The following is a 67,488-nucleotide window of genomic DNA, read 5'->3' as shown; positions in this document are numbered from 1 at the left end:
CACCAGCTTAAGCCATGAGGCTGGTCCCGAGCAGCTTTTGAGGCCTTTTCACTCATCTATTTGCAGCATCATTTTAGTGCAAAAGTGGGGTTTGGGTAAGGCTGGACAATGGTATTTTCCATTCCTACTGCAAGATGTGTGGGGATGGGGATGGAGATGGGAAAAGTGCTGCGGACAGGCTGCCTGCAACTTTTAATCTTATTTATATCCACCCCGTGTCTGTCATCAGCCTATTTATACAGCTGTGAAGATGTCCTCTCCACAGTCTTATATGTAGCTATATCTGTGCAAATGCACTTGTACATTTATATAGCTCCTGGGAGGATTCACTTAGTGATGGGAGATGTTGCTTGGGGCTGTTTTGGGGTGAGCACAGTGGTTCTGGGATGAGCGTCCTATGAAAAGCAGCAAAATACTTCCAGCAGTGGTTGGTTTTAAAGGAGCTTTTTTTCCCCTTCCAACTTGGAGAAGCTGCAGGAGTATCAGGTACAAAGCACAGCCCCAACTACAGCACCTAAATTTGGGGCCAGACTTGGGGGAGGTGGTTCTAGGATGGAAAGGAATTATTAAGTTTTTTGGCAAATCATGGGGTTTGGGTGGGAAATGAGAGAAGTGTTTGGGCTCAAAGGCGATGTGAGCAGCTGAACTGTTTCAATTTGGGGCTTTTTAAGGCAGAAAGGGAAGCAATTTCTGTAACAAAATGTTCTTTTCAGCTGAAAAACCTGAAACCCTGCATTTGCAGGGAAGGAGGGAAAGGCCATGTTAATACTTTAACATACTCCCAGGTTTTCTAAACACATGATATTCAAACCCCAGCCCCCCCCCCCCCCGAGTGACTTTCAGTCATCAGATACTGCAGTGCTGTGTGAAAAATCAGGGGGGTTCACTCCTCCACATCTTCGTTTTGGTGGAAACCAGGCTGAGAACATTGGGGCTGTTCAGCCTGGAGAAGAGAAGCTGCGTGGAGACCTCAGAGCAGCTTCCAGTGTCTGAAGGGGGCCTATAGGGATGATGGAGAGGGGCTCTTCATCAGGGACTGGAGTGATAGGACAAGGGGTGATGGGTTCAGACTGAAACAGGGGAAGGTCAGGTTGGATACAAGAAGAAATCCTTCGCTATGAGAATGGTGAGGCATGGGAACAGCCTGTCCAAGGAAGTTGTGGCTGCCCCATCCCTGGCAGTGTTCAAGGGCAGGTTGGACACAGGGGCTTGGAGCAAGCTGCTCTAGTGGAAGGGGTCCCTGCCTGTGGCAGGGGGTTGGAACGGATGATCTGAAGCTCCTTTCCAACCCAAACCATTCTATGATTCCAAATCCAGCCTTAATACTGGCCAGTGGGCTTGGGGGACTGAATTTTGCCCATATGGGAGGGGTGTTTTCCCCTCTCATGTGCCCATATATTTTGCTATAGGATCCCATTTTGGTGCCCAGATGAATGAAATAGGGGCTTTTAAAATGTCTTAACCACTGCCATGGATTTATAATTATTAATATAAATAATAATGGAATCATTATGGCCCCAAACACCACCCCCAGGATTTAGTCAACACATGGTGGAGCTGAGGCTGGCTTGAGTAATGCTTTAAATTTTAGAGATTTGGGGATAAAAGCACATTTATCCACAGTTAGGCAATGGGTTTGGAGGCCTTGGGGTTTGCTCCTGCCTTTCTGCATTGATGTTGGAACACATTAATTGTAGTTTATTAATTATGACATGTGTGCTATGAAAAGCCCTGTCCTAACACGAGGATGCTCTTTTGCTCCTCGTGGTCTTCCAGTGCTCATCTTGTCAAGGGAGGAGAAAAGCATTGGGGAAATCACTTTAATTCCCTCCTGCATTACAGAGCTCAGATGCTTCATGTGATCTGGCCAGAGCGGGCTCCATCGAGGGCATTCAGTGCTCAATGATACACTAAAAACAAAGGCAATGAGGTTTTTGAATGTGGGAAACGATCCTTTGGCTTCAGCTGCTTTGCTGAGGAAAACTCGTGTCAGGAATGCCAGAAAAGCTGCATTATAGAAACATGGGGTTCGTTTGTACAGTGGGGTTTTATTGCTGTAAAATGGGTGTTGTGGGGGGGAAAAGCCAGACCTAGGGCTCCTGTGGTGTGTGCAAATGGTTTGGGTTAAGCATTATCTATTGGGTCACCCCATGATGATGGTTTTCTGCTTTTCCACTTCTGGTGTTTCGTGTTTGATGGAAAACTGCTTGTGAGGAAGAAAACGGATTATTTGAAGTCAGGCACCTGTGACTTGATCTGATTTTGCCCCATTTCAAGCCATTTGGGATGCAAAGATGGATGAACTGGGCTTTGGGAGTGCTACTGTGGTGTATGTTTTTCCATGGGGTGATTAGCCAACGATAATGGGAATGATCTGCAGCCAATACCCCTTCACACCATGGCTTTGATAATGGGAATGTGGATGGGAGGAGGTTTTGCTCTCCAAGCAATATGGGAAATCTCTCTCCTTGCCCAGAGAAGCTGTGGCTGCCCCATCCCTGGCAGTGTTCAAGGCCAGGTTGGACACCGGGGCTTGGAGCAAGCTGCTCTAGTGGAAGGGGTCCCTGCCTGTGGCAGGGGTTGGAACTGGATGAGCTTTAAGGTCCCTTCAGCCCAAACCACTCTGGGATTCTGTGATGATGGCTTTGCAATAGGGACTGCAGGATGCAGCTCAGGTGGGAGCTGGGATGCTGAGGGATGACGATGCTCTTGGGGTGAGAACTCTCATCCTTTGCCGCCCAAGTTTTAGCTCCCAGCAAGCATTTTCCAGCACCAGGGATGATGCAAGATCTGGGTTTTAGGGACTAGCTGAGATCCTGAATACATTACATAGAGTTTTCCCACCTACAAGGAAAAATCAGGTTATTGCAGGCTTAATGGGAACTTACTCCCCCAACTTGCTTTGCCGAGGAGCATCCCCCCAGTTTGGGATTTGCCCCATTTTGGGAAGCACTCAGCTCCTCTCAAAGGGCAGGGAGGGAGCTCTGTGCTGTTTTTTCCCCATTTCCTCATTAATCTTGATTACAGAGCCCTTGTGCCCGACTTAATTTTCTTGTAGATGCCTATCAGTCATGTAGCTGGGAATCTTTCAAAAGCTAATGAGGAATCGCATCCTCGCCACGGTATTACTTGGATAATTAGTACACGGGCTGCTTCTGGAAAGGTCAGGAAAGAGGAGCTGAGAAATTTAGCCTTTTGGAGCCTTTTTTTGGACCAAATCGGGGTCAATGAGGACGGATGGAGGAGACTTGCCTGCAATACCCTGCCCTGGATTTAAGCTGCTCCCAAAGGATGTCAGGGATGAGATTTTGGACCTAGTTTTGCAGCTGGATCCATTCCCTCGCAAGGATGGGAAGGACGGGGGGGGATGACAGCTCCATCCCAGAATAGTGAGATTTTTAGGGTATGATGCCTAAAGGAAGTGATCCAAATGGGATGTGGTTGCAGGAAAACCCCTATTTATTAAACGTATATGGAATAACCACCCTCATGGGCTGGATGGCTGCGTTTGGCTGGGAAAGGAGCATCACTCCCCATCGGCTCAGCTCATTTCAAGCCTTTCCAGGGGATGGAAACCCCAGGGGCTGTCAAGCGAGTGGCTTTTACCAGCCGCTGTATTCACACGGAATTAAAACCCAGGCGAAACCCAACTGAGCCAGACACCGCAATACAAACAGCAATATTCTTATCCAACCATTTACATCCCTTACTGTCTCCTTCAATGTCCTGACATCCGGCTGATGGCCCGGGCGCTGCTCGCTGGGTTTCCCTGCACTCAAATACTGAATCCGGAGGCTGCCAAAGACACTTTGCCGGGGGAAAACAAGCCCTGCTCTAAATGTTTCGGGATATTCAGTTTATGCTTCTCCCACTGGGTCAAGGCTTTTGCTCCGGGGGAAGGTTGTGCAGTGAAAAGGCAGAGCTGGAGAAGCGAGGGGCTGAAAAGCAGCTTGAAAAGGCATGGGGCTTGGTTTTGATTTATTCTTATGTTAGAATCATAGAATCATGGAGTGGAAGGGACCTTAAAGCTCCTCCAGCTCCAACCCCTGCCACGGACAGGGACCCCTTCCACTAGAGCAGCTTGCTCCAAGCCCCTGTGTCCAACCTGGCCTTGAACACTGCCAGGGATGGGGCAGCCATCCCTGAAGGTTTCTGCCTTTACTTCCATGCCAGCAGCCCTTTTATTCTTGCAAGGAGGTATCTCAGAGTGTAACTATTAAACCTCCTCCTTCTTTGGACAACCCTTCTCCACTTCCCACCCTTTTTTGCACCTTACCCATGGGTTACTGCATCCCAGGGTGGAAAACATTGTTCTGAAACCTTTTGTCTGAGTAGACGTTTACATTTAGAAGTACAAAAGGAAATTAGAAACTGTTTGGTGCTGTAGATTGAGATGAGCTCTTAGGCAGAAGCTCTTCCCTGTGAGGGTGCTGAGGCGCTGGCCCAGGGTGCCCAGAGAAGCTGTGGCTGCCCCATCCCTGGCAGTGTTCAAGGCCAGGTTGGACACAGGGCCTTGGAGCAAGCTGCTCTAGTGGAAGGGGTCCCTGCCCGTGGCAGGGGTTGGAGCTGGATGAGCTTTAGGGTCCCTTCAACCCAAACCAGACTGGGATTCTATGATTCCAGCTTGCTGGGGATGGGAATAGAAAAGGGGATGCGCGATGGAGCCAGGGTTTGCAGCTCAGCACGGGGAATAAAACCCCCATCTCAGTGGAGACATCTCGGAGCAGAGGCTCTTACAGGAGCTGACAGCACCATTTGGGTCATGCGTGGGCTGTTAACCCACAGACCGGCCCTAAAACAGCAGCGCGCTTGGCTTGGCTGAACTCGGTTTTACCTCGGGGCCACCTATTTAGGCTGAAGCTCTCTTAGGATGTGTGGGGATATGTTCTGCCTACCCCTGTTCATTGTATTCCCAGGAGAGTAAAGAAAAGGCACCGTCTCTCAGGGGGTCCATCAAATCCACGCTCAGATAAAGTGAGATTTGATTTCCAGACATCTCCGTGCAAGAATGAACTGCGGCTTTTCCCAGAGGATAAAAGGCAGGGAGAGAAGGGAGAGAAAATCCAGCTCACGCGAAGGAAATTCAGCACCTAATTGGTTTTATTTAATATTTGATGGACTGATCTGTGCAGAACCCGACTGCTTGCAGGGTGGTTATTTAAGAAACAAGCTTAACCCACCAGTTTTAGCAGATTGGTGTCTCCGGTTGTGCTGCAATCACAGCACAGGGACTGTTCCCCATCCTCATCCCAAGGAAACCTTTTGCTCCGGTGCTTCTTTTGGGCATATCTAAGCCCCAAAAGATGATTCTGGCTTCTTTGGGATGGATTATTTTGCATGGGGCTGGCTTTGTGCAGCTGGAGATGCGGAGGCTTTGTGTGATTTTGGGAAGCAGTAGGGTTAAGCTGGGCTTGAGGACTGTAAGAAAAGGTGTTGGGGAGACAGAGTGACCATATGGGACAAGGGAAAATCAAAAGCAAATTGCAAAAAAAAAAAAGTTGATTAACAAAGAAAAGAGTAGTGTTCTTTAGGAAGTGCTGCTTCTAAGGTGGAATAGGAACAGAAAGGGGCATCCATCCTCGAGGAAAAGCTTCCTCCAGCCCCCTAATCCCTTCTACCGTGGCTGCTTGCAAGCCCTATCCCTCTCCCTCCCTACCTGGGCTCTTCATAAATAATAGTCACATCTCCCCCTGTGTCCAGGAACTAATTGGATCTGGGGAGTTGCTTGAAAACAAGGTCGTCTGAGCAGCAGGACAATGGAGGGATGCGCATCCCTGGCCAGTGTGTTGGTCTGGGGGTCTGAATGGCTCCAGGGCTGGATCCTGCTGCTGTGGGGCTGCAGGGAGAGGGGGATTGCTGAAGGAAAAGAGTCAAGTGGAAACTGCTGCCCCAGGGCTACTGGTGCCTATAGCCCTCATCCCTCCCCATGCTGGACCACACATCCCTGCCTGCACCCCACAACGCTGCCTGCATCTCTTCCCGTCCTGAACACATCCCTGCCTTCATCCTGTCCCCATTCCTGTATCCCTCTCCCTGCCTTCACCCCACATTCCTGCCTGCATCCAGCATCCTTCCTATGCCCCCTTCCCCCGGACAGTGCCCATTCCCCCCCCTTCCTGCACCCCCTCCCTAAACTGCTCACATCCTCCTGCACCCCACGCCCCCCATACAGTACCCCCACCCCACCCCGTCACCCCCAGTACACCACGCAGCCCCCACATACACTGCACAGCTCCTCCTGCACCCCCTTCCGAGCCGTGCACCGCATTCTCCGCCTCGCACCCCCGTACACCCCACACCCCCTCCATTCACTGCCTTAACCTCCCCGACACCGTTCTGCCTCCTCCCCTTACCGTGCATCCCTTTCTCCACCCCTCATCCCCCCTCGCATCCCCTTCTCCTTTGACCCCCCCACTTTGCGAACCCCTCCTTTCATCCTTCTCTCCTTGGACACTCCCCAGAGACCGCTCCATTCGTATCTTCTCCCCTTGCATTACCCCCTTTGCTTCCCCCACTTCCCTCCCTCCTCCTCGCTGCCCCCCCCCCCCCCACTTCCTTGCTTCCTCCCCCTTTTGCGACCCCTCCACTTCACTCCCCCATCCTCCTCCCCTTCCCCCCCCCCTTTGCATTCTCCCCCTTGTACCCCCCCCCCTTTACGACCCTCTCCCCCTTTGCACCCCTGCCTCCCCCCTTACACCGCGCTCCCTTCCATCGCTCCCGCCCCTCCAGCACCTCCCGGGGGCCGGGCCGGGGCGGGCTCAGCCGCCGGGGCGGGCTGGGGGGGACACGGGGCCGGCCGCAGCTCGCTCCGCTCCCGCTCCAATAAATCGGCTTAAGGGCGGCAGCGCGGCCGGGACGCGCACACACGGAGCCGGCCCGAGCCGAGCCGAGCCCCCGCCGCGATGCCCGCCTGCCCCCCGGGCAGGGGGCTGGGGGGCCGGTGAGCCCCATGGGGCTGCCCCCCCCCCTGCGGGCATCATGCGGACGATGAGCCCCTTGTGCCTGCTGCTCTGGGACATCCTCGACGTGGCGCTGGGTGAGTGTCACCCCCCCGCGCACAGGGACACCCCCTTCGGCCGCTGAAGTAAAGGGGTGCTCAGCTGCACCCCGATAAACGTGTGGGGTCTGCACCCCCCCGAGGGTCGGGGGGTGATGGGGGGGCTATAGAGGCTATAGGGAGGGGGGGCAGCCACCCCGTTTGGAGGTTATAGCGCACCCGTTAATAGGGCACTGGGTTTGGAGCAGCTGGTGGGGCACTTGTTAATGGGGCGCCCCTTTTGGACCTGTTAATGGGGCACCCCCCCTAAGGACGCTGGTGTTGGACCTGTTAATGAGGCAGTGGTTAATAGAGGACCCCTTAATAAGGCACCTGCTTTGGGAAGGGGTGCTGGGGGACAGGGTGAGGAGATAAGGGGATGCTCATCCCTCGTACCTTGAGCCAGTGTCATAGTGGGGGGGCATCGGTATCACCCTTCCCTGCTGCTCCATACCGCGGCTCTGAGTCCCAGCTCTGCTACTGATCACTCCATACAGGAAGGGTTCTGTGTCCTGGGGACCCCCATGAGATACAGCTTTAATTTGGGGGATGGAAAGGGAGGGATTGCAGCACCCAGGGGTACCCCAACCTCTTGGCCATGCCCCAAACCCCATAGGTAGGATGGAGGGAAAAGCAGTCCTCGAATTCCCACTGTCCGAGGGGTTTACAGCTGGCTGAGCACCTAAATGAATATCTTGTGTCCCCAGGTTGCCCCACAAAGGTTTTAATAAGAGCCCCCCCACCTCCCCATCCCCAAAAATGGGGTTCCCAGGAGGCAGAAATTAACAGGGCAGGAAACTTTCCCTTCCTCGCATCCCGCAAGCTGTGGTGTGGCAGCAACTGAATTTCTTGTGCATTGAAGGCAATTTCCCTGCTCTTTCCACTTATCCCCTGCATGTGCCCCCCCCACAGCATCACTTGCTGTTGGGTCTCAGGTGGCTGCTCTGTAATGAGCACAGCGAGCCCGGCTGCTCTCCGGGTGCCGGAGGGATGAGCAGGACCTGCTCGGTATCCCCTCTGTTTTGGGTTAATAACATACTTTTTCCTCTCCGGAAAGCCGCCGTCAGCTGCTGCAGAGCACAGGGAGGGGGAGCAGCAGCCACGCTCTGCAGGGCTGAGCAGGGAGAGGGTCACACAATGGACCCAATTCTTCCCCAGCATCTCCAAACCCATCCCTCAAGGACCACGGACCATTGAGTTAGCCAGATCCCGACTTAGATTTGGCTGAATCAGGGGTGGGAAGGCACCCTGCATCCTCTGCATCCCTCTTTGATGGGTTTTATGTGCTGCCAGGCTGCGGCTGATGCTCTTTTTCCTCTTCCGTGCATCCTGAGCATCCCACTGGCATCGTGCTGCCGAACACACGGTCCATAATAAAACCTGTGTGGCTTGGGGTGGGGGGAACAGCAAATCCAGTCCTGCCTCCCTCCTGGATCTCCGCTCCACCTCCACCATGGTTTTATGGTCGCAGGTAGATGATTGTCATGGAGCAACGCGTCCCTCCGGCTTCTCCCCATCCATCACCGGTGCATGGATCATTTTTCCTCATTTTCTCCCCTTTTTATCACTGTAAACTGGGTGATTGCTCTTCTGCTGCTGGTTTGTGAGAGCGGGCACGGCTAAATCTGTGCATGCAATGTGCATATAGGGGGGAAATAAGAGATAAAAGTTGCTTTGTGCTGGATCTAGAGGAAACCGGTGGCCCTGGGGGGGTGGTGGGTTATGAAGTGATGTGGGAGGAGGGTCTCATGGGGAGGTTCAATGGGCAACGCTTGTGTTTGGACATCCACGAGCCAAGTTTTGGCTCTTAAAATTGCGCTGGAACTTTGCTGCTTTCCCATATCCTGAGCATCAGCTGCGTTAAGTGTCTCCCAGTGCTGGGCAGAGAAATGCTGTCCCGAAAAAAGAGCCGATTTGTGCTCTGCTTTTCCCGTAAACAGCTAAAAAACCCTTGTTAGAGCCTGGGTTTGGGGTGGGTGCTCCCACCCCGACACCTCCCTTTGCTCGGGGCAGCAGGAGGCTGCGGAAGCCGAGCGCTGCTCCCGATATTGAGTGGGCAGATGGCTTTTCTGTGGCTGACAGCATCTTTGGCTGGAGCTGCAGTGTTGTAGCAGCAAGGGAGGATGTGCCCAAGGAGCTCCTTCCATTCCTTATCCCGGCACCTTCCTTTCAAGGGATGGAGCAGGATCCGGCTGGGAAGACGCAGCCGGAAGATGTGCTCTTCCCTGCAAGAACATTTGCCCTCAGCATCTTCCCTATGTCTCCAAAAGCATTTTTAAGGGGGAATCTTGCCTGGTTTTACTGTCACCTTATATATTGCTTGTCGGGAAGCTGCCCCAACGCTGCTGCATCCCGAAGTCCTGCTTACAGCACAGGGGAAAGCATTACAAGTGCTTCCCACCCTGCAAAGCATCTGTACCTTCATGTGGGAGCCTTTTGGGACTTTCCATCCATCTCCCCATAATGAAAAACCCTTTTCTTTACCCGAAGGGAGCTGCTTGCTTCCTCAGTGAGCGGTAGGTCGGCTGGATCCTTACGGATGTGTTATACATCCCCCCTGGGGAGCATCACCCCTTGTAATACAGCTTTTTGCTTTTCCTTATAACAAGCTCAATCTCTTCCCTTGGCCAGAAAACGTTGCCTAAGGCAGGGCTAAGTGGGTTAAGGAACCATCAAGATGAGAAAATCAGGGCATGTGGAGGAGGCAAGTGGCTAGACCATGGATAATGATGGAGCTGTAGCCTCGGGGCCCCCCCTTCCCTGGTTTTGGAAAGCTGGGAAGCCCCATCTGCAAGCAGAGCGATGGTTTGTTGGCATGGCTGAAACCAGGGCTGGCTGATGAGCCGGCGCTCAGCTTGTCACCTGAAATATGCTTCCCATAAAGGGTGCGTCGGGGTTTGTTTTACAGCCGTGTAAAATCAGAGCCGTGTTCTGCAAGCGTGGAAAGGAGGGCTAAATGTGCTGTGTTTTGATCTCAATGAGATATTCCTGTCCTCGTCCTCCGAGGGCTTTGCTTTAGCTTCTGTATTCCCCCCCCACGGCACCTCCTACGATGGGAATATTCAAGTGTAGCTCCTTATTTGAAGCTGCTTTGGGGTTTGCTGGGCTTCGCCCCAAAAGGGCAGCTTGGCTGGGGCTGGGCTTTGCAGGGATGTGCCCATGGGGATATCCCTGTGCTGCTTCTCCAAGCCAGCTCCTTCTCCAAAAACCAGCTTGGAAAAATCCCTTTGCAGTCATTGCTTTTATCAGCAAGCTGGATTTTTACCCCCTCTTCATTCCCAGAAATCCCCCAAAGCTTTTCCTTACAGGGATTTTCCCAGCTTACATGCAAGGCTGCTCCTCGCAAGCCTGGAAAAGCTCATTTTCCTCCTTTCCATAGGAAAATAATGGTGTGTGGCTTTTACCAGGGTGATGGGAGCCACTTGCTTGTGTCTCTGTTGAGCTCAGCTGGAGAAAAGAGGGATTTGGTGGGAATTCGTGTTTGGGGGCTGTGAGGGGAAAGGAGGAGCACCCTCTTTGCCATGGAAGCAAACCCTGCTTAATTCACCTGCAGATGCACGGCACTGACCTGAAAACCCATCCCACGCTCCCTCCATCCCTCCCTACTCGTGCTTTTCCCTGGCAAATCTTACATTCAGCTTTAGGGTCAAGCTCTTTCCCACTATTTCCATGAGTTCTGCGCTTCAGTGCAGGATCTTCCCTTCACCTGGTAACATGCATCATCGGGGGCTTATTAATAAGCATCACTGGGAGATACTCCAGGCTTCATTTCTCCATGGAAACCCTCACACATGAATTCATGGCAGGTCCTTGGCTGCCCCTGAGCACTCCTGAAGCTCCTTCATGTGTCAGAGCTCAGATTTGGGATATTTACCCCCCAGATTCACTTGCTGCAGCAAGTATTTGGTATTATTAACACCCCCCCCCCCCAAAAAAAAAAAAAAATAAGCGTAGGGATACTGTAGGGTTTGGGATGTTGGTCCTAAAATATGGAAGATTTGGTTTTAGGAGCCTTAAGCTAAACAGCTTCTGCTATACGCAGTGTGCTAAATGCTCTATACAATGTGCTATATGCTAAATGCAACGTGCTAAATGCAGTGTGATACTTGCTAAATGCAAGGTGCTGTATGCAATATGCTAAGCAGATCACAGCCCTCCTATATGCCCTGGAGCTTCTCTGATGCCTCCAAGCACTCCCAGGCAAGATCCGCCCTTAGCGTTGCATCCAGGCTTGAGCAATGTGGAAATGCAGCTCAGCTCCTGCATGGGTGGGTTTTGTGGAGCATCCAGGCATGATGCTAACCATGTTCTCACCAGCCTCCCCTTCCCATGGAGGTGTTTTGGGGCTTCACATGCTCCATCTGCTTTCTCTTTTCTGGTTGTCTTGGTAGAAATGGTCTTTTCTGTCTGAAAAGCCTGGACTGGGACTGTTTGACCCGCTGTCGCTTTGCTCTTTTCCCCAAGTGCTTTAGGATCTGCCAAGGAAAAGCTCTCCACCGTGTTGGGGTAAGAGCAGGTTTTATTGAATCCAGATGCACGGATGGCTTCAGAATTAGGCTGAGACAGGGGCAAGGATCATGCTAAGGGAAACGCCTTCCAGTGAGGTGGTGATGGAGCCAGTGCCTCACCCTGGCAAGGATGGAGATGGCCAGGACCTGTCTGGGACCATGTACAGGGAGGACAAAGCATCAGCCCTTTGGGACCCAATGGTGATGAGATTTCCTCAGTGCTCTGGCTTTTCTCCCCTATCTTCTAAGAGAAAACCTTGATTTCAGTGCCACCAAGCCAGGCTCTTTGCTCAGACATCAGCAGAGAGGGAAAGGCAGGGAAGGAGCCCCCAGATCCCTATTTGTCGGAGGCAGGAGGTGCAGCTCTCGCCTTGCGAACTTCTCTGCTCATAAATCCTGCTGCAAAGAGCCGAGCGGGGAGGATGCAGCTGATGCGGCTGGTTTTGTTCCCTTGCCAAACTGCTCTCTTTGCCCTTTTGTTTGCTTTCTGCCGAGGCACTTGGAGTACTGATGGGCTTGTTTATAACTAATGACTGGTGCTCACATTATCTCTCCGCAGCATTATCTCCTTCCCACTTTTCCCCTCTCCTTCCTAAAATAAACCGTCAATCACAGACTTGTTTTCAGCGCTTTGGGGACTGGGTTTACCGTAAGTGCCAAGGGCAGGCAGGCTCATAGCAAAGTGCGGGGACAATAATCCACCGCTGTGGATGCCCCTATGGATTTACCATGTCCAATTAGGTTTTTAGGGTCTGCAAAGCCATTTAGGAGGAGAGAGGGTGCGGGTGCTGCTTGTTTCCACTCTCAGCTGGCTGAGAAATGGGGTTCATCCCCTCTAAACACTGCGTCAGAGCCCTCCTGACGTGCCTGTCTGGTGGGGGGACCTCAAGTCCTTTTGGGATGACTCCTTGCTGTGTCCCTGTGATCTTACAGAGTTATCAATGGGGGTATGTGTGTGTTTGCAGCAGAAGCCAGCGCTGGAACTGGTTCTTTGAAATGCAATTAGTGCTTGTATTAGCTAGAAGCAAAACTATCATTAATAGGGTCTTGCCAGCCCCAGCAAGGGAGGTTTGAAGCGGGGAAGGAGGTTTTTCCAGCACTGGGTTGAATCCACAGCAACGCTCTGCCTGAGGCCTCCAAAGAGGTTTGGGGAACATCAGGAAAACCCACATTGCCCAGCAGAGGGATGCTGCAACCCAATGGGAAGGGGCTGTGGGGGTGGAAATGTGGCATTGCCAAGCCCTTCCCAGCCTCCAGACCACACATTTTGTCCCTTCTGGTGCAGGAAGCACATCCCCATCTGCAAAATCCTTCTTGGCTGGAAGAGTGGATGTCTCAGAGGCACTGCAAAATGGAGCAGGGGAGGCAGGGATTTAGCTCATCTCCTGCCCAAACCTCTGTCTAATTTCCCATTTATATAATGCCTTCAACAATATACTTTGGAGGGGAGGGTGAAGGGGATTAGCAGTGGTTATTTCAGCCCTGCTCCTCCTTCCTGGGCTTGTAGATAAATCCTGATGCTGCATCCTATCGGGCCAGGACAGGGGAAAATGAGAGCTGGAGAGCTCTCCATAGGGACACACCTGCTTTGCATGTGTATTTGTACCTATTGGTTTCTTTGCCAAGGAATCTGCAGCCACGGGGATGGGCTGGAGTGATGCAGAGATGCTCTGTGATGGGGTTTTGCTCTCCCCAAGGGAACAAAATGATGGGTGAGATGCAGGGTGACAGGGGGACATGGTGGGTGGCACTTGGGTTCACCTCTAGGTGGTCTATCACCCATGGAAATGCTTTTGGGAGGGATGGGTTTCATGGGTAACCCTGGGTTTGCTGATAGCAACATTGCTTTTGATGGTGCTTGTGCGTCCCCAGGGTTTATCTCTTGTTGCTGATCATACTTGAAAAGAGGAAGATGAAGAAAGGGGCAATTTTGGCTGCTGGTTGTCATCATCATGGGTGCCAAGTGATGGGTTTAGGAACCGCTGGCTCCTTGCTGGGGGACTGAGATGGACCATAACAGCAGGAGCACCTTCTTCATCACGAGTGAGCTGTTGGCTATGTCTTTCCTTCTACAAACTAGTCTGGAAGTGGATTTTGGTGGCCCAGTGGTTTAGATTTCCATCCCAGCTCTACAGCTCTAGAGAGTGAGTTTCAGAGCTTGGCTCTAAGTCATGCTTAGGAAGATTTCCATCCAGAAATTAGGCAGTCCTCTATGTACTGTGATCTGAGGTACCTCTCCTGCTCCATCAAGCATCTTTCTTGTAGTTTTAAGCCCAGGAAAGCCCTTTTCCCTGCAGATTTAGCTTCTGCACAAGCTGTCAGGAGGGGGGAACCACATGCACAGGCTTTGCCATCCCACTCCTATGCCCTGCTTTCAGCACCGAAAGCGTCCCAAGAGCTTGTGGTTGAATCTGTCTGGTTTCCTTGCTTTTTCTCCTAAAGATATACCTGCCAAGTTGCATTGCAGAAGGATGTGGTGACTCAGAGCAGGGTGGGAGGATTTTGGCACCCCAAAATACATACAGCCAGCTGCTGGGGAGCAGGGGTTTTTCCATGGAGGACGGATAACGGACTGGGTCTGCTGATGGAGAAGCACCATGTAGCGGGTAGATGCTGCTCCAGAAAGGGTGCAGAAGATGTATCACCACCAGGAGGAAGGTTGGGTGACAACGCTGCTGGTTTGGTTTCCAGACAGACCATCGTTCATGGAGGAAAACCCTCTCTGCTCGCACCATCCTCCCCTTGCAACTTGATAATGAGATGTTTTCCGTAAGTGCTTTCTGAGGTGCCTCTTTCTCGTCTCGATTTGTGTCTTCCTGCATTATTATGCTATTAGAGGAGGGAAGCCCTTTGCAAGCAGTTGATGTCTGCAAACTGGCTGGAGATAGTTGGGTTTCCTCCTGACGGGGAGTGAATTTACACCGCTGTAATTATAGCAGCGGCGTGGGAGTGGAGTGATGCTCGAGGAAGCGCAGGCGAGCCCCATTTCCAAATTAAACCTTTCTGCTCTTAGAAATGTGTCTTTTAGTTCTGTTGTCGGTTGGTTTTGGGGCAGGAAAACCGTATCTGGGTGACTTCCTGGTGGGAAATGATTTGGAGGGAGCAGGAGTTGGGCACTTGGATGTTAAAGGATGCTTGTGCCTCTGTGTTTGTTTGCATGGACCCCCCTCCTCTGCCTCCTGATCTGCTAAAAGCTCCCTGCCGCGAGAAAACAAGCCAACTCTTTAAAATGGAAAGGGCTTATTTAAACAATGTTATCTCTCTGGTGAAGGGAGAGAGCATATTGAATGGTTATATTTAGTGCCGGGTGTAGGACAAAGCAGATGCAGAGAGATTTTTAACGCGGGGATGTTAATCACGCCACACCGCCCCGGAGATGTGTGTGTGTGTATATATATATATATTTATATATGCAACACACACTTGCTCAGACACCCGTGTACTACTCACTGAGGGTGAGGATGGGAGCTGAACAGCCCTTCCTGATTTCCTTGTTGACCTTTTTTCACCCTGGAAAGCCCATCCTGGCAGGGCAAAGTGATGCAGCTCTGGGAGCTGGGGGCCCCTTGAAGGGATGTGACTTGGTCTACGGGGATGTGCACAGCCCGTTTTCCTTCTGCCCCCCAAAATGGGATGTGGATGGGAAAGAGAGCACTTAAAGGCTTGCAAATGGGCTGTTTAACAACCCAGCAGTGCTCTCCCCACAGCAAGCCGTGAGGAAAGCCTACTGCATTACCCAGCCTCTATTACCCACCCTCATGGGAGCACTGAATTAAAGGAAATATTTTATGATCCCATGCTTCATTATGTTTTATTAAAAGCAGAGCATCGGCCTCCCCTGCCACATTCATCAGAGCAGAGGCTCTGTTGGCCTTTTTTTTCCCTCCCTCCTAAGCTCTTTCTGCTGTCGCTGTTGTTCCCCAAGCATCTGACTGCTTGGGTTGGTTGTAGGGCTGGTCCAGGGTTTCCTGGCACAGGAGGATAATAAGCAGTGGGGTGAAAAATGTGGCTGTTGGTTTTATCTAAGGATGCTCCGTATCTAAACAGGCTCAGGGATGTGAAATGCTGCGGGAAAAGGGATGGATGCAGGAAAGTGGAGTCACGGGGAGGTATCACCCCATGGAGGTGTTTGAGTCACGGATGGAGCTGAGCACATCCCCATGAAAAGATGCTCAGAAAAGCCTCCCCCTGTTTTTCTTCTTTGCTCCATCTCAGGGTGATCAAGCCTGGCATGGAATGGCTCCATTTTGGGGGAAAGACCCCCTCAAAAAGCCAAGAACCTCTCTGCAGAGGGTTTGGAGTTTGCTATATAACCATATATAGAAATTATATATATATATATATATATATATGTAACCTTTGAGATCAGCAACAAAAAGCCAGACAAATATTGATAGCTGGGCAGATCTGGAAGCAATTGGGAGACAGAAAGGTATTAATTAGCAGTGATTTCTCAATGGTGCAGAGATGGATAGGGATTAAGGTAAGAGCCATGTGCATCCTCTCCGTGAGAGCGGAGGAGTAATGGTAAATCAGCGTCATGAATCAGGGCTGTAAGAGGGAGATATTCTTTAATCTTATTAGCAGCACGGCATTACTGGGACACCAAAGGGATTATTAATCACAGAGTGTAAATCGGGGTAAAGAGGGTAGCTTCAAATTAGCAATCCCGCTCTGGACAGCGAGAGGGGTAGCAGGGATGGAGGAGAAAAGGCAGTGGGGTGAAGGCTGAGTCAGGTACCAAGGGAAAGGGAAAACAAGCCCATGCCAGGGGATGAGGGTGAGGTTGGGATGTGGCTGCCCCTTACCTTGGCCAAATTGGTGCCCAGTGCCAAAGCCCAGAGCTGGAAAATCACTGTAAATTGTGTCCGTTACAGGGTATGCAGGTGTCTGTCTTATCAACCCGACTGTGTGTCTGTCCCTCCATCCTGTCCTCTCATTCCTTCACCCTTCCCTCCACCCATCCTTCTGTTGCTACCCCCATCCCTCTATTCTTTCCTCTATCCTCTTTCTCCATCCCTCCCTTTCTTCATCCATCCATCCATCCAATCGTCCATCCATCCTTTCATCCCCATCCATCCATCACTTCTTCCAGCTCTCCCTCCCTCTCTCCCTCTCTCTGTCCTCCATCCACCCCTATCTTAACCCCCACCCCATTCCTCCCTCTCTTCATCCCTCTCTCCATCCTTCTTTCATTCCTCAGAGTCCTTCTCTGTCCCTCTCTCTTCCTCTCTCCATCCTTTCCTTCATCCCTTTATTCCTCCCTTAATCCCTCCATTTCTCCATCCCTCCCTCTGTTGCTCCTTCCATCTCTCTCCCTCCGTCCTTCTCTCCATCCATCCCTCCCTCCCTTAATCCCTCTCTCTATTCCTCTATCCCTCCCTTTTTCCATCCCTCCTTCTGTCACTCCTTACATCCTTTACCCCATGTACGACGAGCAGAAGACACCAGCTGCCTCTGGACTGCTCCCGATGGGAACACAGTGGGTTTTGCAGCACTGGAGCAAAGAAGCAGTGTGGCTTTGCTGCTTTTTAGCACTTAGCTAAGGACGGTGCCAGTCTGGCTGCCCCAGGCTCCCCCAGGGTCTTTTGGGGTAAAAAGCTGTGTTTCACACCTTAAATCGCAAAAAAAAGAGTGGATTTTGTGGCATTTGGGACTTCTGCCCAGCACCAGGCTTTATCTTCTGCCTTCCTCTGCCTGAGGTTGTGCCTTTGGAGACGTTGTGCAGAAGGAGGATACTAATACCAATACTAATCCTTTTCCAGTTACACGGAATCGATGGTGTGGGAAGAGCTGGCTCATGGCAGACACCCAGGGAGGGAGGGGAAGGATCGATGGCTGCCTCATTTGTCACCCATCAGAAATGAGGGATAATTGAATTTCCTGCAACTAGAGAAATAAATAAGAGAATTCATCATCTGGGTCATGGTCAACAGCTGCCTCGACCACCTTGGCACAGCCAAACCCTGCTGGGGCCTTGCTGGGACTCTTAACTTAGTGGGAAACCTGATGGTGGCATCTAAACCTAAATCCTCATATGTGCTCTTTGGTGAAATCAGTTTTCCCTCTTCTGCCCTTTCTGAGCTGGTGTATCAGCAACAAAAGCTGGAAGAGAGGAGGTTTAGGGAGGATTGTGGTGTTTCAGGTGGGAAAATTCAGAACTATGCTTATTTGTTGGAGTAGCATCCCTAAGAACCCCTTGCTATTACTCCAGGATGGCATTTTGCACCTCAGATGGGTTTGGAAAGGGGCTCGCTTTCCTCTTTGCAAGTGGGGAAACGGAGGCACGGAGCAGGACTCGCTCCAAAAGCATCCTTTGAGCAGCTTCCTGCTGCTTCCAGCGTTGCCAATTACCCCTGCCTTGGATTATACTCTAGATTAACACCACAAGCCGTGGTTTCATACAATGAGCTGCTGCGGTTGTAATCCTCACCCTGAGGGCTCAAAGCAGCAGCAAAACCATCGGTTGCTGCCGGCAAAACCATTCCCAGGTCTCCCAAGAAGTGGATCCGGCTCTGCCAGGGGTTCAGGCATCTTTTATCGCAGGTTCTAACATCTGTATCTAACCCATCTGCTCCAGTGTGGGGCTCTGACAAACCAGGCTGCATACATGTAATTGCCTTTTCACTCCTGAATTACATCTAAGGGATGGGTTTTGCTCACTGGTGCTTTCAGCTCTGGCTGGACACAAGATCCTTGATCCCAGGTGAGGTTTTCCGTAATCCCTCGTGCCTGGGGGAGGCATCCAGATGTTGCATCTTCCAACCCTGACCCTTCTGTGATCTTCCTGATGCCAACATGGGGAGACATGCCAGAAGGGATCCAGCTAATGGGGAATCTCTCCTGTGTCAGGATGGAAAGCTGAGCCTGCTGCTGGAAGTGTGGTGTGGGTAAGAAGCACATTTCCAGTCCTTTGCAGAGGAGGATTATGATGTGGTATCTCCTTCTCCTGCCACACTTAATTCTGGATTAAACGCTGCATCTGCGTGGGGAGGATTTTCCTGGGCAGTAAGTGGAGCTGAGCAGATCCCACTGCCCTCACTGTGATGCTGCTTGCTTAAAAGCACTGGAAAAGCAAAGGGATATGAATTGATGAACCAGATTGCAAGGAACCCAGACATCCCGGTCCTGAGCATTACTCCACATCGTAGCCAGACATCAGGGAGGCATCTATTGCAAGGTTTGTAGGGAGATTCTGCATCATCCCAGAGGCATTGCATTGAACTTGGTGGCAGGTGATTGCTGCTGCTCAGCAAAAGGGGGATTGTAGGAAAATTCCTTGACTGGTGAGCTTGGGATTTACTGGAGAAAGGGAAGATCCCGCTGCAAGACTTTGTGGGAATACTTGTAATTACTGAGCTTGGAGGAGTGGTCCAGAGTGCAGCATGGGGGAGAGCTGGTCAATGGGGTGAAATAAGGATGACTTGGGGGGGGTTTAGCAGGTCCTGAGGTTAAGTGGGATCTGCAATGAGGCATTAGTAGGCAAAGGAGAAAGCAAATCTCTCCTGGGAGTTACTGGCAGAAGTGGCACACAGGGGGGAATTATTGCTCTGTACTCGAGGCCGGGGGGTGGCAGCAGTTTTGGGTGGAAAAACTTTAAGGAAAATCCATTTGCCACAGAGGAAATCCTGCAGGAGAGTGAGAAATCCTGCGGGAGCTGGGTTTGCTTCATTAGGGAAGGGAAAAGAGGGGGTGAAAAGGAAGGGATGTGTACTTAGAGCTGGTGCAACACAGCCTGCACGGGTGGCATCTCCTTTGCTCCTTGTTTAGCCAAAATCTGTTGTCTTTAGCTCATGGGTTGGAAGAAAAATCGGGGTGCAATTGGTTTAGAAGACTCTGCCTTGAATAGCTGTGGGCTTTTCAAGCAGCATTGCAGGCAGTCACACCCTATTTGCATACATGCAAATGAAGAGCACCATCTCCATTTAAAAAATGGGGCATCTGAGGCCCAGGTTGACCCGGGCACGATTTGAGCTTCATTTTGGCACCAGCAGCTGCTCACACACCTGAGGAGAGGCCAAGAGGTGCTGGCAAAGGCATTGAATCAGTGATGCCATTGGGTTTTCAAGGTAATTTGGCTCTGTTGCACCCGGCTTCCTTCCTCTCCTGGAACAAGACATCATTTAGGACCCTAAAAACCCCCAAAACTAGGCACCCAGGATGGCCAAATCCTTAAATAACCTGGAAATGGGGATAAAGGAACAAGAGCGATGAGCACCATAACGATGACAAACATCCTCCCCTTCCAAAACCCAAACCCAATGACCCATCACAGGTCGTGGCCACCCATTTTATCAGCCATAAACCACAGCTGGGTGCTTCAGTGTTGCACTAAAGCATTACAGTTTAATGGCTGTATCAGTAGGGTGAAGATGTGGTAGTAAAATAGACTCACTCCCCCCCCTTTAAGCATCATTAGGAGGTGGAGGTGTGTGTTGTAAGCTGTTGGGGATGCGCTGAGCACGCCAGCAGAGTGAGGAGGAGATAGTATAAATAAAGTTTTACTGTGCTAGAGTAAATGCTGCTAAACATACTTCACGTCTGCGTGGTGGTGGGAGATAAATATTCAATCTATAATTTATGTACATGGCTTCCCAGCCTGTGCAGGGTTTGGGAGCAGCTAATAAAATGCAATATATCAAGAAGACTTCTCGATGCAGCAAGTGCAACCCTGCTGATAATCTGCGTGGGGTTGCGAGACCCATCTTCTTCATGTTGGCTGCTTCTTCTGGAGTTGATTTAGAGGGCTTGGATGGGTGTTTCCCAAGTGGCTCTTGGGTTTGGTTGGGTCTCTGGGCTTTCTTCATGGGTGTTTTCATGGTTGGGTCTCTGGTTTTTCTGCAGGGACTCTTCATCAGGGACTGTAGTGACAGGACAAGGGGTGATGGGTTCAAACTGAAACAGGGGAAGTTCAGGTTGGAGATAAGGCAGAAGCTCTTCCCTGGGAGGGTGCTGAGGCGCTGGCACAGGGTGCCCAGAGAAGCTGTGGCTGCCCCATCCCTGGCAGTGTTCAAGGCCAGGTTGGACACAGGGGCTTGGAGCAAGCTGCTCTAGTGGAAGGGGTCCTGTGGCAGGGGTTGGAACTGGATGAGCTTCAAGGTCCCTTCCAACCCAAACCATTCCATGATTGTATGTGTATGTAGAGAAATGCTCATCTAACACTCTTCACCCTTGGGGGTGCTGAAGTATTACCCAAATGGAAAATATTTCCCATTCATCCCGGTAAGGTACCCTCAAAATCCTCCTGCTCCCTGTTATCCACTGCCTCTGCTTCCCTTCAGATGTCCTTATTCTTGCATTCGCCCCCAAAATGGCACTTCACCATCTCTCATGTTGTAGTCGGTGGGTTTGGCTTTGCAGTGGCTTGCGTCTCCAGGGTCAGCAGCATGTGGACCTTGGCTTCATGTCTTACACCACCAACATTGTGCCTCAGGGTTTGCCTCTGGAACATCACCTGACTTTTAGGTTGAGGGATCCATTGAGAATCAAAATGATGCATCCAAGGTCATCCGGAGTGTTTGTAGCAGGGCAGGGGCTTGCTCCAGATGAATGCTTCAACTGTTTTGCCTCAGAACTTCCATCCTTTTCCTGGAACAACTGATTTCCCAAGGCTATCAGGCAAATGCCTTGACGGAAATGTAGTACAAGCACTAACTTGGTGCTGTGAGTAAAAGAATCCAAGCTAGAAATGGGCTTTCTCATCCTGTGCTCCGGTGAGCTGGAACAGCCTTGCCGATGAGCCTTCACTTAGGAAAGGCGTGATGAAGATGTTAAAGCAGGGTTTTGTTCCAGTCCGTGCCCAAGCCACGTACCTCATACGGATGGCTCTATCCACCATGGATTTGTTTGTCATGAGACGTGCACCAAAGGTGGCAACAAGCTTGTAGAAAGCTGGTGTTTCCATCTATTTTATTAGCCAGCACTTGGTGATGGATAGAGCTGGGGCTTGAGTGGTTGATAGAAACAAATAAGAGACGGGAAGGGGGAGATGGAGATGAGCAATGGAGAGAGAGAAGGAGACACTGCAGCACCCCAAGGCTCCCACAACCCAAATGACGCATTGCGTTTGCATGCCCAAAGTGGTCCAAACTCTCCCTTTCTGTGTCTGAGGTCATTTAGCATGCCGAGGTTGTGCTGATGTGCGGGAAAACCCTACCGAGCTGAAGCATTTGAAACATGGTTTTAGCCCAGCATGATCCATTTTGAGCCTGGGTCTTTGTTTCTCTGCAGCTTACAATGTTACTGCACCATACCAATGCTTAGCTAGAGGCACTGGTATGTAAGAGCCAATCTCTGCCCTTAAGAATATCAAGCTGACTCTAGTGTTCATAATGAGGACAAAACTAGTGTAAGAATTGATTTTTCTGAAGGTGTATTGACAGATCTCTTTGGGAAGCCCTTACTTGATTGCTCGGTGTTGAAGATGCTCTCCGTGATACTGAGACTGCTGCACACAGGTGGTGTTGAGTACCATGGCACGGCGCAAAATCAGGCATCATTTCTTTCCCTTTCCGACTAGGATACTTTTTCTAGGAGAAATCTGGGATTTAAGGAGGAAAGGAAAGCTGTGGACAGTGTCCAAAAGTCCAATATCAATTGGGTTTTGGCACCAGCACTGAAATAATTGGGATTTGGGTTTGGTTTTTGCACTGGTGATAAAATCTGATGAGTAGATCTTTATTGTTTTGTTGGTTTGACCCATTTTGATTATGAAATCCTAACTGAAGCAGACCCCTTATGGCCTGTCTGTCCCCAGGAGCCCCAGTGAAGTGGTTTTCTCAGTTCATCTTGATTTAAAGGGGGTCAAAAGGCCAAACCAGCCCTGCTCAATCAATGCATTGATTAGAATTATTGACTTACATTACAAGGAGCTAACATGACATGAGATGCATCCGTAGGACCTGTCAGGCTCAGTGCACCTATTGCATCCTACTTAGGCAAAGAAAAATGGACTAAAGCATATCCTATACATATTCCCTTTATATTCTATACATCTTCTCTGCATTACCTAAGGATCTAGGGGCTGGTTTGGTCCAGCAACCCCCCATCAAGCATAATCAGAGCTACAGCTGTGAAGTGTTTCCTCCCACTTATGCAAATGGCTGAGGTAAGAGGCATCTAATGAAATGTTTGTACTTTAATACACCACCATGTGAAGGAAGATGAATTTTAATTATGGGCTCTTAATTGTTTGGTCGGCCTGTTAATATCCTATTTACACAGTATTAATACAATTTGCTCTCTGCCAGCAGGGCTCTTCCTCACAGCGGGTGATGTTGTTTCAGTGGGTTTACTTCACGGACCAGCTCCATTATGCAAAAGCCAATGTGATTTTGGGATGGGCAGTGATGGGCTGCAGGATGCTCAGCTCTGCTGGAGCTCAGCTTTTGGATTGCTTGAAGGAAAAGCTAAAAATCCAAAGAAAACTGAAGCAGTTTATGCATTTACAAACACGAACAGGCTCCCCGCAACCCATTTTTGATCCCCTTTGCAAAAGGACTGTGCCCTTTGGAAGCACGATGCTGAGTCCATCTGTCACATCCTATTCCACTCGCTGTTGTTAAACCTGTGTTAAAACACTTACTCCATCATTTACAAAAAACATAAATAAATCAGTGCGGCAGCTTTCTAGGAGGAAAAGCTCCAGATTCAGCAAAATTTGGCCACTCCAAACTGGGGCAGATGCGAATCCTTCACTGGTTCTTACCCCTTGCAGCCCTCCTGGGTTAGCAAGGACAGACAGCAGCACATTATCATTGTAAATCGACGTGGAATATCATAAATAAGGCATCGCCGGAGCTTGGCAGGGAGGGAGAAGGCATTTGTGGTGCTCCCAGGAACGGGAGCAACTGCTGGTGTTTAATCTTTAATGAACAAGATGTTGCAAAGTGCTGCGAGTCAAAGCGCGTTTGCTTAATGCTCCTCACGCCTCGTGCAGCGGGTGACATCCCTGTTTGCAAGGCTCCACTCGTGGCCACGAGCCCTTGCACGCTGGTGGCTTCCCCTTGTGCTGGCCATCGCCTTCCTGTGGTTATGGATGGGGAGCTGGATCACTCCCTGCTGTTTTGGGGTGTGATTTGTGAGCATCACAGCTGTCTCTTTTGCAAGGGGCAAAGTGCCTCTTTAAGCAGCAAATGCCTTAAATCCTAGAGAACAATCAACTCAATTAGGGAGCTCCTGGTCCCTTTTTCCCCCCTCCCTCCTTGTATTTGCACCCCAAAATACCATTGTGGGCTTGGCAAAGTGACTGCCGGAAGGCTGGGGAGAAATTGGTGTGAATTATGTATGAGCCCTGCTAATCACAGGCTGATTAAAATGATGATGTGTTAATATTATCTCTCCCTGTCGCCTCTGCCGAGAGGGATGTGTTGGCACCTGATGGATGGGGGGGACACGGTGGGGGCAGATGGGGCAGCTGCATCCCCACGTGTCCTCTTCTCTGGCTCCATCCCAAGGTGTTGCTCCGCTCTGATCCCTGGAAACACCTTTTCTGCTCCAAATGACCATCACCAAATGCAAGGATGGGGATGGGTTAAAGGCTGGGGATATGTCCCAAATGGCTACAGTCCATTGGTGGTTTGAGGTTGGCTTTTTGGGAAGTGCTGGGAGGTGAGAAATCAGGGAACAGGAGAGATTCTGAAAATCCAAAGGAGCGTGAGCAGCAGCTCAGGGAGGGGATCCTGCCCCTCTGCTGTGCTCTGGGGAGACCCCCCCTGCAGCCCTGATCCAGCTCTGGGGCAGCAGCACAAGAGGGATGTGGAGCTGCTGGAGCGAGGCCAGAGGAGGCCATGGAGATGCTGCGAGGGCTGGAGCAGCTCTGCTCTGGAGCCAGGCTGAGAGAGCTGGGCTGGGGCAGCCTGGACAAGAGAAGGCTCCTGAAGGGGAGACCTGAGAGCAGCTCCAGTGCCTGAAGGGGCTGCAGGAAAGCTGGAGAGGGGCTTGGGACAAGGGATGTAGGGACAGGCCAAGGGGAATGGCTTGAACCTGCCCGAGGGGAGACTGAGATGAGCTCTTAGGCAGAAGCTCTTCCCTGTGAGGGTGCTGAGGCGCTGGCACAGGGTGCCCAGAGAAGCTGTGGCTGCCCCATCCCTGGCAGTGTTCAAGGCCAGGTTGGACACAGGGGCTTGGAGCAAGCTGCTCTAGTGGAAGGTGTCCCTGCCCATGGACAGGAGCTGGGTGAGCTTTAAGGTCCCTTCCAACCCAAACCATTCCATGATTCTATGTAGGTTAAAAAATAGCAGGCACATGGGGAAGATGCAGAGGTGTTGCTTTGTGGTGCTGGGAGACACCAAAAGGCTCCTTCACCCTGAGGTTTCCAAGGGCACCCACGCGTGCTGTAGTGGCTTGTGTTTGAGTGCTTGCAACCCACCCACTCAGCCACTGTCTCATTCCCCCTCCTTAACAGGACAGGGGGGACCTCAGCCTATTTGGGATGCTCCCATGGGGCAGAAACAGGGCTTTCTGGCAGTACCTTGGTGGAAGCATCCGTTTGCATCCTCCGCTTGCGTGGCCGGGGTGAAACCTGTCCCCTCCTTCGCAGCTATTCTGTGATTGAAAGCACTGAGCATGTTTCAATGTGCTCTTTTTATTAATGTGTCACTCCTGATTTAAAAGGACATTTCATTTATCTCTCCCTTCCCCCTCCCCTCCTTTATTTCCACCCACCTTTAAAGTGGATGTCGCAAGAATTCCCACCGCTCACTAGCAAAAATACTCTTCTTTCCCCAGGGATGAGATCTAATCAGAGGGCTGGATTTCCATAGGGCTGAATCTAATCCGAGGGTGGCCTGGCATAGCTTGCACTAAGGAATATGTCTCATTCCAAAAGAGCAAAGGGGAAGGAGAGTAGCCTCGGGGTTCAAAGCTGCTTTTGGGATGCTGATAACGCAGAGGATGATGGAGACGGTGGGTTGGGCTCTTCCATTGGAGGTGCAAATCTGACGCTCAGCCCTGTTTAAATAGGACTTAAAAGTCAGTAATAATTGTCACTGCTGGTTTCTTCTTCACAGTAAATCCAAAAAGGGACCAAAGTAGGGGTTTTGAGGACTGGTGACACTTTGCCATCCTCTGCTGTAGGAAAACAAAGGGAAGGGAGGGGATGAGGGATGAGATTCAGGGTATGAGGGATGAGATACGCACATCAGCCACAGCAAAACAGCAGGTCTGGGACAGCTCCATCTGGATTCCTGTGTTATTTTTCAGTACCTGGCTTTATTTTCACTGCTTTTCCCTCTCCCTTACACACATCCTTAGCATTTATGGGGCTGGCTCCTCCAGGGACCATGCATCTATTTCTCTCCTTCATCTCCTTCTTTTTCCCACTTTCTAGGGTGATCTTGCTCTGAATCTGGGCAGCTGATGCTCTTCAAGCAGGTGGATTTTCACCTTCCTTCCCCTTCCAGGTGTTGCTGGGGCTCCAGCATCAGCCGTTGTGGAGTCCCTATCCCCCTAGCACTGGTGCAATAAATCACGGAGCTCCAGAGCTTTGTCTTTGCCATGCAGGATCTGCTCAGGAAAAAGCAGAGCATCCTCTGGTTGCACTCTGGTGTTTTTAAGGACCAGATATCCTCCCAGCACAGCTGAGCCCAAATTACTGGGCATGGAAATGGGAGCTGATGTCCTGGTGGCCATCTCAAAGAGGGTTTTGTGGCTCACGGAGGGAGCAGGGCCTATTTGGGCTGTATTTGGAGCCATCTAGAAGGTGCAGGTTGGGAATGTGTTTGCAGGGGGATTTACTTGGGTAGATGCTTGGGCCAATGCATTTGCTTCACGTGAGTGGAGATGATTTACTGCAACCATCCCAAACTTGGCTGGTTTTGAATTTAAAAGGCACCAACCATCAGGAGATGGCCTAAGCACCACCAAAACGCTTGGCTGGGCTGGAATGGGGATGCTTTAGCTTCCCATTGTTGTGCATAGGGTGTGAAGCCCAATGACATGGGAAGAGGGATGGAAAACCACCTGGAGATGATGCAGTTATGAACCAGGATCTCCCATCTCTCAATAATCCGTGGACACAAGGGAAAATGCAATCTTAACTCTGTCGTTGTCACCCATTGGCTTTGTTTTATCACCCTGTTACACCGGGGCAGAAGGGAGATGGAATCTTGCCTGCCTAATGAAGAGGCAGAACCTTTCCAGACACATGGAGGCTCCATCCCTGGCTTGAATCCATCCCTGCTTTCCTCTGGGTGGCTGCAGAATGTTTGCTCATCCCTTTCCCTTTGCTCTCCTGCCTGTTGCTCACCTCCCTATTGGAAATGTCCAAAGAAAAGCAAGGGGAACTGGGGCACCTGCCACGAGACCTCGCCTGACCTTCCTCGCATCCCTCCTCCTCCTCCCTCTCCCATTGCTGCCTCTCTGTATCTGCAGAGTCCGAGGGGGTTGTGTGCTCTGTTGGCAGCCGCAAGGAATTAATCCCTGCTTTAGCGTGCTAAAATAAACCCTGTCCAGGCAAGGAGAGAGGCTGGAAAGAAGCTGGCCCGGAATGAATGTGAGGATCGGGGTTGCTGTCAGCAAGGAGGGAGGCATCAGGCTGGGGGTGCAAAGGTGCAGTGTTAAACCCCATCGTGCTGTGCACTGTTTCAGGGCTAAAACAACCTTTCATTCAGCCCCCATCCCTGCCCAGTGCTGCTGTCTCCTGCAGTGTAATGCTGCAAATGCTCACCACCACTAACAAAAACCATGGTTTATCCCATTCCCTTGCATCCAGCAAACCTGCTCCCGTAGCTCCCCCCGGAAAGCAGCACAAAGAGGGTTTCTTGAGTTTTAGAGCCCTCAATATGCCAGGCCACGCTGCTCTGCTGTTGCAGCAGGCACGTGTGCGTGCAGCATGCTCTCCCGCAGGTCGTGGTTGAGATCATTGCAAAAACACCAGCAACTTGGTTTACAAGGGATGGGAGCCTCAAATCGCTGCCTGTGGGACATAGGAAACCACCTTCCCCTATTCCAAGGGATCTTCTGTAGAGGAGTCTCAGTTTGTGCAGCCCCATTTCCAACCCTGCTCCTGTTATCCAGGTGCTCTGGGGTTTCTTTTCCCCATTGTTTTTCCACCTGATGCAAGCAAATAACAGCTTTTTGTGGTGGGTTAAGCGCTGTTTTGGGGTGTCCTGGTTGCAGACACGGATACAGACAGGGCAAGGATGCTAAAGGAGGGTTTGGATCTGCCCGGCTGTCAATCTGACATCTCCCAGCAGCCAGAGGAAACAGAGGAGAGTAAAACAGAAATGTGAATGCCTGCCCTCCTGACCCTGCTGCTCCGTGCTCCTGCAATCCTTCTGCAGCAAATGGAGGGGAAACAAGGAGAAAAGGGCCAGACAGAGCCGCCGTGCTCTGACTTCCCGTCTGCTACAAGCACAGCTCCTGCATCCAGCTATAGGGAGATGGGGAAGCAGCAGGCTGTCAGCCAAAGCCAGGCTGTAAAACCACAGGTTGGGCTTTGCACATCCTCTGATTGATTTCTTCCTGTAAGAAATGAGTAATTTAGAGGGTTTTCAAGCAAAGCAAGGAATTTGTCCTGCAATGGGGAGAGAAGCAATGGGGGAGGTGAAGTAGAAGCTGGGTTTAAACTTGAACAGGGGAAGTTCAGGTTGGATTTAAGGAAAAAGTTCTTTACTGTGAGGGTGCTGAGGCGCTGGCACAGGGTGCCCAGAGAAGCTGTGGCTGCCCCATCCCTGGCAGTGTTCAAGGCCAGGTTGGACACAGGGGCTTGGAGCAAGCTGCTCTAGTGGAAGGGGTCCCTGCCCGTGGCAGGGGTTGGGACTGGGAGAGCTTTAAGGTCCCTTCTAACCAAAAACATTCATAGGAAGGGTGGGTTTGGGTTTGCAGGTGGGGGAGGTGGCCGGTGGGACCAGGGCTTTATGTGTGAAACAGTGTGAGCCTCAAAATCTGCGTGCCCAGGGTTTATTTGGGCAAAAGTGCTCAGTTTTGCAAAGCTGGGGAGGGGAGAAGCAGCTGAATGCTTGTTCCTTGCGTTTTGGTGCTATAAGCTGGTAAATAAGGTCAAGAAGGATTTTTCTCCCATTTTCTACTTCTTTGTTGTATTGGGAGCAGCCAAAATTCATTGCAGCAATGGGGCAAGATTCCGCTCTGATGGGCTTCCCTATGCATTATCCCTGTGTGGGATGCAGCCAGAGCTATTAATACTACAAAACCACTTGAGAACAGTATTTAACCCCCTTCCCCATCCTTCCCCAGCAGCTCAAGCCTCATTTTCTCCCTTTTTTGTACCTTTTCCAGCCTACCTGACAGTGAGCATCGAGCCGCTGCCGCCCGTGGTGGTGGGAGATGCCGTCACTCTGAAATGCAACTTCAAGACAGATGGGAAGATGCGGGAGATCGTCTGGTACCGGGTAAGCAGTGCCAGTGCCCCTTCCTTGCCCTTGGGGACAGGGACATGAAGCCACCCGGCTGCTTTGCTCCTGTCCAACAGAAGGTCAAGGCTGGATGGTGGAGAGAAAGGCAGACGGTGCTCTTGCCGATGGGAATATCGATTCGGTGAAGCGGGCAGGCAGCCTGGCCTTTGAAAAGCTGAGCGGGGAGAGATGTAAAGGGGATTTGTAGTATCCTGAGGGCTCCACGAGGCTTCTTCCAGGCATTTTGTTCTGCTTTCCAGGTGGATTTGGGGTTGGCAGGATTGGTTCTGGGGTGCTTTGCACCGAGGGGTTTAGGAGCAGGGGCTCAAGTTGGCACCGCTGTGGGAAGAGGATTTGCATGTTGGGTGTGGAATGATGCAAAAAGAGAGTGGTTTTCATGCAAAATCAGGCAAAATTGAGGGTGTTCAGGGCTTGGGCAGCAGTGCTGGGCTCTTCACACTGGGCTCCTCAAGGAAAACCTTTCCCCTTCCTGTCCCTGTCCCTAAAATACTCATGGATGCGGGGTGCTGATCTGGAGCAAAGCAAGACTGGTTTTATCTGGGGAAAGGGGGATTTGGAGGATGTGGCTGTTCCCCCCTTCCACCGTCACTCCCATCTGCACCAAGCCTGGATCCAGCCTTAGCTGTAACAGTCCAGAGCAGTATTCTTGCCTTTCTCTGGGGAATTTCAGCATAAGCTGTCAAACACAACTAAACCCCCTGTGATGGTTTGACCGGAGGAAACTCAAGATTTCCAGGATGGGAAAAAATCAGCTCTTTGCCTGGATGTTTACTCACAGAGGAGGCAAAGAAAGAGCCAAGGGGGCTGGTGGCATTGGGTGAAATCACTGCCCTTCATCCAAGGATATGTTTTGGTTTACCATCTTGTTTCTGCTCCCCAAACAAGGAGCATCGTCTGCCTTGAAGCTGTTATTTGCCTCCTGGCAGGTTTATCTATAGGGAAAGGTGCTCTCTGGACTGATATATATTGAATTGCTGAAGCGTGGTGCATGCAGAGGAATATTTCCATCATGTCCTGGCTGTTTGTGTTTAGGTGTGTAGGGAATGCAAGCAGAGAAACAGCAAAATACAACCCAAAACCTGTCCTGTACCTTAAATGGCACCTTGCAGTTGGCTTCGTCTCCCCCTTATTTTGGGGAAGAGGATTTTTGTGCAGTGCTTCTTCCACCATCTCCACCAGGTTTTTCCTTCCCTTTCCCACTCGGTAAGATTGGATTAACCCACTTTCCCGCGAGCTGGGGATGGATTTGTTTAATCCCCCTGCGTGGAGGGATGTAGGAGCCCTTGGTGAGAGGACGATGCGCTGGGGTGGCCGAGCAAATTACACTCTGAGTAACCACAGAGAGAGTGAGAAGGGAAAAAATAACCCAGCTTTTATTTTTATCATCACAAATCCCCTTTTCTTCCCGTTTTTTTACCTCCCCTTCCCTTTTTCTCCTTTCCCAGGGATCTTCCTGCATTCAGAAAGTGATTTTTCTCATAGAGCATCTTAGGATTTTCCAAATTCCCTTCTGATTTTAGGGTTTTTTCCCCTTTTTTCCTCCCATCTTGTCTTGCTCATGGACTTTTGCAGCCCAAACCCCTGTGCAGAGGTCACGGATGGTCTCCTGTGGGCCAGGTGGAGATGCTGGGGCTGTGCAGTTCTGTTCCTACCATTTGTAAATCATCCTCACAGCATCTCTGTGAGCGCACTGAAGCACTGGAGCGGGGTGTGGGGGTCCCTCTGGGGCTCCCCTTTCCCTTCCCCATGTCTCGTTTTACAGAGGGCAGAGTGAGCTCCGTGAGTTTAAGGATGCAGAGTGGCTCCAGAGGCACACACTGGGTTGGGGAGGGAGGGAAAGCAGAAGGGGCAGCACAGCAGCAAACACAATGGCAGCAGTTTGGTGTAAGCCATAGGGTGGGTGCATAAGCCATGGGGTGCATCCATAACTCCATGACTCATGAGGTGCATCCATAACTCATGGGGTACATTCATAACCCATTGGGGTGCATGCATAATAATGATTTGGGAGCATGCAGAACCATGGGGTAAATGCTTAACCCACTAGGAAGCATGCATAACCCATGAAGCGTTGTGTGTAACCTGTCAGGAGCATGCTTAACCTGCTGTGAGCATGCACAGCCCATTGGGATGCATGCACATCCCATTGGGATGCATGCATAACCCATCAGGGTGCATGCATAACCCATCAGGTTAGGTGACACATGTATCTCCAACCCATCGGTGTGCATGCATAGCTTGTTGAGAGCATGCATAGCCTGTCAGGGTGGGTTTACAACCCATGGGGTGCATGTATAACCCATGGGGTGCATCCGTAGCCAATGGGATGTGTACATAACCCATCAAGGTGGTTGTATAACCCATGGAATGGCTGCATAACCCATGGGGTGGGTGCATAATTGATGGGGTGGGTGCATATAACCTTTCAGGGTGGATGCATAACCCATGGGATGGGTGCATAACCCATAGGGTGTGTCTATAAGCCATGGGATGTATTCATAACTCATGGAATGGGTGCATAACCCATGGGGTGTGTCTATAAGCCATGGGATGTATTCATAACCCATGGGATGGGTGCATAACCCATTGAGGTGCGTGCACACCAGGGCTGTGAGGTGTAAACCAGATTCTTACCATGGGTAAGGCAGGTAAAACCCCACTGAGAAGCACCGTTGCTGCAAACCAGCACCCCCAAACCTCCTCTGCAACATGGGAGCCCCATTGCTGAGGGGCAGCAAACAGGGGTGGCAGCAGCAGACAACTTCTCCCTCAGTTCTCGGCATGAGCCGCTGCTTTAGGTTGCTTCATGCAAGGACTGAAGGAGACCTGGGATGAGCAAAGGGGGCTTTTTCACAGCCCAAACAGGAACATGCACCATCTGCAGAGGTGATAATTAATATTCACCCACCCCCTCCGTGCTGAAGTCATCTCCAGAAGGCGCGATGTGCCTGAGAACATGTGCAAACACGGGTCTGGACCCCTTGTGCGTCAGGCGAGCACCGAAAACCCCTTGTGCAGAGGACAAGGGAGGTGGCATCCTTGTAATGAGTCCAAGGAAGACACGGAGCTGTCAAGCTGTTCTCTGGTGTCTTGGGGGTCACACTGAGACCTGATTAGTATGGTCAGTGCCACGCTGCAGCAAGGGATGGGGAGGGAGGAAATGACTTTTTGCAGCAGTGCAGAGCTCTACAGGAAAATAATAGGAAGCGGGAGAGGGAGAGAAAATCCTCAGGGTGTCTGTTGTGGCTCTGCACAGACATCTGGCAGCAGCCTGTACACACAGCCGGGGGCTCGGATGATGGCAATCACAGTAAAGTCTTTTGCACAGCTCTGGTGGCAGGCGAGGGCTGGGCAGGATTCCCTGGAGGAGGGCAGTGATCCTGTGCTCAGCATCCCTCTGCCCAGTGGGGACCAGGGCTTTGGCTTAGGGATGTACAGCTGGAAGAGCCGGAGGGTGGAGGGGAGCCCTTGGGTCTGGGGTTGCTCTGCCTCAATTAATTAGAGTTTGGTGCTCAGTCTAATTAGCAAGAAGGAAAAGAACAGAGAGACGGGGATGGTGTTGTTGTCTGCAGCACCCTAGGCAGGCATTGCTCTCTATAGCACCCATGCGTGAGGACTTATCTACTCCTCTGCTGTGCTCTGGGGAGACCCCCCCTGCAGCCCTGATCCAGCTCTGGGGCAGCAGCACAAGAGGGACCTGGAGCTGCTGGAGTGAGGCCACAGGAGGCCATGGAGATGCTGCGAGGGCTGGAGCAGCTCTGCTCTGGAGCCAGGCTGAGAGAGCTGGGCTGGGGCAGCCTGGACAAGAGAAGGCTCCTGAAGGGGAGACCTGAGAGCAGCTCCAGTGCCTGAAGGGGCTGCAGGAAAGCTGGAGAGGGGCTTGGGACAAGGGATGTAGGGACAGGCCAAGGGGAATGGCTTTAACCTGCCAGAGGGGAGACTGAGATGAGCTCTTAGGCAGAAGCTCTTCCCTGGGAGGGTGCTGAGGTGCTGGCACAGGGTGCCCAGAGAAGCTGTGGCTGCCCCATCCCTGGCAGTGTTCAAGGCCAGGTTGGACCCAGGGGCTTGGAGCAAGCTGCTCTAGTGGAAGGGGTCCCTGCCCATGGCAGGGGTTGGAGCTGGGTGAGCTTTAAGGTCCCTTCCAACCCAAACCATTTCATGATTTACACGGGCCACACGGGAGGCGAGGGCGATCTGGAACATGGAGTGGCACTGCAGGATCTCCTTCAGGCGGAAAAACACCACCTGGCACTTCCTAGCACTCAGCACCTTCGGCTCCATCTCCATCAGCGGGTTCCTGTAATCCTGTGGGAGATGCCGGTGCATCAGCATCCCTGAGCCCCTGTGCTCCCCATCCCAAACAAGGGGTTCTCCCACCTGCAGGATGCGTTTCAAGGAGTCCACGTAGCTCCGCTCGCTCTGCACGATGGAGCCCTGCCTGGCAAAGTCTGGGGGGGGGGGGGCTCAGAAACCAGAGGCCAAGGCAGGTAGGAGCCGATGCATTACAGATGGTGGTGGTACTTCTCGGAGCTGCCTGATCAATGGTGACAAAGCTCAGTCCCTGCAGGGGCTGCCTCTGTCGTTGCCCATTAGGAGCAATGAGACGTTACAGCTCCGGCCAGCGTCTCCCTCGGTGGCTCCAAGCGGGAAGTGTTGCTGGTGACAGTGATAAAGTCACTACTTGCAGCGGCATCAGCTCCAGGGGAGGGGGAAGACAGGATGGAGGAGCCAAGTGAAGGACACCCAATGTCCTGAGGCTGTTGCAAGCCCTTCTTATACCGTACAATGCTGCTGGGACAGCCCAGATTTGGGGGTGTTGGTTTGGGGATGCTGGGGATGGTCCAGACGGGAGGCATCGGGATGCTGCTTTTTACTTCTCACCCCTTGAAACTCACAGCCCCCTCCTTATTTTCAAGCCAACCCCATTTATGGTGGGTCGTGCCTCTGATTTATAAACCTGCTCTTCTATAGGGTAAAAAACTCAAGTTCTAAGGCTGCAGGGATGCTCTGTAAGATCTGAGCAAAGCTGCTGATGGAGAGATCTTGGGCTGGTAACTGCGAGAGGTTTGATTCGTGCCATTCATCTGCCTGGGAGATGATCATTTACATGTCAGTGTGGGGAACTCTTTTAGTTCCTCATGCTCAGGCAGGGAGAGGAGGTCACAAGCAGCAGCAGAGTTTATTGAGTTCTTTATTACGTCTGGGTATGGGCATCACTCTGGCTCCAGGGATGCAGTGGGGAGCCTGGGCTGCACTTCCCAGTACCTGTTTGATCAGGCATGTGGTCTAGTGATGCCAGAGGGGGGCACCAGCATGGGTGCTCCCCTTTGGGAGATAAAGATGGGTTGTAGTGCTCATTTTGGGATCAGACCATCCAGATTTGGGCAAATAAATCAACTACTCTGTATTTTTGGAAGACAAGCGTGCTGCTGGTGGTGTTCTGGATGGTTCTGAGCAAGGAAGGACCGAGTGGTCCGGCAAGCTCAGGGCAGGAGGAAGGATATCAGCTAGAAGAGAGGTTTCCCAGCACGATGTGTTTCTCCCGGAGGCTGTGACATGGTTTTGGATGTAGGGATGCTGCAAACCCCTGGAAGCACACTAAGCATTGCGCTCGCACCCTACAGCCCCTTCAGGTTATTTTCCCTCTTGCCGTAGCAAGTGCTTGTTGCAGCTCCTTGGGGAAAGGGTGTAAATTCAGCCCTAGGACTGGAGCCCAGTGATGCTTCATGTCCCAGAGTGCTATGGAGAGGCCCTGTCCCTTTATAATCACTTTGTCCTCCACAATCCCTCCCCACCGATCCCCTTGGTCTCCCACCCATCTCTCCATGATGCTTTTCTAACCCGTGAGCATCCCAGCGAGATGCTCCAGCAATATTAATGGTACCAGTGTATTTTGGGGACAGCAAAGGGCCGGATCACTGGTGAGAGGAAAGAGGCAGGTTGGGGCTGCCTCTGTGACAGCAGGAAGGAGCAGGAGGTTAATGTCTCCCTGTACAGTGGCAATTGCTGGTGTTATGTCAGGAATAAGGTTTTTACTAGGGCTTATACATAATGCAGCAGGCAGCCTTGGGCTGCCTGAGCTCAGCTCTGCTGCCCTAAACCTGCCTTTTCCTTGTCCTGTGACCCTTTATTCCTACTCCTCAGTGTGGGCACATAATGTGGGGCAATCACTGTTGCATGCTGCTGAATTGTCATTCTTTTTTAACCCAGCAAGAAGTGGCTTGGCTGTTTCTGCACCCCTGTGGCTTCACCAACTTCATATGCAGCTCCTCTCCAAAATAATTGACCCCAGGGTGCACATAAAAGGCTGAAAGTAGGTCTAATCCCTGGAGAGAGACTATTCTATATGTGCCTTTCCACAGGAGCTTATTAACTGCCTGTAATTCCCTAAGGATACAACCAGGCTGCAGCATCTTGCCTCACTGTGCATCCTCAGGGGGATACAAGGGGTCCCATGGGTGGCATGAGTGATGCTTTGAGCTTCATTTTCCACTCCCATCCTTGGATGTAGCTTCATGCTCCCTGGCTTTGCCCACATCTGTCCAGATGTGCTGGGGAACTCCTGTGGCTGCAAACTCCTGGTCTATGAGCATCACTTCCACTGCTCCCCATCCCCATTCCTTGAGCATCCCTCCTTGAACCAACCACTCTGTTGCATCCCCAACATAATCCCTTTGAGATGATCCATGAAGAGCTTCTCAGCCTGGGAGCAGCTCCAAGGTTTCTCCCCATACCTACCCCAGGGCATCAATAAAAGCCAGGGAAAATCAGACACGTCCTTGAAAACTTCCCCTCATTCCCAAGGCCGAAGATTTACAACACTGATAATTCTTCTTGCAGTTCTTTATCCCACATCCGTGCCAGCATGTATTTTCTTTGCAATAAAAGCCTCAGCCTTGACAAATAAATGTGAAGAGGTGGTTTTAGTGTCAGCAGTTTGTTTTTTTTTCCCCTTTCTTTTAGCCGTAAAAAAGGGGAAAAAGATCAAATCTGGAACCAAAGACGAGCTTTGTCCAAGTGGGGAGAGAAATGCTGGGTGGCAAAACTGTTTTCCTCCCTGAGACATGCTGGTTTTGGGGGATAATCCCCCAAATCCCTTTCGTCTGCACCTGGCTTGTGTTAAAAAATAACTATTCTAACCCTCTGATGGACCGATCTGAGCTGTTACAGCCCCAGAACGTGCATAGACACACACACACACACACTGCTTTCCTCTGCCTTTTCCTCCTAATTTTGTGCTAAACTTTGCTCCTCAGAAGGGATGAAGATAAATCTGAGGACACTGAGGGGCACAGGGAAGAAATGAGCCCTCCCTGCTCCTAAAAAGAGCCTTTTTCTGCTTAGAGCAGAGAGAGATGGGAGTTGGCAACATGATAACGGGATGGAAATGCACTGGATTTGCATTTGGATTCAGCAAGCTCATACTAGATACATAATATTTATTGATGCTTAAGAAAAATAGTGAAGAAATTAAAGATAAATATAATAAAAACATATTACAAATGAAAAAGTGGGTGTGAAGATGCTCGTGCATTTGCAAACATGACCTTGGGCATCTCATATCCTGGTTTTACTTTTGCAGGTCACCGACGGTGGCACCATCAAGCAGAAGATCTTCACCTTCGATGCCATGTTCTCCACCAATTTCTCCCACATGGAGAACTATCGGAAGAGGGAGGATTTGGTCTACCAGTCCACCGTGCGGTAAGTCACCTTGACATCCCCTTCTCCAGCACGCTGGCTGCTTCCTAATGCCTATTTTTACAAATCTGGCCCTATTTTGGGGTAGTTGAAGGTCTTGAAGGACATGGAGCTGTTGGAGCAAGGCCAGAGGAGGCCACGAGGATGCTCAGGGGCTGGAGCAGCTCCTGTATGGAGACAGGCTGAGAACATTGGGGCTGTTCAGCCTGGAGAAGAGAAGCTGTGTGGAGACCTCAGAGCAGCTTCCAGTGTCTGAAGGGGGCTGCAAGGATGCTGCAGAGGGGCTCTTCATCAGGGACTGTAGGGATAGGACAAGGGGTGATGGGTTCAAACTGAAACAGGGGTGGTTCAGGTTAGATACAAAAAGAAATCCTTTGCTATGAGAATGTTGAGGTACTGGGACAGCCTGTCCAAGGAAGTTGTGGCTGCCCCATCCCTGGCAGTGTTCAAGCCCAGGTTGGACACAGGGGCTTGGAGCAAGCTGCTCTAGTGGAAGGTGTCCCTACCCGTGGCAGGGGTTGGAGCTGGGTGAGCTTTAAGGTCCTTCCTAACCCAAAGCATTCTATGATTTGGGCAACACTTGACTCTTTGATTGTCTTTGTCTGTCTCAGGGATTCATTGCATTGCAAAGAAATTACCACGCCTTAATGCTCCATCACCACATATCCTAGGGTTGTCCAAATGTTCCTTCTTGTCCCTAGGGAATAGGTGACATTGGTGGCGATTTCCAGGGCAGAGAAAAGCAAGGCTTGGGAAAACAACAAAATCACTATCCTATATTTAAAGCAGGCAGCATGGAAGTTAGTCTTTGCTTCTTTTCCAAGTGCAAAATCACTTGCAGGGGTGTCAGCTTTATTACTAATTACACACTTCCTTTATTGCCAATGGTATAAAAGGAAAACCAAACCTGGTAAAAACTGCCAGGGGGAGACTTAATTCAAGGTGAAAAAAGCCAGGGTGAAGTATTTATTTTCCACAATTATTACTTTTTACCTCTTTGTGTCCTTTTTAAATGAGAAGTTGCCAATCGCATTCCATAGCTCATGTTTCCCAACGTCGTAATAAGAATTCTGTGGCTGATGGGGAAAATACAGTTGTTTCACCAAGGTGATGTGATGTTTCCAACTCCAAATGTCTGTGTGTGGTTGGAAAGGGCTTGGGCAGGGCTGGTCCCATCGGATGAGTGTGTGCGCAAGTGGAAATCCCTTCTAATTTCTTAGAATTTGAGTTTTAGGGTGTTTTTTTTTTGCTGTTTTTTTCTGTTACACTCAGAGGTGGGTTTTTAGTACAAGGAAGAGCAAGTGTGTTGGGTGGCTGCATGGGAATAAAGTGACTATGGAGCAGAAAACAAGCAGGAAAGCACGGCTGGAGAGGACATGGTATGGGGTTGCTTAGGAGATGCTCAGGGGAGTCTCAGGGTGTTCAAGGGTTGCTCAGGGGGACACACAGGGGTTGCTCATGGGAAGCTCAGGAGAAGCTTGGGATGTTCAGGGGTTGTTCAGGGAATATTCAGGATACCCAGGGTCTTGCTCAGGAGATGCTCAGGGATTCTCAGAGGATGCTTAGAGGTACCATAGGCTTGCCCAGAGGATGCTCAAGGATTGCTGAGGAAGGTCAGGGGATGATCAGGAGATGTTGTGGGGTTGGTCAGAGGGTGCTCAAGGGCTTGCTTAGAGGATGCTCAGGCAATAGGTTGCCAAAGGGACGTTCAGGAGATGGTCAGGGGCTTGCTTAGAGGATGCTCAGGCAATAGGTTGCCAAAGGGATATTCAGGAGATGATCAGGGACTTGCTTAGAAGATGCTGTGGGGGTCAGAGGATGCTCAGGATCTTGGTCAGAGGATGATCAGGCAATGATCAAAGGTTGCTCAGAGGCTTGTTGAGGAAATGCTGTGGAGTTGGTCAGAGGATGCTCAGGCAATAAAGAAAGGTGGCTCAGATGCTTGCTCAGATGCTATGGAGCTGGTCAGAGGGTGCTCAGGGGCTTGCTCAGGGGATGCTCAGGCAATAGGTTGCACAAGAGGATGTTCAGGAGATGCTCAGAGGCTGCTCCACTCCTTTATTTTGTTTCCCCTTGGAGCACAGGCTCCGCTCAGCAGCTCACTCCAATGTTGTACACATTTCTGACACAACTAATTGTTGTTTAGAGCTTGTGTTGGCGGCTTCACAAAGGGATTACGCATTCCCTAACTCACCAGCCTTGCTTCCTGCCATAAACCCGGTGGTTTCACTCAATGCTGGATTTGGCCATTGCTCTCCTCAAACAGGGAAGCAGCAGGAAAGTTGGGGTATTAAACCAGACTAAAACATCCCCTGTGCACGGAGCGAGACAACACAAGCATCCCTTGATCAAGGGACAAGGACACGCCATGTTCACCCGGTTATGGCACACTGCACCAACCCCCAGCTGCTTTTTTTGGCTCAGAACCCTCCGTTTTCCTCCCTTTCACCACATATTGTAGAACTAATAGCATTTGCAAGCAGAAAATTTCACCGCCCTAGGACCAAGAACTTAAAAGCATCGGTAATCATCGGCACGGCGCCGGCAAATCATCCGTGGAGCCAGGGATGTTCATGGTAAAAGTCTTTTCACACAGTCGCCTTTTTACAGAGGAAAACAGCAAGTTGCCTGGAGAGAAAGGAGATATTTCTTGGAGGCTCTGAAAAGACTTGTTTTCTGAATCATTGGCTTGATGCTCTATTTGGAGGGGGGGGTCTCCTGCCTCATTTTGGGCTCTGGTGAAGAAATGGAGCACTATTAGGAAGGGTTTAGTGATGGGTCAGGTGCTTCCCAGCCGTTTCCACTCAGTTTTTCTCCCCCTTTCATTTTACCCTTCTGGATTTTCATCTCTTCTTTTCATCTTTGCAATGGCACGGGCACGTCGGTGCCGTCCCACGGAGCGTTATCCCGAGCGGCGCGGCTCTTATCTGCACGGCACAGAGGGCTGCCGGGGCTGCCTCTTTTCATAGCGGCTTTGAACGCCGCCCGCTCAGATGTGAAGAGCAAAGCTGAGAGATATTCAACCCTGGATTATTTCCCTTCCCCTCCTTTGATTAAAAACCCACCCTTGTCGAGGAAGGCACTGCTTTATGAATATCTATATAGGGTTTTTTTCCCCTTATTTCCAGCATGCTTAGAGGACACAAAGGACATAACGGGCAGCGTTTTGGCTTTGCAGGGCTGGGCAGCCCCTCCCTCCGGTCCTTACCCATAGCAGAAACATCGAACCGACCCAATTAGGACTATTTTACACCCAAATCGACGTGCAAACCCAAAGGGCTTGTCCTTGGCAGCCACTGGGACACGGTGTCCCCAGCTTGGTGGGGACCAAAACTGCTCCTGCAAGCCACTAACGAAGGGTGCGGATGATTTCCCACTTGATGCGTGGGTAATTAGAGACTGAAACAGATGGAGGAGGCTTAGTTGAAAGCATCAAGGCCATTAAAAGGAGTTGCCAAGTGACTGTTCGCTTCGACAGGGCCGGGTTCGTGCTGGTGGGGGGCTCGTGTAGCAAGGATGAGGCATGGGAAGGCAGCCAGAGGCTTCCAGAAAGGATCCATCAAACCAGAGCCAGATTTACCCCAGGACAGAGAAGCCCTGTGAGGTGCATGCCTCAGTTTGTCCAGAAAAGCGGAGGGGATTAAGCTGGATGTGGCTTGAAGGGTGCTCCATGTAGGAACTGATCCTACCCTTGTTGCTGTGGTGGGATTCTGCTGACCACTGAGGTGGAATAATGCTGGCTGGCAAGGCAGGATGGTGCTGCCAACCGGCAAGGTGGGATGCTACTGTTTGGTGAGGTGGGATGCTGCCAGCCAGCAAGGTGGGATGATGATGCTGACTGATGGGGTGGGATGCTACCAGCCGGGGACTTGAGATGATGCTGCAACTGGTGAGGTGGGATGCTGCTAGTCAGCAAAGTGGCTCCTTTGCAGCTGGTGTGATCATCTCCACCTCCAGCATCACTGAGCCTTTTGCACATCTCTTCCTCTCCTGGTTTTCTTTATATCTCTATAAAGACCCTAGATAATCTATCGATCCATGTTTACTCTGGGTTTGCTTGGAGCATTTGATGCTTTTCATCTGCCACGCTTTGCTGCAGCCATTGCATCGCCTGAGCGGTCTGTAATGTTCAGTGTTGAGCCTTTAACATTGGCGTTCTGCAGGTGTTTGATGTCCAGGCTTCGTGGGCTTCTGCTCTTGGTGGTGCTTTTAGCTCCCATACGCTTCTTCTTTCTATAATACAATTACTTCCCCTCCTGAGGAGCTGTCAGTGCCGCTGAACTCCAGCTGCTGAACCACATTACACAGCTCTCTCCTGCAGCCACTGCAGTTATTAATAGTGTATTGATCCCTGTCACCAGTAAAAAGCAACCCCGACACCTTGAGATCCGGATGCTGACCACTGCATCCCCCGGGGAAATGGGGTCAGGATGAAGGGGGAGCAGGTGGTGAGCTCCGTCTCTCCTCCCCAGCCTCCCTGAGGTGCGCATTTCGGACAACGGTCCCTACGAGTGCCATGTGGGGATTTACGACCGAGCCACGCGGGAGAAGGTGGTCCTGGCCTCTGGGAATGTGTTCCTGAACGTGATGGGTGAGTGCAGCCCTGCATGGGTGGGAATGGGTTGGGGTCTCAGGGTTGGGGGACAGCAGGGATTTGGTTCATTTTTCCATCCCCAAGGATGGGGGTGAGGATGAGGATGGAGACAACAGGTCAAAGGAGGTGATCCTGTCCCTCTGCTCTGCTCTTGTGACACCCCATTTGGAGCACTGTGTGCAGTTCTGGGGTCCTCAGCATAAGAAGGACATGGAGCTGTTGGAGCAAGTCCAGAGGATGCCACAAGGATGATCAGGGGCTGGAGAGCTCCTGTATGGAGACAGGCTGAGAACATTGGGGCTGTTCAGCCTGGAGAAGAGAAGCTGTATGGATACCTCAGAGCAGCTTCCAGTGTCTGAAGGGGGCTACAAGGACGCAGGAGAGGGACTCCTCATCAGGGACTATAGAGATAGGACAAGGGGTGATGGGTTCAAACTGAAACAGGGGAAGTTCAGGTTGGATATAAGGCAGAAGCTCTTCCCTGTGAGGGTGCTGAGGCGCTGGCACAGGGTGCCCAGAGAAGCTGTGGCTGCCCCATCCCTGGCAGTGTTCAAGGCCAGGTTGACACAGGGGCTTGGAGCAAGCTGCTCTAGTGGAAGGGGTCGCTGCCCGTGGCAGGGGTTGGAGCTGGAGGAGCTCTAAGTTCCCTTCCAATCCAAACCATTCCATGATTCGATGGAGATAAGGACTAGGATGGGGATGAGGATGGAGATGGGTGGGTGTTGAGGACATCACACTAATGCCCCTGCTCTGCTCCCTGGCAGCTCCTCCAACGTCCATCTCGGTGCTCGCCGCTGACACACCAGCACCCTTCAGCCGCTACCAGGCGCAGAACTTCACCCTGGTGTGTGTGGTCTCTGGTGGCAAACCCGCCCCGCTGGTGAGCCCCCAGGGGTTTATCTTCCATACGTATCTGTGAAGCAAACACAAATATATACATATATATGCTAAAAATATATCATATCTATGTGCTGATTTTGAAGGCAAAATAAGTCAAATAGCTGCCTGCTACCCCAATCTCACCCTTCAGCATCTTTTCATGGGGACCTTGGGAAGCAGCTCCAAGAAAAGCCACCCAAGGGGTGGGATGTGGGGATGTCCGGGGTGGTGACCGTCCCCACTGGTCTCACTGCCCCTTTTGTCCCCTCGCAGGTGTACTTCAAGAGGGACGGGGAGCCCATCGAGGCCACGCCGCTGCCGGAGCCGCCGGTCGGCACCGGGAACTGGGCACCGCGTAACCTCCTTCACCGCGACTTGGATGACACCAAGGTGCCAAAATCCCTGACGGATGAAGGCGAGGTGGGAGCTGGGCAAGCCCCGGCCACATTGGAACCCCCAAGGGGGCTGGCGGCCGAGCGGGATCCCGTCACCGAAACCATTCCCGAGACGGTGGTGAGCCGGGAATTCCCTCGGTGGGTGCACGTGGCAGAGCCCATCTACTACTTCCGCCACACGCATGCACCCGTCAGCGATGGGACGGTGGAGGCGCGGGCCACCCTCACCTGGACCCTCAACCCCCAAATCGACAATGAGGCGCTCTTCAGCTGCGAGGTGAAGCACCCAGCACTCTCCATGCCCATGCAGTCCGAGGTGACGCTTGGTAAGGTCCATGCAGCTCGTGGTGGCTTTGTGGGGCTGTTTCTTGGGGTTTTTGCACTTTTTGAACCTTTTTTGTACTTTTTCTCCTCTTTTTATTGCTCTTTCTGTTTTCTTTTGGGCGTCTTCGTGCACCTGCAGGCCAAAACAAGGTGCTACATAGGGCTGCATGATGGTCGAAGGTGGTGATGGCAGGGTGTCAGAGTAGGAGTGTGGGTCCGTCAGGCATGAGAAGGGCTCGTCCCCCTTCCTGTTAGGGATGAGTAAGGGGGTGGCCTGGGGTCTATAGGGTGCAGAGACCCTTGTGAATGGGGAGGGAAAGAAAGAGGCTGTGTGGATGCTTCTTCCCCATGTCCTCATAGCCTCACGGTGCCCCATACAGAGGAGCAAGGTCTGGATTCTATAGGGTGGGTTTGCTGTGTTGACATAGGGCTGGGGAAGGGGCTCTAGATGCAGGTAATGGGGGTCTGGGGGGATGTGTGGGGCTGGTAGCGGGGAATAGAAGTTCCTGGGGTATCAGAGCAAGGCAGTGGTGTCAACAGCAAGGGGTGATGTGGGCACAGCCCTAGATTTTGGACAGGGGTGGTCTGTGATGCATGAAGCCCCCTTGGTGAGAAGGGAATGGGTGTTTGCATGTAAAGGGGAGGCATAGGACCAGGGCAGGGAGGGACCAGGAGGGGCTGGTTTTGAGGGGAGCCAGGGCTCTGCTGGGTGTAGGGATGAGCAGGGAGGGGGGTGTTAGACCTGGGGGCTGTGCTGGGGGGACCTGGTGTTTGGTGGGTCTTTGCCTTGGGCGCCTGCAGGGAAGGTGGGGAGGTGGGAGCTCCTTAGTGTTACCTCCTATGGGAGGGGATGGGATGGAGGAGCTCCTCCGGACTGGGGTCATGTTGTGGGGGGAGCACGTTTATCCCATAGTGATGTCACCTCCATCCACCAATACCCAGTCCCAAGAGACCTGAGGACATGCCATGACCCTTATTGGCCATCACCACCAAACTCATCCCATGGGGACTGCTGGGGATGAGCCAGGCTTGGCCCCTGCATGCAGGGAGCCTGTGGGGCTGGTGAGGCCCCATCTGTGACAGGGCAGTGGGGTTGATGCCAGGACCTCCCTGTTGGGAGCGCTCTCCAGTGGGGTTGCCACACTCCAGGGTACCCTCCCAAACAGGCTGCTCCAGCCTTCCTCCCCTTGAGCTGGGTGAGGAAGACTGGGCTTTGTCCTGGCCAAGTGGGGCACTTGGCTCACTGCATGAGCAGTGATGTACCATCTCCTGGAGAGCTTCACCCTGTTGGCTCCCCACCCATCCTTGGCACAGGCTTCAGTGTGCACAAGCCTCTCCGTGCTGGTGCTCTGTCTCTTCAGCTCATCAACCACCACAATTAGTGTGAGCTTGGTGCCAATGAGGAGGTCAGCGAGAGGCTGGCAGTCAGCAGGGAGGAGCAGCAGCTCCCTTGGTAATAGAGGGCCTTGCATTATCTGTTCCTCCCCACAGAGCTTTAAAGCTATCTCCCAGCGTACAACCGGCCAAAAACCAGCCCAAGTCCTGCATTTTCACACCTTCTTCTGCTCATCAGGCTTAGGTGTCCACTCTCGGGGGCTCCCCATGACACCAAGACCTTGATGGCTTGCTACTTCTTCCCCAGTAGCTCAAATACCTGTAATAGCAAAGTTCACCCCAAACTGCCCCCCAAGATCCACAGCCCTCCTCATGCCCTACGATGCCTGCAGCCTGGACGACTTATTGGGCACCCCACTGCCACCATCTACACCCAGATTTTGGGCAACCTCCCAGCAGATCTCCCATTAAACCCCTCTATATAAATAGCATATAAACACTATATGTATTCTCAATAAAAGCCACATTGAAACCAAGACAAGCCACTCGCTTTGGTACAGAAAGCTATCTTTTGGTGCAAACCATAGCATGGTGCAGCACCTGCAGGCCATCCGCCCTGCTCCAACACTGGAAGAATGGATCTTGCATGGGTGTTGCAGCCCAGGTGCACAACCATGGTCCCTGGTGTGTGTTCATGCAGAGCATTCTGGGCCATGGATGCCCTTTCCAAGAGCCAATGTCCACCACCACAGACTGCTGTGTTTTCTGGTGGCTGTTTGTCCCTTTGTGTGCTGCTGGGGTGATGCTCAGGCTCAGCCTGTCCCATCCACAGCAGCGCTTGAAGATACAAAGGATGAGATACGCACTGTTAGCAAACCACAGACTCCTTCCTGCCCTTTTTCCCCTTTGAGCCTCCAAAAGGCTCCTTCCATTCAAAGACCAGGCAGCTCCTGGTGCTACCCCATCCCACCCTGACGCAGGTGGGATCCCCTCCTTTGTGCAGGGCTGTGCTTGGTGTTTGGTGCCAGCAAGGTTTTGTGGCCATCTCCCATGCTAACAGCACTCGTTCAGGACTCACCAAGGCCACCTTGTCTTGAGGATGCTTTCCTGAGGTGCCCATCTCCATGGCTTCAACCCAACCTGACCCCTCTTGACTCCTGTTTCTGAGAAGAGAAAGGCACGGTTAGGAAATGTGTCCTTCACCATCAATGCGTCCCCTTAACAGTCGTCTATCAATCTCAGTCTTCCCATTCATCCTCCTGCAGAGTCCTTGACTACCTGTCTATCAGTCATTTGGACATCCACCAGCCTGTCCATCAATCACCAAGCCACCAGCCCGCCCTGGGCTGGCATAGGCCATGCCACCCCTCACCACAGTCATTCATCAAACCATCGTTAACCCCAGCCAAGGGCACCCACCAGCACTGGGAATGCTGTGCTCAGCTGACGTCCCTTTTTGTCCCCTTCCCTTGCAGTTGCTCCGAAGGGCCCAAAGATCACCATGACCCCAACGAGAGCCCGTGTCGGAGACACCGTGAGGATCTTGGTGCAGGGCTTCCAGGTCAGCATCTCCATCCACACATCCATCCCCGTTGCCATGGGGACAATGCCATGCCAATGAACAGCTTTGCATCCACACCAGCACTTTATGGGGTCGGCTTGGTGGTCTTGGGCTGCATTTCAGCAGGACCCCATCCTTGCTCCAGGCACACGACGGGGTTTGCTCACTCCTTACCCCCATTTCCCTGCAGAATGAAGTCTTCCCTGAGCCCCTCTTCACCTGGACACGGGTGGGAAGCCGGCTCCTCGACGGCAGCGCCGAGCACGATGGCAAGGAGCTGGTGTTGGAGCGGGTCCCAGCTGAGCTCAATGGCTCCATGTACCGCTGCACTGCCCAGAACCCCCTGGGCTCCACCGACACCCACACCCGGCTCATCGTTTTTGGTAGGGCAGCAAACGGGGTCACCCCCCCACACACACGAATCCTCACTCATTTCCCCTCACACACACAATAAACTTGTCTCTCCGCTATTTCTTTTCCATTAGAAAACCCAAATATTCCCAGAGGAACAGAGGACTCCAATGGTGAGTGGCGGGGGCATTGGTATTTTGACCCAAAACACCCCGGGGAGTGAAGGACCGTGCAGAGCATCTGTCCTTGCATGTCCCCAAGCCCTTGGCCATCCCTCTTTGCATCACCCAAGCCCTTGCCTTTGGCAGCAGGGATGTCCTAGCACCAAAAAGGGTCCCACAGATGCTCCCTGCAGCATCCCTGACCTGCTGCACACCCCACACAAGCTCCAAAGCAGGTTTAGGAGGGTGATCCCCCCCCACCCAGAAAACGTGGTAACCCCATCCTGCTTCAAACCCAAGCACTGAGATATGGCTCCCTAATCTCCCATCCCTTTTCTCCTCCTGCCTAGGTTCACTTACCGGCCACTGCGGCTTCAGACTAGTTTTGGCGCTCACCCTAACAGTGATCCTGGAGCTAACGTGAAGCTTTGCCTGCCTCTTCCTCCTCCTCCTCTTCCTCCGTACGGCTCCACCCAGCATTGACACCTCCATCAATCGGTTCTATGCTCTCTTTTTGGTTTTCTATACTCTTTACAGTCTCGGTCTCTTTCTGTCTGTGTCTTGGCTTCCTCAGACAATTTAATTAAAAGGAAAAAGAGAAATCTTCCCCCTGGTAGAAGGCTGTGCTTCATGTTTTGCCTTGTGCTGGGGTATCCAGCACCTTCTTGGGGTACCCAGAGGCTTTGCAAGGGGTGTCCTCTATGAGACAAGGACCAGATTTCCCCTAGAAAAGCCATTTTTACCATTCCCACTGCACTGCCACAGAAATGATCAGGGGGATGGAGCACCTTTCCTGTGAGGAAAGGCTGAGGGAATTGGGTTGTTCAGCCTGGAGAAGACTTCAGGAGACCTTGTTGAGGCCTTTCAGTTCCTAAAAGGAGCCTATAAGAAAGATGGAGAGACGTTTTTAGCAGGGCCTGTTGTGACATGACAAGAGGTGATGGATTTAAACTAAAGGAGGGAGATTCAGGCTGGATGTGAGGAAGAAATCCTTTACACTGAGGGTGGTGAAGCACTGGCACAGGTTGCCCAGGGAGGTGGTGGATGCCCCATCCCTGGAGACATTCAGGGCCAGCTGGATGTGGTTCTGGGCAACCTGATCTAGATGAAGATGCCCCTGCTCATTGCAGGGATTTGGAACTGGGTGAGCTTTGAAGGTGCCTTCAACCCAAACTATTCTATGATTCTTTGTTGGAGATGAGCCCCACTCAGCCCTCATGCACACAGACGGTGGTGCTGGGAGCTCAAAAGCTTGGATCACTGGCTTAATCCAGACCTTGTTCAGGTCAAATCAGCTTTGCTGGAAGACAGGCATCACGCACATCACTTGTCCCAGCCTGGACAGTCAATCTCTAGTGACAGGCAGCTCCCAGCCCAAAATGTCAGCACTCACACATGAGTGGGCAGCATGGGCCCCATCGGGCAGCGCAGGCACCAGCTGAGTTTAAAGCACCCACATTTGGTCTGTTCCACCCTCTCCATCCCTCTTGGCTAATTGTCACCATGGAAACACATAACAGTCCAGTATGGCCAGATCCTGGCCATTCTCATGGTGCCCTGTACCACCAGGCACATCCCAGTACAACATTCATCCTGCTTTGGGATGGCTCTTTGCAAAAACCAGGTGGCTTTGCCCTAATCCTGCCCAGTTTTCCTGGCTGCTTTCCATCCCCATGATGCTTCGAGAGCATCCAGACCCAGGCCAGGATCCCTGGGGAGTGGATGGTGACTGGGAGGAACCTGAGGAGAGGGTGCTCCCTTGTCTTTTCTACTGGGAACTCTTAATCCTATAGGATTAGTCAGCAGCCATGTGGCGCTTCATCTTTGCAAAGCCCCGTACAAGTGCTAAGCATTATTATTACTATTATGATTAATTATTATTAAGCAGATTCAGTCCCCACCATGCTCTGTTGCCAGCCTCGCTGCGAGCGATTTCCCAGCCTCAAAGGAGCAGAACAGACATGTTTCTTCCCATACATAAAAGCACACGGGTTTACAATTTGGGTTGGAAACAATGCAGGGACAGATTGGAGCTGGCTGGGGTGTAGGAGGTTCAGCGGCTCTGCTTTCATCCCAAAGCAACAGCATCCCAGCATCCGCATCCCTTTGGACCAGCTGCCCAAAAGCCTGCTCCCCCTCTGACTGCTTTCATTGCTCCAATCCATTGCACCTCCCTGGGTGAGAAGGAAACCTTCATTTTTTGGGGGAACCTTCATTCTTTAGGGAAATCTGCATTCTTTAGGGAAATCTGCATGATGCTGTTCCCCCCAGCACTACCGAGCAGACAGGAGAGCCCCACCACAGCACGGATGCTTCTCGCCCTCTTCACTGCATTGGAGATACTCTGTGAGCTTCATCCCAACATGATTAAACAACCATTAGTCCCTCTTGCTTCGAAAAATGAGGATTTACAGACACCCAGACCTCCATTTAAATGCAAATGTGGTGGCTTTAGCCTGGAACCGTGGAAATGAGGAGCATTACAGTGGCAGTACCACCATCATCCAGCTATACTTTGTGATATCTTGGGAACAACATGACCTTCACATCCAGCAGCTGGGAGGAGATCAGTGGGCACTGTGGTCCTGCATCCGAAATCCACCCCTCCATGGGCATGCAGGATGCTTAGCTCTTTCCCCAGGGATGCTGGCATGGTGATGGATCAAGCTATAGTCTGGGACCTTCTCAGCACCAGCACAGCTAAAGCAATGAGGGAGGGGACATGGGAGCCTCTCATTTTGGGCAGTTGAGGCTGTTTGCTTTCCTAGAGTCCCCCCAGGGCGATGGACACAAAGAGATGCCATCCCATCCAGCAGTGATCCAAAGAAAACCATGCACACTGTGCTGGACCCTGCCTTCACCTCCTGCCCTCTCTCAACCTTCACCCACCACCTCACTCTCCATCCCCATCCACCTTCCTACAGGTAATTATGGAAGACATCAATTAAATCCCTGGCTCCCCCCTACCACACACCCCGTTGTTTGGGAACCTGGCAGTGAATAATGCAGGAGGCTGGAGGGGGAAAGAGCTGCTCGGGTTGGTTCATTATTGATGAGAGATGACAGATCCACGGCTGACAACCTGCCTATGAGATATGATTAGCTTGTGAAATATTAATGGTGCTTCTTGGGGATGACGCCAGTGGAAAGCCCCAAGGAGCAGCGTTATCGATGGTCCCTCATTTCAAGGGACTTTGAACAGGGTTTAGCAAGATTTGGAAGAGGCAATTACATTCAATTAGAGTCACAAGTGACGAGGCATCACTGCTGCTCTGAGATGCAGCCCCTGCTCCCTACGTGGCTGCTCATGCTCCTCACCTCAAGGCACACGTTTATACGTCAGACATGGGAATCCTCCTTCCTGACATCAACTCCCACAGCTCAAGCTCAGCAGACAGGCTTTGGTCCCCCCCTCCTGCCATATGTGAAGGCAACAGCAACCACAGCAAGCTGCCTGCTGGATACACCCTCATCCCTCCCTGTGCTCCATGTGTCATCCTCCCAAGGTCCATAAAATGACATTGATAAGCCTGGCATGCACCAGACTCGGGGTTTTGGTAACCCAGCCCTGCTTCTCTCAAGGATGTGGCTCATCCAAGTCCTCAATCCTTTGGGATGTGGGGGACACAAAATCAGGGATGCTCCCACTCAGTGGGGCTGGGAATACTGATGGGAGCAGCAGTGCCTTCCCTGCCTCCCCTGCCTCATTACTGGGCACAGTTACTGCTATGGCCACGTTCATAGGACCACCCAGTACATGCAAAATTCACCCCTCCCACCTTAGGAATGCAGGGATCTTTGCAGATCTACCTGCAGGTTAAAGCAGGCACCTGCAGCAGTGAGATGAAGACACCCGGGGGTCACAGCCCCACTCGGCTGCCCAGACCCTTCACCAATTCACTGAGCCCCAAACACACTCCCAGCCTTGATGCACATCCCGGTTACCTCAGCTTCAGCCCAGCTTCAGGCTCCTCTGGTTTTGCAGGATGACAGGATACCACTTTCCATGAGGTTTTGGCCGTGCCAGAGATAGATTTTGGGTCCCCATCCCAAAGTCAATGGAGGGAAGCAGGCGAGTGGGTTTTGGCTGGTGCTGCTTTGGCCCCTGGAGCAAGCTCATGCAAAGGATGCATCCCACCAGTGCATACCCTCCTCCAAAGTCCAGTTCTTAATCTGGATATCCTCATTCCCCCAACATCTCCATTGCTGCGTTTCCTCATACTGCACCCATACAAGGTGGAAACTTCCCCAAGGTCCCCCTAAAAGCCACTGGTGGGCTCCCCCCGTTCACAGCAGGGATGAGCACAGGGGGTCCCTGACTGCCGACCCAGCATGAGGAGGTACCCCTCTGCTCCCTTTCCATCCTTTCTATATACATATATAAATACATAGAGAGAGGTCTGACATGGATAGCACATGGTCCTCCATCTCAACAAGTCTAGCAGCAGGTATACAACCACTCCCATCCCCTTGGGCACCCTGTGCAAAGCCATGAGGTGAAATTCAGCATCTCAGCCCTTGCAGGTGCTGGTGATGGTGGGAAATGTGCCCCAAGGAGGTTCAGATGCTCCCCCCATCGCAAAAGGCAGTGCCTGACCTCATGCAGTGGCTGGTGGAGATGAGCTGCTGCCCAGGAGGTGGTCTGGGAGGCTGTGGACACCAGGTATGAGCTCATGAGCCCATTAAAGATCATGCATAAAAACCCTAAAGACCCCCTATTAAAGACCCATGGCAAGACCTCCTACCACATATACCCACGACCCATGCAGCAGGGACCCACCACACCTACACCACGTACAATGAGCTGTTTTAGCATCACCTGGATTCATTTCTCTGGCAAATCCCACTGGATTAAGGCCAAGCTAGTGAGTCCCTGCATACAAACAGGAGCAGCTGCCCACCCCCAGCTACATTTGGGCCTCGCAGGGCCTCATTGCTTCCTGCATCTCTCAGCATGTAAGACATTGCCCTCAGGGAAAAGGAAATTCATTCTATCCCTTCGAATTCAGCTCACTTGGCAGCAGTTACAGCAGGATGCCATTCCCAAGGCTCCCTCCTCTCTCCTTCCCCTGCTGCAAACCAAGCATTGGGACCTGGCTGCCCCTGGGACGATGGGGACAATAATTCCCCTGCGTCTTGGAAATCCAGAACAGGACCAGACACATCACTGACATCCTTCCAGGGGGAGAGAGAAGCCGATGTGGCACCGTCTGGCACTCTCTGTGCCTCAGTTTCCCCACAGTGACTCCAATCCCTACGGACACCCCTCATGCAGCAACACATCACTTCAAAATGACAACTCCCATCCCTCCCATCCCAGATTTCTTCCTGGTCCCAAAGCTTTCATTTACTTTCCTTAGTTCATCCCCCTCCCCATGCATACAGATGCAGGTCTTTAAATGTGGCAGCTACCAGCTGCAGTTTAACTCCTGCTTTGATTTCTTCTCCAGTGATGGATCCCCCCCTCCCAAAACCCCCAGGTCCTTTTTCACCAGCTCTTAATTCTCCTGCCACTTCCACGCTGGCCTCGGAGAGACCCCAGAAGCTTTCAGGCTATTTCCTGTCACCCTTCATTAGCTAACATGCCGCAAACAAAGGCTACTGAATTAGTCACCCGCAGCTGCTGGGTGTCAGAGCAAAGGTCTACCCAGCACCGGGCTGCTTCCCCCTCCCTTTCCCACACCTGCACTCAGGGATGAGGGACCTTTCCCAGACAAAACGACTTATTTTCTCCTTTCATTGCATGTTTGCTTCTAAACAGCCAAAGAACCGAGCAGGCAGCACCACCGGGCTGCTCACAGGAGATACGTTTCCTCCCTTCGCTTCCGTCTGAGCCTCTCTGTTTACCAGCCTAATAAAGCCGGCTCTGTGCCACCAGCTCCGGGCTGCACCTTCTCCCCGGAGCCCAGCCCATCCCAAACATGCAAAGCTTGTCCAGAAGCCTCCTGCCAGCTCTGTCCGCTCAAAGTCACCTTGCCCCAAACCTTCAGCTCCACGCTCCGCGCTCGCTCGACAATCATTAATCGGCTCCTCCGCATTCCCGGCATGGAAAAATGCCCCAGCGGGTAGCCCCGTCCTGGCATTTCGACATGCCGCTGGCCGGCAAGCTGGTCCTCTCCGCTCTGCTCCTCCTGACGCTGGCGTACAGGTTCTATAAGTCCCGTTTGATTGCTGGGGGTAACATCCCACGGGCCAGTGAAGAGCACAGGGAAAATGCTGCCCGCGATGGGGATGGGGATGATGCGGTGGGGCTGCGGAGGAGGAGGGTGTTTGGGGAGGAGGTGAGGAGAGGTGGTGGGGATGCACAAGTGAGTGGCACTGGGACACTGAGCACCCCCTCCCAGTGGGACTGGGGTCTGCCGAAGGGTGAGGAGGAAGAGGAGGTGGTTTCTGAACTGGGGTTGGCTGGCAAGAAAGTGGGGATGGGCAGGAGGGCAAGTGAGCTGGGAGGTGAGGCAGGAACTGAGCCTGGAAGTGATCTCGGAATGGAGCTGGCAAGAAAACGAGGAAGTGAGGCAGGAAACAAACTGGGAAGTGAGGTGGGAAGCAAGCTGGGAAGTGAGGTGGGAAAAGAGCCAGGAAGTGAGTCAGGAAATGAGCCGGGAAGTGAGCTGAGTTGTTATGAGTCTGGGGATGCAGCTGAAACCCTGAGCAGCTCTGGGGAGAAGGACACGCTTGCTCCCAGCGCAGGGCTCTCCCCCAGGACTGCTGCTGATGATGACAGCCTTGCCCAAAGCATGGAGCAGGATTTGGCCGGCAGAGGCATGAGCCAGGAGGTTGAGGAGCACAGGGGGATGATCCAGACCCTCAGTGTCACCTCAGACCTGGCGCTAACGATGACGACGAGCAGCATAGGGTCAGACACCTCCTATTCTTTCTCCTCGGTTGCGAAGATCCAGGTAGAGGAGGGGTTCATCACCGAGCAGCGGGCGAAGGACAGGGCCGGGCAGCCAGTCCCTGGCCTAAAAGGCAAAGTCTATGACTACTACGCCCAGTCCATCTCCCAGTCTGTGTCAAAGAGGAGGTCTCCCCCCTACATCCCCTTGGGAACATCCCAGTGCCACAGCTCAGAGCGAGTCAATGAAGAGATACAGCAGCCAGACCCAGCTTTGGCAATGCGGGATCCTACCACCTCTTCCATAGTTCCAGCATCTACGGGGAGCTTGGAGCCCCATCCTGAGCCCCCGTCTCCTGGCCGCAAGAACAGCATCCTCCACATAGCAGAGAGCCCCCACCTCCAGCTGCCCATGGAGGGGTTTGGGGTCACAGCACCAGTTGACACACGGTCTGCAAGCCCCTGGCTGGGGCTGGTGGCCAGTGCTGACCAAATGCCGCCATCCACCCACCTGGACCTGGGGAACTGCTACGAGGCTCTGTGCACAGCCAAGGCGCAGAAGCTCCACCACCTCCAGGAGGCTGCCTATAAAGTGATGAGTGACAACTACCTGCAGGTGTTGAGGACACCGTCCATCTACGGCCGTCTCAACGCCGGCGAGCGGGACCTCATCCTGCGGCGGAGGATGAAGGGCAAGATGCGCGTGGTCGTGGCAGACGTCAGCCTGCAGGAGCCCGGCCTCCACACCAGCCGTCTCTGCTGCTATGATGAAGGAGGGGACTGCTGGCATCACCTCTGCCACGTGCCACCAGAGGTGGTCTCCCAGGGGTGTGCTATGTGCAGCATGTTCAACTACCTCTTCGTGGTGGCCGGCTGCAAGGGCATGGGCCGGATGCAGAGACCTTCCAACCGTGTCTTCTGCTATGACCCCCTGACCAACATCTGGAGGGAGATCTGCCCCTTGAACCAAGCACGGCCGCACTGCAAGCTCGTGGCCTTGGATGGCCACCTCTATGCCATCGGTGGTGAATGTCTCTACACAGTAGAGCGTTATGACCCCCGGCAGGACCGCTGGACCTTCGCCGCACCCCTTCCCCATGATACCTTTGCTGTGGCCCACACAGCCACAGTGTGTGATGGGGAGATCTACGTGACAGGAGGCACCTTGCGCTACGTGCTGCTGCGATACACGGCCCGCTCGGACAGCTGGAGGGTTAGCCCGGCCAGCGGTGGCAAGAACAGGACAGCCGAGATGGTGAGCACCAACGGCTTCATCTACCGCTTCGACCTCCACCGTGGCACAGGCATTGGTGTCTACCGCTGCAGCGCCAAGGCCAAGCTATGGTATGAATGTGCCACCTACACCATGGCCAACCCCAGTGGCTTCCAGTGCGCTGTAGTGGGCAGCTTGGTCCACTGTGTTGGCCGGCACTTCCACATACGCTTCTTAGCTGACCATATCTCTCCACGCTTTGGGACCAAGGAGCTGCAGCCCTTTCCATCGCCCCACGGCAGCCTCCTCCCAGCCGTCCTGATGCTGCCAGAAGGAGGGATGCCACAAACGCAGGTTTGAGGGATCCATGCAGCAGTGGTGGTGGCTTAGGCATGATGTGATGCTGAAAGATGGTAGAAGCCACCAGCCCACACTGGACCATGTAGCGTGGGACCAACACTACCAGGGCAACGTCACCCACACATACCACCAAGCAGGCATCCTTCCAGGCCCTGTAAGCAAGCAGACAAACTGCCCTTGGATACTGCCAGTAAACCCAGCCTTGAAGACACAAAGAAGAACAAAGCCGGAGCTGGGTGGACTTGTTTGCTTAGAGGTATTTAAACATAGGTGTGCTTGCTTGGACGCAAATAAGACACAGCTTGCTGCAGGCTCACAACTCTGCACTGCCTGCAGGGTTAATATTGACCTGGACACACAACACACAGGGGATTTTAGGGTGGAGGAATATAGAGGGAGGTTTGATCGCTAAGGAGGTATCACACCATTGGCACCGAGCCACCACTGAGCCTTTAGGCTTGACTGTACACATCACCCCAAGGCTGGTGGCTGGGGTGCCCTGCTCCTGTCAGTGCCTTGTTACCTGTTATGTAGAATCCCAGCCTGGTTTGGGTTGGAAGGGACCTCAGAACTCACCCAGCTCCAGCCCCTGCCACGGGCAGGGACACCTTCCATAGAGCAGCTTGCTCCAAGCCCCTGTGTCCAACCTGGCCTTGAACACTGCCAGGGATGGGGCAGCCACAGCTTCTCTGGGCACCCTGTGCCAGCGCCTCAGCACCCTCACAGGGAAGAGCTTCTGCCTTATCTGCAACCTGAACTTCCCCTGTTTCAGTCTGAACCCATCACCCCTTGTCCTATCACTCCAGTCCCTGATGAAGAGCCCCTCTCCAGCATCCTTGCAGCCCCCTTCAGACACTGGAACCTGCTCTGATGCATGCAGCTTCTCTTCTCCAGGCACAGATTTATCTTCTCAGCACAGAATTCTATATATATTTATTTGTACGTGATGTAAATAGGCACTATAGATTTATAGACAGCTGGTCTTAAATGAAATTAAAGTGAACATTGGGTAAAATTAACCACGGCTACTGTTGTGCATCGCTTCAAACCGTAGCCAAGTCTAATGGGAACAAAGAGGCTGATGCATGTTTTACATCGCTAATTACTGCACGAACAACATCTCTGAGGAGGCAACCAAAAGCAAACCAAGGCCCTGGATGTGAGCAGCTGGTCTTTTATCCCCTTTTCCCTGGGTTTCACCAATGTCGCTCTGCTGTCTCCATGTCCTGCTGAAAGCCTACTTCAGGTAATTGCATTTTCTTCCCCTCAGAAGGTTTGTCATCCATCGTCTTTCAGCCCCAGACAGGTATAAACCAGCTCCCAGATGGATAAAACCCTCCTGAACCTGCTTCCTTGGTGGCAGTGGTTCAAGAGCATGAAGTCATGGATGCGCTTGAAGCATCTGGAGATAAGAGATGGTGCTGGAGCAGCCCATGGTATCACCATTTACACCCTGCTGCCCACAGTGATTTAGGAGAGGTTAGGTTAATGTTCTTGTATAGTGCTCCCCAAAATATTACTTCTCGCATCACTGTGTGGAGGCCCCACGTTTCTGCCTTCAGGGCTTCCTATGGAGGTCAGTGGCATCCACCCATATCAGGAAAGCTTGGGGGGCTGGTTAATGAACCCAGCCTCTGAGGTTTGCTCAGTAGCTGCAGCATGTGGGCAATGCAGCCTCTCCCTGTGCTTCAAACTGCCATGGTCCAGCCTCTTTCACCCACCTCTTCCTACACCCACCTAAGATGTCCCAGGGACGCAGCCTCCTGTATCTCAGCATCTGGGATGTTTGGGCTGGTAAACCTTGTGAGTCAAAAACCTCTTCACTATTACCTCCCTGTTATTTAGCTACCTCCACAGCCAGCAATCAGAGCAGCAAGCTCAACAAGATGGGTTCACACATACCCCAACACATTTCTGCTCCCCCAGCAAAACCCAAGTCATGGCTGCTTCCCCAGAGCACCCCAGCCCCTTTGCAACCTGCAAAAGCCTCTTGTCCCCATCAGCATCCCAGCTCCATGCCCTTCATCATCCCTGCCACAGTAGGCTGCGTGCTGGGGGACAGAGGACATGTTGGCTGGATGGGAGCTGGGCAGTTGGAGCCCTTCCAGGTGACAGCTCTTATTTCCATCCCCAGAAAAGCCTTCCTGGGATCCTGCCCTTCTCGCCATGCCCCTTAGCTTCCGCTTAATATTTCACCTCTCCTTTAACTCCTTACTGCCAGGCTGCAACCTCAAAACCCAGCAGCTTTTCCTCCTTCCCCAGTGTGACAGTGAGCAATGAGCAATAACGGGCCATGGGCAGCTCTCCCCCTGCTCCTGCACTATCCAGTATTACCCTGATTCTCCTGGGGAGGCATTTAACAGATTAAAAGCACTGGGGACATCCTGTGCTGGGGCACTGCTTGTTCTGCAGGGAAGGACAAGCAGGTTTGGAGCAACAGCATGCAGGGATCCCGTGACTGATGGTAAAATGGCTTTTGGCTGTGGGTGAGTGAAAGCAAAGGGCAAAGGACAAATGCAAACAGATACTCGGGCCTGGATGACTGGGGTTTGCCCCCAAACACCAGCATAGTGTCACCAAATACCAGCTCCTGCCACCATGCCAGATGCATTTCTGCACTGATTTCTGCATTTCATGCCACTGATTTCCAGTTCTGCCAGACCCCCAGCTCTGTGTTTCTGATGAGCAGCAGCTTTAAACCACAGGCTCGCAGCTCTCAGGAGAGCCATAAGACCATTGAGCAGCTTCAGTGCAGCTTGTGATCTTCGGGATATTATTTATTTACACTGATTGGGCTGGTGAAGCTGCCAGGATTTACAGGGAAAAGGCTTGGGAAGCACGTGGTGCATCCTAATAAAGCTCCACCGTCTGCCCCATGGAGCTGCAAACCACCCCGAGCAAGCTCAATTAATGAGTACTTAGAGGTCACAATAAGCTCAGCCAGGCTGGGGGTTGAGCTCCTGCTCTTGGCAGCTTCTTTTCTTGCTGCAAGACCAGTCACTGAAAGCCAGGCCCCTCACTGGGGCAGGAACCATCAGGATTAGATGGTGAAAGAGAACACAACGACCACCAGGCTCACAAGAGCCAGGAAAACCCATTTCCACCATCCACCAGCAATTCTTCCATCCCTATAACTCCCTCAAGGATACTCTCTCCAGCACCGAGCTCCTTCATCACCAGCACCTGGACCCATTGCTGCCCTCTGAGCCCCCCACTCTGGTGCATCCCCCAGATAAGGGTGCAAGCACTAAACAGTGCTGCTTTGCAGCCACATAGAACCTTTACACTAACTTCTTCTAATCAGGAAGACCCATTATCTCCCCTCCCATGTATATTTAGGCAATTACATAGTTTAATGTACATTGATTCTGATTCTTCATTTTGACATTTCTGATGATGAGGAGAAACCAGGGAGTGACGCAGTTCTTATTTGCTCAGTGCTCTTTTTCCCCTTTTGCAACGTGCCACGCTGGCTGCGAATGGAAATTGGAAGTCAATTAAAGAAGTGCAAAAGCAGCATTTTAAACTCTTTCTTTATTAGTTCAACACGGTTTCCTCCAATGTGTCGGCTACAGCAGGGTGGGAAAGGAAAAAAACCTCAACCAGAAAAAGCGAGCTTCTCCAGACATGTTTTGCATTTAAAGCCAACGTGATACATGAAAGAAATATTAAACGTAGTGAACTGACAAATTAAGTCTCTTGTTCCTGACAAACAGGAGCAAAGTCGTGGCAGTGGTTGAGGAGCCAAGGAGGAATTTCAAGCCAGGGGGAAGGGAAAGACCCATCAGAGCATCTCTAGGTGCCAGGAAGGGAGGTAGCATCGCTCAGCCCCTGGCCATGGTTTCCCCTAGACTCTCTGGAGTGTTGCCTACAGCACTATGAGCACTGCTATGGGTTGCGGTGCCATTAGGAAAGCCTCCATGAGAGTTTTAAAACCAAGGAGAGGTGTCTTGTCCTCTCCCATGCATTTCTTCACCCCTCCTGCACCTAATCCCAGCTGACCACCAGCACGGACCACCTGGAGGCACCAATCCCAACCAAGCTGACCACCAGCAGCCCTTCAGTAGAGCAGATCCTCTCTGCTCCGGTACACACCGGGGAGCAACCCACTTGTGTAAACAGGGAGCTGCACCCAAGCTGCAGAACCTACAAGCAGATGTTAATGAACCAGAGCTCAACACAACCCCATCACTTCCAAGCCCCAGCCGTGCTTGCCCGGTGCCAAAGGGACATTTCCTGGCAGCATCCACAAGGCACCACTCTGGGAATGTCCGCCAGCTCCTTGCGAGCGCGGAGAGGTCAGCGCTAATGAAAGATGCTATCGCAGAGCCGGCGTCTGGCCAGACAAATGTAATTAGTGGTATTTGCAGAAGACAAACCTTGGCGGGGACAGGGAGGGAGGGAGCACATCCCCTTGTGATCATTTTGGGGAGAAAACACGGCCATTTGGAGGCCTTCCAAGACAGAACAACAGCCTCGCCAACGACTCTTTAATTAAAACGCGGGCGGCGTTCGAAGGGAGAAGGGCTGCGTGTGAATAAGCGCGGTGATAAAATATGCATCGACTCCAGCAGAAGTTCTCCCTCCCCGGCACAAGCTTTTGCTTCAACTGTTGATGGGGTTTTGATTCACAAGCTCCAGCGAGGAGGGAACGTTTGCCAGCTACTATTCCAACCCCGGCGGGTTATAGCCACGCTGTAGTTTAGGATGTGTCGTAAACACAGATCAGAAACGCTATAGAAGGAGGGGAAAAAAGCCAAACCTGGCTGGAGTTTAGCATCCTGAGAGCGCAGGCCAAAGGCACTTCTCTGTTACTGGAATAAAATCAATAAAGCTCATTTTTATTTACAGAAGAGCCAAAGAGGGGAGAAGGAAAAACTCCTCAAGTGGTAGGAAGGGGATAGGGGTGTTTATGGGTTTCAGTTGGGTTTCACCCACAAGGCACTGGGCAGTGATTTCAAGGTGAAAAGCAGCAGTTGGGCTCTTCTCAGATGACTTTCATAGACCTTACTAAAAACAACCCCATGTTCTTTAGAGGTTCCAACCCTGGGGTGAAAACCTGCACCCTAAGACAAGCTGAGGAGATGTTCTCTCCCAGGAAGCTACCATCCAGCAGATAAAACCACATCTATTATTATATCAGCTAGTTTGGTTCATCACTCTCCTACAACATGCTCTGGGCATGGAGAAGCATTGAGCATGCGGTTTGTGGACAACGGATTCCATGCGGGGTCACTGCCCTAAAGTTACCTACATTCCCACCGGGGTAAATAACCCTTTAGCTCATCACTGTTTTCCAAAGAGGAGGATTCAGGCTGATGCTCAAGTTGCTTCAAGTCAACATCATTTGTTCACTTCACACCTCCCAGAAATTGCCTTTTTGCCAAGCTTGAAGGAGCCCAGACTGGCCACAGCCGATAAAGGGCTTAGGGTTGATGCCAAGAGCCAGCGAGGCTCCAGAAAGGGTTTGGGAGGAGGGACACCAGCTCCATCCCAGCCACCCTATGGAAAACCCAAGCCTGCAGCAGCTCAGCCAGGTCCTGTATTTCCCTTCCCCAACAGGGACCTCTTCTCCTCCAGTACCTTCCCAAGAGAGGAAGAGTAGGGGGCGGGAGGATTGCATTTATCACGATACTCATTGATGCACAACAACTACCAAGAAAGCAGCTGGAAAGCCAATAAGAGAGAAAAATAATACAGTAAGGAATCAGTGGAAATGCTTCCACATTGGGAAGGAGCCGAGTAACTGGATGCTGCCCAGAACAGCATCCCAGGCAGCTTGAGAGCTTTTAGCCATTGGAGGTGGAGGCAGGAGGGCTTCAGCTCAGCTGCATTGTAGCAGCAAGGGGGTTAATTTGCTGCTGTGATGGATTTGCAGTGCCTGAGGTCGATAAACAGGGCAGTAATTATGTTGCATTTCTCTGATGGCTGCAGATCCTTAATAAAAATCAACACAATAGTTCACTAAATCTCAGCGACACGCAAACTCCATCCATCATTTCGCTCCCAGCTGAAGCTTCCCAACTCTGCTGCTTTGGGGGTTGCTTGATGTTTAAACCTGCCATAAAAAGGTTTACATCAGTTTCATACCACTGCCACCCCTTCGGTTCCAGTGGGAGGCATCCAGGTTTATGCCTCCCTCCCTAAAAGCAGGATGAAATACCAGCAAAAGGGGTTTTAACAGGATGCAGCAGAGAAACAGGCAAAATATTCACAGGGAGCATTACAAACCTGAGGCTGGGAACTTTACACTTGGTTTGGTGACAATAAATCCTCTTTCCTTTCTTTTGCCTCTCCAAAACTGAAGAAACTTCACCAAAACATCATTTTCATGGGGAGCATCCTAGAGGATTTATTGCACATGGATTTCCCTCCAGACATCTCACCAGGATGGAGGATGCCTTGAGTGACCAATGCCAACACAACCCCCTCCATCCCTGCTATTGTGGTACCCTGTATCCCTACTCCTTGCACTGCTTCACATTGATGTGGATGCAAGACTCCGGCATCCCCATCAGCGATCTGGCTCACCCTTTGCTCCCTTCCAGCCTGGAAATGTCACATCTGCACCACAAACCCACTAACTGGCACTTCTTCATTAAAAGTAATTCCACAGACATGGAAGAGAAGCACACATGGATTCACAGACACACAAAGAGCCAAACCAGTGCTGCCAGCTTCATCTAGAAACTGGATCCCTACAAGTAAGAGTTAAATTTAAAGGGGATTGACTCCAAGCTGCTGCAGGTTGTAATAATCTTCTGTGCGCTTCAAAACCTGGGCTTGCTTGGATTAGGAACGGTGCATCTGCATCCTTTGCCTCTGAAAATGATGCCCTATAGACACAATCACCAGCCCTGGGCAAGCATCCTGCCTGTTGCGCCCAGGAAGATGCAGCTTTCCTAGCACTGGCAACATCACTGGTACCCAGACCATCACCCTTGCTTATCCATTACTACCCTCCTCACCCATGCAGGATGCAATCCCACTGCTGCCCTGCAGGAGCAAGGGAGATTGATCTGGGTGGTTGGATACCCAACTCCCACTCCCCACATCAGCTTTAACCCCCTCAGTTTGCATGCCCAGCCTGGGGCTCCCAGCCTGACATCCAGCTGGGGCGAGGACACGGCCGTGCTGACACCAGATGTGCTGCAAAGAGATCTCCTGGGTTGCTACGCAGCTGCTCTCCCCCCTTTCCTTTGCAAACAGATAAACAGAGATGAAGCCACATCAACCATTTGCACAAAGAAAAGCATCTGCACCAAGCCAAGCATCCGAATTCTTTATTTCTGCATGATAGGCCTATTGGAGAGCTTTTTATTTGTAATTAAAATGCAGCCATCACAAGTATTTAGTTTCCTAATTGTTTTCTTTCCCCCCTCCTCCCTTCCTTGTTTGGGATGATAGACAAGGGCTGAAGTAGCAGGTTGGAATGGCTGGGAATAGCTCCTATAATAAACCCAGCCCTTAATAAAAGAGAACCAGGTCTTGCTGCTGCAGGGTTGTACTTTCTGACTTTCTTCTTTGTTGGGTTTCTTTCCCGTTCCCCAGCCTGTAAACAAGAGCTCATCAGGGCAGGGTGCCTCATTAGCAAGGGCCTGTCTGCCTTGATGTTTCCATCAGCAGCACAAGGGCACCAGCCTGTTTAAGCCAGTCTATCATCATCACCAAGCACCGCAAATACCTTAATCCGCATCAGGCAAGAAACGCAACTCTCTGGAGCATTGGGTTTAAAGATAATAAACAGGAATAATGTGGGAATGGTTCCTTAACAACCCAATTCCCTGCAATCCAAGGTGTGTGTGACCATCCCAAGTCCTTTGAGCTACTAGGCATCTGGTTCCCTATGGAGCAGGGGAAGTTTTCCCCTTTCCCCACCTTTTTTCCCAGAGCATCCATCATGGAAAAAGGGTCAGTGAGCCCAACATGGCACACTGCAGCACCCAGCTGCTTGCACGGGTCATTTGGATGGGTAAAGAATAGCAGCAGATGGGCAATTCCCAGCCAGGATGGGCAGGGAGAAACCTGCAGCAGCTTCAATAAACACAAGGTCTGGGCCAAGGTTTGGGGGAAGCATATGCAGGGAGAGGAGATAGGGGATGATTCAGGGTGAGCCAGAAACAGCCTCTGAGATGCAGGAGGGTGGGGGGTACAAGGTTTGGCACTTCAGGAGCCCCAAAAGATGGAGAGTTTGACTTGGTGCAAGTAAATAGGACCTGGAAATCTCATCTCATCCCTTGGGGGCTCATGGACTGCTCCCTACCCCCTTGCCTGCTGGGTTGGGGGAGCTGCTATGACTTCCAAAAGACAGCAATACCAGGAGCTGCCTGTGCTCCCTGGGTGGTTGATCCCACTCAGATCAATCTCCCTTTTCCTGCAGGGAGCAGTGGGATTGCATCCTGCATGGGTGAGGATAGTAGTAATGGATAAGCAGGATGATGAGCTGGGTACCAGTGATGCTCCTGTGCTGGGAAAGCTGCATCCTCCTGCCTCTAGGTACCAAAACTGGTCACAACAGACAGGCTGCTTGCTCAGGGCTGGTGCTTGTATCTGCAGGGCTTCATTTTCCTGAGGCAGAGGATGCAGACACACCATTCCCAAAGCTCCTGCTGGACCAAGAGACGTTCATGTTGGCTGGGGCAGAGCTGTAGGAAGGGCCCCCCACAGTCACCAGTGGCACAAGCATCACCAGCCCTGTCTGAACGCATTAGGCACTTTGCCCCTTACATGGCAGCAAGGCACACTCAGAGCCACCTCAGCATTCCAGTCACTTCTGCTTTACAGCCTCTTTGCCATTTTGCTTTCTCGGCACCAACCCTTCCGCGTTGTTTTTCCTTGCTCTGCTGCATGGAAGGCGCAAAGTTGCCTCTCGGGGAGCATCAGCAGAACCGAAACCCAAGGAGCGGAAGAAAAGCTGAGCTGGCTCCAGGTTAACCTGAAGAGTTTTGCAGGGGAAGGATGCGGCTTTGTATCCCCATTGCTCAGGATAAAGGGTCAGGATGGATGCTCAGAGGGGCATCGGGGTACTCAGTTACTGCTGCATCCCTTTGGGTGACCCTTTTCGTGCATTTCTGTCTCCATCCCTAAGTAGCCAAGCTAGTGGCTTGCAGCCTTGAAGGGTCATTAGCCTTCTTTGCAAATAAGACACTGGAATCACAGAGGTAAAATGAATGGGTGAGATGTATCCGAAAGCATTACACCTGAACGTGAAGAAGGTAGAAACTTCCATCTCCATCCTGACACCTAACATGGGGATCTCCCAAGTGCTGGAACAGCAGAAACTGGACCTGGGCAAAGCTGCCTCTGGCTGTTTCTTCCACCACCGACACACTGTGGAATGGCCCTGCCTCTGACTGGTCAGGTCTGGAGATAATTACTCATTTCTTGTTCTCAGATGTGACCTTCAGGGTTTTGCTTTGGCAAAAAGAAGGAAAACTCCTTCTGTGCTGCTGACAGTGCTCACACATGTCCCCAGCGCAAGGATGGATGCCATAGCAGGAGGATGCTTGCCCCAAATCAGCCTCCAGCCCCATGTGAAGGGCCCGGACTGAGCTTGGCCAAACACCCAGCAGGGACAGGAGGAAGATGTGGAGCAGCAAATCCCAGCTCTGGTTCATCAGCAGAGGCTGCAAACACCTGATCTGCACCTTCCCCGGGGGCACCATCCGTTCGCCCACCACCCCCCCCCCCATCCCCGTCATCTGCTGCAGCCTCCTGCTCTCAGCACACTTCACTGATTAATGACTAATGAGCAACTGGTTTGTGTCACTTCCCTGCCCTCGCCAGACAGCGCTGGTGCGAAGGTCTGGCGTGGTCCAAGCCATCTGTTCGGGCCGTGAACTCCGCACCAGCACCTCCCATCACTGCAGGGGAGGAGGAGCCACCTTTGTGCTCAAACCCCTCCGTGCCGCAGGAGGACAGACAGGCTGCGGACAGATGGGAGATGTCTCCCTCCCGGCCCTTCACCTCTCCAGCTGCAGGATGCTTCAGCGATGGAGATTTGCATCCTCAAGCTTTGGAAGCTTTACTGGAGCTTGGCAGAGGAAGCGGCACTGGCTGGGGCAGGCAGCACCATGAGAACAGGATCCTTCCTGGGCAGCTGAGGATTCCTCTAGTGCTGGTAATTAACAGCACCAGTGTCAACACTGGAAGGCAGTGGCATTTTGAAAGCTATACACTGGGTAATTTGGCAGAATATCAGCCAGAAGCCGAGCACCCCTATTACCAATCTAACCCCACATCACCTCTGCTAGTAATGGACATCTTCACCCATCACTGAATGGTTTCATTGCAGGGCAGAAGGGATGTGGAAGATCCACAGGGGTAGCTGGTAGTCTTCACCATCCTAACAAGGACCGATGTGGTCCCCAAGGCCACTGCTACGGTGGTTGGTACAGGCGATGCTCTGAGTGATGGTGGTGCGGAGCAGAGTGCCCTGTGGTCCTCCCTTCTGCCGGTTCCTTGCCCGGGCATTCCCCTGCCTGCTCCCCTCGCAATCCTTGGGCTGTGCTGACCCCTCCTGGGCTGCAGCCTGCACAAGCAGCCGCCTCTCCTTCCTTACCGCTATTAGAAACCGGAGAATGAATCCCAACCTGCTTCCCTACTATCCTAAAGGCATCCGGGGGCTGCCTTCGGGCCAAAGCACACACGCACTGCCCGGCCTCGATGCTCCTAACCTGCTGCCGCATCCCAGGGGTAGCTGAAGAGCCTTTTGCCCACCAAAAGACATCGGGAAGACCATGGAACAGGTGAGATGTTCAACTGGTTTCCTAACTCCCCCTTCCCAAAGCAATAATATGAGGATAAATAGAACAGCATCCACTGATAACAGCCCTGGACCACATCCTGCAGAAACCACCCTCAGATGCTGCCTACTCCTGGAAGAGCATCAGTTTAAGGGGGACTGTGGCCTCGACAGCATGAAGCAGAAGGATGCTACAAGGATGTAGACATTAACAGGCAGTTTCCAGCTCCCGAGACCCCCTATCAGTGACTCCCTCCCCGCAGTCATCACCCTCAGTGAGATAATGAACTCCTGAGCACAGCACTCAAGCGACAGCTCTAACAGCTTCTGCTTGAGGAATCATTAAAAGCAAGTACCGGACTTCAGAGATCAGTGGCAGAAGAAGTCTAAATCCATACCTGCAGCCTCGCTGCACTCACCAGTGAACTGCTGCTTCCAGAGATAATGGAGCATCAGCTGGATGCTCAGCAGCCACATGGAGAGCACTTACAGGCAAGTGTCAATTGAGGGCAGACCTCTTGCACATAGCACAGGGAAGCCCAAACCTCCAGGTTGCTCCCCATGGGTACCACGACCCCCTTCTCAACCCTAGAGCCCTCTATAACACAGTTGCTTTGCTTCCCTCCTCCCAGCCCTCTTTCCCCGTCAATGCCCTTGCAATGCCCTCATCTCCCTCTCCCACAGCTGATATGAAGGATGGCAAAACCTTTCTACTCCTTGGATGTGCATAAAACGACAAAGACAAAAAGCTGGTGGGAAACAGCGTTTTGAGGGTTATAAGAGGGACAACCACCACTCTGCTTAAGTTGCAATAAAGTGTTGCAGTAGTGAGGATTTATGGCCCATAAAAAGCACAAAGCACTGATCGGAGATGTCTTCAGCAGTTTATAAACACATAAACCCCTTCCATCCCCTTCCACACATCAGTGCTTCTCCTTGGTGAAAAATTAATGTGCTTTATGTGCTTGTGAAAGCCCACCAAAGCTTGCTGGACAGTCTGGAAGGCAGCAGGGGCCCTTATGGGCTCATGCAAAGCCCAACAAAGCCTTCAGGGTGCTCTGGAAGAGGAGATGCCTGAAAATCCAAGAGCAAACTGAGCATATCCCTGTGTTTCCGCAGGGATATGGGGTGGTGCAGAACAACACAGCCTGGGGAGTGCCCTCGGAGTGCCATCCTGCAGGGCACATCGGGAAGAATGAAGCCACAAGTACCCCTTCCAGGGAGAAAACAGGTATCAGCATCTGTTCACTGCAGGCAGAAGTGCCCAAGATCCTGTCCCCACAGAACACAGCTCCTAGATAAGCTACCACGGTCAAGGGATCTTTTAACCAAGCTCCAGGTGGTTTTGTACCACTCGGCCATGGAGATTTCAGAGGCAAGGCTGGAAGACATGGAATGATGCTCTTTTCCTCCCTCAGGGGAACTAGGCTTTATAAAGAGGGTGTATAACTAGATGAAGCCAGCCCATCTCAGTCAGGGGGTCTCCTGCAGATGGCCGGGACCCTGCAGCAGAGCAGGGGGACCCTCATCACCTGCATCTTGCCCCAGATGCTTCCAAAGACCTTTTCAGGGCCAGCTTCATTTGCATTATTCGGGATTAATAAGAGGATCTTCCCCAAGACATTCAAAATAGGGAGAGGAGGAAAGGAGAAATAATCAGGCAGCCCAAGGACAAGCATGAAAAGAGGTTTGGTTTTAAGGTTTGCCAGGACCACTAAGTCATGGACCATGTTTCCTGCTGCATCAGTGAGAGCTGATCTCAGCATCTTCTTCCAAGTGGCTTTTCTATCACTAACGGTGGCAAAGCGCAGCATCAGGTGAAGATTTCTCCCTGCCCAGGTAAGTATTTGATGGAGTGGAGAAGTTCCAACACTGCTTTGCCCCAGCCCTTCCACGCACACGTTAAAGATGCTAAATTGCAACAGCCATAAACTGAACATCGCAGCCATGTGCTGGATGCATTCAGTGACAGTGCTGGAGGGGAGGGAACATCCAGGCATCAAACGTAGCTCAGCATGTCCCCGAAATTCACCATTCTGAGCATCTTCACGCTGCAGCCCAGCTGCCGGCAGGGTGTTCTTGCCATCTAGTGGCTCCTCGCTTGAGTGCAAAGTGG

At 52.0% G+C, this 67,488-nt stretch overlaps 2 protein-coding genes across 2 annotated transcripts; both read left to right on the top strand.

Moving 5' to 3' along the window:
• The first annotated feature begins 6,869 nt into the window (after window positions 1–6,869).
• On the top strand, window positions 6,870–46,826 carry IGSF21 (immunoglobin superfamily member 21). The gene is made up of 10 exons (XM_062623610.1): window positions 6,870–7,036; window positions 28,783–28,895; window positions 36,502–36,623; window positions 41,093–41,211; window positions 41,979–42,094; window positions 42,367–42,814; window positions 45,623–45,708; window positions 45,899–46,091; window positions 46,194–46,232; window positions 46,571–46,826. The coding sequence occupies exons 1-10, from the start codon at window positions 6,979–6,981 to the stop codon at window positions 46,642–46,644; spliced, it is 1,368 nt and encodes a 455-aa protein (XP_062479594.1). The 5' UTR covers window positions 6,870–6,978; the 3' UTR covers window positions 46,645–46,826.
• A 3,850-nt stretch (window positions 46,827–50,676) lies between these two features.
• KLHDC7A (kelch domain containing 7A) lies at window positions 50,677–55,647 on the top strand. The gene has a single exon (XM_062623600.1). The coding sequence runs from the start codon at window positions 52,274–52,276 to the stop codon at window positions 54,626–54,628; it is 2,355 nt and encodes a 784-aa protein (XP_062479584.1). The 5' UTR covers window positions 50,677–52,273; the 3' UTR covers window positions 54,629–55,647.
• The last annotated feature ends 11,841 nt before the right edge of the window (window positions 55,648–67,488 follow it).

This window comes from Pezoporus occidentalis, unplaced genomic scaffold, assembly GCF_034315485.1.
Source record: "Pezoporus occidentalis ecotype Australia unplaced genomic scaffold, CSIRO_AGI_Poc_V1 ctg255, whole genome shotgun sequence".
Classification (NCBI taxonomy): Eukaryota; Metazoa; Chordata; class Aves; order Psittaciformes; family Psittacidae; genus Pezoporus; species Pezoporus occidentalis.
Note: the sequence above shows the minus strand (reverse complement) of the source record. Positions and strands in the feature narration are given on the sequence as shown.

What these genes read in the sequence shown, in the direction of transcription:
- KLHDC7A (XM_062623600.1), top strand. Translation starts at nt 52,274, where the DNA reads ATGCCCCAGCGGGTAGCCCCGTCCTGGCATTTCGACATGCCGCTGGCC.
- IGSF21 (XM_062623610.1), top strand. Translation starts at nt 6,979, where the DNA reads ATGCGGACGATGAGCCCCTTGTGCCTGCTGCTCTGGGACATCCTCGAC. An exon ending in TGTGTTCCTGAACGTGATGG is followed by an intron (nt 41,212 to 41,978) that starts GTGAGTGCAGCC and finishes GCTCCCTGGCAG; the next exon opens with CTCCTCCAACGTCCATCTCG. An exon ending in CACCCGGCTCATCGTTTTTG is followed by an intron (nt 46,092 to 46,193) that starts GTAGGGCAGCAA and finishes CTTTTCCATTAG; the next exon opens with AAAACCCAAATATTCCCAGA.